Source organism: Bidens hawaiensis, unplaced genomic scaffold, assembly GCF_021521415.1.
Source record: "Bidens hawaiensis isolate Kalapana, Puna unplaced genomic scaffold, B.hawaiensis_p1.1 tig00004242_1, whole genome shotgun sequence".
Lineage (NCBI taxonomy): Eukaryota > Viridiplantae > Streptophyta > Magnoliopsida > Asterales > Asteraceae > Bidens > Bidens hawaiensis.
This window is the reverse complement of record NW_027491253.1, coordinates 420,206-481,153: the sequence shown is the minus strand read 5'-3', so window position 1 is coordinate 481,153 and position 60,948 is coordinate 420,206. Positions and strand designations below refer to the sequence as shown.

The following is a 60,948-nucleotide window of genomic DNA, read 5'->3' as shown; positions in this document are numbered from 1 at the left end:
AAATTACTTTATATACATGTACTTACATTCTTACAAGTCAGGCATAAATTTACCATATTTAGTTTTTTTTATTAATTTACCGTTCTTCTTATTTAGAAAATACCATATATAATTTATAATGTGTAATGTGTTGTAGTAATTAACAGAATTTCATAGATACTGCCATTGAATATCCTTGAACTTGATGATTTTTTCCGTGAAATATAATAATAATAATAATATATTTTGAACTTGATGATTTTTTCCGTGAAATATAATAATAATAATATATTTTTTCCGTGAAACAAACCGCGTGTGGTATTCTACTTGTTGTCTTTATCATTATAAAAAATACAAGTCCAAGAACAATATTTCCAAGAATCTCTGTGTGGGTTTCAGCTAGTGTTTGCTGATCGGAGAATTCTGGTAAACCCTAAGCTTCTACTATTCTGATCGATTTTCTCGATCTACTTATATATTAATTAATTAATCAATCTGTATACTGTGTATAATTATATAGTTGTAGTAAATGATGCAAGAAGTTCATGATCCTATGGACCTGGAGATGCAGCTGCTGTCAACACCTGCACATGAGGGCAATCATGGTGCAACACAAATATTACATACCGCAATACTAGTTGTTCAGTCTGTACAAATGTTTCTTGAAGGAATTAGTACTCACGGATCTCCATCACTTTCCAGGGTTTGTTCATCCAAAAGCATTGATCAGCAAGATGAAACTAAGGTAAACGCATGATCAATATAATATATATGATACACAAACCCTACTATACCTGCATATATATTGGATCAATGAATCATGATATGTATATGTGCCCTAAACAAGATCAAAAGGTAAAAGCATCAAATCAGCATCCACACGTATGCCCATAGGTGTGTGTGTCATCACCACACTATATATATTATATATATATATATATATATATATATCACATCTAGCTAGGTACAAATACATATATCACAAGAATTTAAAAGTTGTAGTCTTTGGATCTTTTATTTCAGGTGATAATTCAAAGAAGTTGAATTCATAGAGTCATATATATATGTGGGAGTTGAAGTTACGTACATATATCATGTAATTTTCATTATTAATTTGTTGGTTGCTACTTTATTTGATCTATGTAATTCGGAAGAATAGCCCTGCTTGCGGTGCGCACATATATGATGTATATATGTGTGAACCCTCGGGTGGGCAAAAGTGAAATTGCACTAATTTTGACGTTATTTTACTAATCTCGTGAAAATAACGTTAAAAGTGACGGACGGTTAATCAGGCATCATGTAGTGGCGTTGATAGCTGAAAGATAAGGGTACATGCACCGATCAGCCGGTGTCCCGATGATTGAGTGCTATGTGCCTTATGTCCAAGGCTTGATGCAAAACTACTATCGAGCCGGGGGTCTCACCGGAAGCAGCCTCTCTATCCCTATGGGGTAGAGGTAAGGCTGCCTACATCTTACCCTCCTCAGACCCTACCATAGCTTTGCTATTGGTGGGATATACTGAGTACGATGATGATGATGATGATGATGATGATGATGTAATTCGGAAGAATTTTATTAGGGATTTTTACAACACTGTATATCTTTAGAAATACATTTTTTTAATCATGTAGGTGATTTGATTTGAATTTTGAATCCTGTTTATATAATTATATAATGATGGTTTTAAATGATTTCACACAATTTAATCCAAATCGAAAGTGTACAAAATTTTGAAGTGAACAAATGTAACTTAATTAGATCAAAATCGAACAAGAATAATTAGATCAAAACTGGATGCACGCATATCAAAATTGTAATGCCACAACAAATCATAGAAGAATAAAGTGTAGGAAAATAGCTAACCGCGGAACAATACGTTAAAAAAGAATACTCTACTATCCATGTCGTTAAAGATGAATACTCCAAAGCTCTCATAATCTATAGGTAATGCTATAGTGTATTAACTAGCATGAATACACTAAAGTAAGGATATAAAAGTAGTATATACATTATGTTTCTGTTTGGTATGGGTAATAGACGGAGAGGAAATGGAGAATAAACAAAAGAATGAATAGATCCTTATCATTCATTTGTCTTGTTGATTAACCTATGAAAATGAAATGTATCCTTACGTTATGTTGTTTCGTATACACAAAAAGATGCAAGAATGAAATATAAATGACATAAAACTCCTACTTCAAAATGTTGGACGTAATTTCCAACTTAATAAGCCCGTCACGTGTAGGTGACAAAGTTGGACCTATTAGGCCCATGGGATTTGTTAATGATGTAATGGGTTTTAATATTTGGTAATGTCTTGTCTAATAAGTTAGGGTTAGTCTATATAAGCCTAGATATGGCTAAGCATTATAGAACGTGTGAGATGCAATTGAGTTAGAGTTCATCTAGAGAGACACACGAGATGTAACAGAGTTAGGGTTCATCTGGATGCAACCAAGTTAGTGTTCATCAAGAGTCAAACCAAGTTAGGGTTTGAGAGTTGTAATCAGTTTTTTGAGTTCGATTTTCTGATTAATATAAACTAAAGTTATTCGTTTAGTTGGTGTTTGATTATCGATCCAGGACTTGAATTGGTATCAGATCGGTTACGCTATTGGTGGTGAATGATAAGGAGGAGACCGAAGACTCAAGATATCGATCAAAGTTGTGATTGACAAGGAGGCTCGGTCGAGTCGTAACTGAAAAGGAGGGTTGGCGATCAAGGCAAGGGTCGGCGACGTGGTGAGATTTGGTGACTGGAAGACAACGACATTGTTCTTTCGTGTATCCGACAGAAACATTAGAAAGAACAGAAGGGTTCCACTAATCAGGTTAGTCGAAATCTTTTTCAAGTTGTGAAAAAGGTGTAATATAAGTCAACGTATTTGTTTTGGATTATTAAGGTTTGAGAAGGTTACAAAGTAAGGAAAAGGAGCAAACACAAAAGTCAAGGTTTGTGGCCAGAGGCTCGCAAAGAAAAAGGCAAGTCCAAGATTTATTTTCTTGGATTAGCAATTAATGGTTCTTTTTGTAAGCAAACTAGTTTGATTCTGAAAAGTAGTTCGGGATTGATTTGTTAACTGATTTGGGTTGAACAAGCGGGTTTAATTCAAAGTGCGTTTTATACTTGTTGAACGAGTTATGTTTTTACCAAGGTTTTGATTTGAATTATGTGTTCGTGTTTTGATCCGGGAACAAAAGAAGATCAAGGAAGATTGTTGTTCGCTCAATTAGAAGACTGGAACTTTTGAATACGACCGAGTGAATGGTCAAGGAACAGGGTCACAAAGGTAGTCGAGTTTGGGAGAGCCGAAAGAACACAATCATGGATCAAGGAGAGTTCCGGGAGATCAAGACCAAAATGGTTGTGAAAGGCGAGGTCAAGATCATAGACAACTTATTTCAAGTCGGAAATTAGGGGGGTGATTGTTGGACGTAATTTCCAACTTAATAGGCCAGTCACGTGTAGGTGACATGGTTGGACCTATTAGGCCCATGGGATTTGTTAATGATGTAATGGGTTTTAATATGTGGTAATGTCTTGGCTAACAAGTTAGGGTTAGTCTATATAAATCTAGATATGGCTAGACATTATAGAACATGTGAGATGCAATCGAGTTAGGGTTAATCTAGAGAGACACACGAGATGGAACCAAGTTAGGGTTCATCTGGATGCAACCAAGTTAGGATTTATCAAAAGTCAAACCGAGAGCTTTTAAAGCTTTCGTTTAGCAGTAGTATATTTAGTATGTGCGTTTGTTTATGCTCATCTTTGACCATGGCTTGAGAAATAGTAAGGAGCAACCAGAGAGCTTTTAAAGCTTTTGTTTATATATATATTTAAGATAAGATTAAGATTTAAGATATATAAGCATAAATAAACGCAAAACCCCAATGCACGCATAGTGAATATATTAGACATGGGGAAAATTCCCAAAATAGACTTATTTTGGAAATAGATTCCTAAAATAGCCTTATTTTGTAAATAGATTCCAGTTTTGTCCTTCAAACTTAAGAATTCCAAAAATGACCCTCTCTAACTCATCTTTGACCATGTGTTAGGAAATCTAACACGTCTTTGACGACATGTTAGCATAACACGTCATCAAAGACGCGTTAGATTTCCTAACACATGGTTAAAGACGCTAACATGTCGTCAAAGACGCGTTAGATTTCCTAACACATGGTTAAAGATGAGTTGTGCCTCCAAACACATAGTCAAAGATATGTTAGCATCAAACATATAGTCAAAGATGCGTTAATCTTTTGTTTTTTTTAATATTATATTTTTATAACTAGTTTTACTTATATTTGTTTTTTCATAACTTTTATTATATAAAAGTTTTATATTATTTCGAATATACCGACGAGACATGCTTACTTTTACCTACTGATTGACATAAACCTACTCAAACTCGAGCCGTGCTAAATCCATATCGAAATGTTCAATAAAATTTGACCCCGCTCAGTTTTAAATAAAATTTATGTTGGTACGTAGATAAAAGCAAACATTTCTTGTCGGTATATTCGAAATAATATAAAACTTTTATATATTAAAAGTTATAAAAGAAAAAACAAATATAAGTAAAACTAGTTATAAAAATATAATATTAAAAAAACAAACAAAAAGCTAACGTATCTTTTACTATGTGTTTGATGTTAACATATCTTTGACTACGTATTTGGAGGCCTAACTCATCTTTAACAATGTGCTAGGAAATCTAACATGTCTTTGACGACATGTTAACGTCTATAACCATTTGTTAGGAAATCTAACGCGTCTTTGACGACGTGTTATGCTAACATGTCGTCAAAGACGCGTTAAATTTCCTAACACATGGTCAAAGATGTGTTAGGGAGGGCCATTTTTGGAATTCTTAAGCTTGGGGGATAAAACTGGAATCTATTTCCAAAATAAGGCTATTTTGGGAATTTTCCCCATGTCTAATATATTCACTATGAGCGCATTGGGGTTTTGCGTTTGCTTATGCTATATATCTTAAATCTTAATCTTATCTTAAATATATATAAACGAAAGCTTTAAAAGCTCTCTGGTTGCTCTTTACTATTTCTCAAGCCACCAAATTGTTGTATTTGTAAATTAAGGTTTCTCATGCTTTTGACCCGAATTTGCAGGTATAGGTCTCACCAAACCCAGATAGCCCTCAAACGGGTTATAACATCTTATTAAATTAAAAATTAACCTCACCAAATATTTGATGTGGAAATCTGATAAAATAGGAATATACTAAAAATTAATATCTGATTTAAAAAAATGGATATTATTTATAATTAAGAAACAATTTTATAGTAAAAAAAGCTTAGCATGTCATGGATCTCACCAAACCTAGATAGATTTTAAACGAGATATAGCATCTCATTTATTTGTGACACATTTTTATTATCAAACCTTAAGTATATTATTTACTTCCTTACAATAAATAAACTTAAAATTCAAAAATTTATATAAACCTTAGAAACAAAAAAATGTAAAATAACACCCCCCCCCCCTGCGGGTAATACAGGGGATAAAAGCTATTGAGTGCATATATATACACTTAAAAAACTAGACGTGTGTGGTAAACTCTCATTCAAAGCAAATACTATATCATGAGATATACAGGCTGGTCCCACTACTAAAAAAACCTTTCTATATGCATCTTACTATACTATTAAAGTAACATATCTTTTTCACATGTCATTTAACTAGGTTATCCACATAGGATGTTAAGTATACAATTTCTATAAATAAATTATCCACCTAATAGACAATTTAATTTTAAACATTACTCATAAGTTGGAGAATCTTTCAAAATCTATGGTTATAATCACCATTTATTGAGTAACAAAGGCAATTAATTGTCTTCATTGTTATTTTCTAAAATTTTGAGACTTTGTTATTTACTTTTGAACGTTTGGACCAGATGTATAGATGCTTCGATTGAAATGGTCGTTTAAGTCACAAAGTTTGGATTTTATTGTTGCTTTATTAAATGGTTTATTCAAAATTATAATTGTTATATCTCATTGTTATATTCATATTTGTAGCTTATGTTGTGTATTTATATGTTTTATAATTTCAATAAAAATAGTTTTTATAGCACAGCTTATGTTACATCTACATCTTATCTTACTATACTATTAAAGAAACATATCTTTTCCACATGTTATTTAACCATGCTATCCACATAGGATTCAAAGTATACAATTTTTTTAAATAAATTATCCACCGAATAAACAATTTAATTTTAAACATTACTCATAAGTTGGAGAATGTTTCAAAATCTATGCTTATAATCACCATTTATTGAGTAACAAAGACAATTAATTGTCTTCATTGTAATTTTCTAAAATTTTGAGACTTTGTTATTTTATTTTTTTTGGATTTTCGGAAATTATTTATGAACGTTTGGACCGGATGTATGAATGTTTCGATTGAAATGGTGGTTTAAGTCACGAAGTTTGGATTTTTTTGTTGCTTTATTAAATGGTTTAATCAAAATTATAATTGTTATATCTCATTGTTATATTCATATTTGTAGCATTATTTATATTGTGCACTTATATGTTTTATAATTTCAATAAAAATAATTTTTATAGCACACAACTTATGTTACAGCATCTACATGTTTATGATTTATAGCTTACAACATATGATTTCAGTTAATGATGAAGTTTTAATTAATATGTCTTTTTTTATTTCATGGTATAAATTAGAAATATGTTTTAAATTGTTATTTATCTCTGTTTTTCTTTGTATGTTGGATTTGTTTAACTAAAACAACAATATGATACCTTATATTAATAATGTTATATTATCTGCCGTTTACAATTCATTAAAATATATAACACATACATATATATATATATGTGTGTGTGTGTGTGTATATATATGAAGTTTTATATATTTTCACCTGTGTGTAACACGGGATCTAACCTAGTAGTATAATATAGCATAGTAAACCGTATAACATATATGCTATTAAGGGAATCAAAACAACAAGACCAAAAGGAAAAAATTCTTAAAATAGTCTATTTTGACCAAGTTTTTTCAGAAATAGCTTAAGTTTTCAAAAAAATTCCAATATAGTCTATTTTTTCTGTCGGATTCGACAGAAACAAGAACTGACTCGACAGATTAGTATAGCCTATCAGATGTTGACACGTATTCAAAATTTTCAGCATATTTGACGTTTTTTAAGCTATCCAATGAATTCGTGTTCTAGGCGACGTAATAATTAACAGTCAGATTTGACGGTTCAGTTCATGCTTCCGTCGGATTCGCCTGTTTAATTTGTCCGTCGAACACTGGATTTTCAATTAGGGTGTTTTTTATTTTGAGTTATAAAGTGAAATTGAACACTATGGTCGTGTTCTCTTTGAAAAACTAAGTGATTTGACTATTGATTTGCTTGATTTTGTGAAGAAATAAGATACATGGAGATGGATGTTGGTTATGGAGGTTTAGGGGTTAAGAGGTAGAAGATGATGAATTCTGTCGTATCCAACGGTTCTTTAATGAATTTCGTCGGATCCATTAATACGTTGACACGTGGTGCGATTTTTAAGGTCCACAAATTTCGTCGAATAGTGTTGAAATTCCGTCTGATCCAACAGAAAAAATAGGCTATTTTGGGGTTTTTTTAAACCTAGGCTATTTTTGAAAAAAATTTGGTTAAACTAGGCTATTTTGAAGATTTTCCCAACCAAAAATAGTAGTAACTAGTATTTATACCTCCGTGTTGCGGCGGAGGTGTGAAACTGTGTATTTACATATCCACTCCACTTGAAAGCATGAAGTTACCACCATCACCGCTTTTATTCACCATCCCCTCTCCTGCAGCTAGTAACTAACATTAACCATTAAGAAAACTGAACAAAAAGTAGACGTAAAAACGTTGAACCACAAGCTCATTGCATTGTAACCCACACAAATTAGACCGAAACATAAAATATAGAAAAAAATAACTAAATTAACTTAACATCTACGCGTTGCGATTGGCTGTTAAACGGGAAAATGGACATAAAAACGTTCAACCACACACATGCGTTGCAGCGCGTTAACTCGTTAAATTCAAGCGTAAACGTTAAACAAAAATATTGTAAAAGATGAAAAGTATAGAGCATCAAAGTTGAAAGTGGAAAAATACTTACGACTAAAACTAAAATATATTTTGTGGCATATTTGTAAACTATGAAAAAGTTTAGGAACAAAAGCAAAAAATGAAAGTTATATAAAGAATATTACATGGTACAAACTTGGATGCACAATGTACAAAAGAATAATACAAAGTTCTCCCACTTTTGTTATTATATAAATGTATATTAAACTAATGCTAACATAAAGTGTTAAATAAACTATGGTGTAGATAATAGAGCAAAGAGACCATCACCTTAATTCAAAGAGATGAATAAAAGTTTATGATGAATAAAAGTTTAGGTAATGCTAGGCCCCACATATCCAAGACAAATCTATACACAACCCTAAAAGTCCAGCACCTTAATTCGACATCTCCGACAACTCTTATCATGTCCTTATATATGCGTAACTATAACAAGATCATGTCAAATCCGCTAATCACATGTCAGTTTTGGTGTACCTTTACTCCTCCCCACCATCGTGAGAGTTTCCATAGTTCCTATGTCGAAACTCTCTCAATCTTTTTTCCCTTAGCTTATTCGCAATGCCTAATTTCTCCTAAAAAAACTTCATTACGTTTTAACCACTAAGTGGCACGATCTTTCATTAAGCATTATATTGTTCTAACTAAACTTCGTGATGTTCCCCAACTATAAAACGAAAGATCATCATCATCATCATCGTACTCAGTATATCCCACCAATAGCAAAGCTATGGTAGGGTCTGAGGAGGGTAAGATGTAGACAGCCTTACCTCTACCCCGTAGGAATAGAGAGGCTACTTCCGGTGAGACCCCCGGCTCGATAGTAGTTTTGCATCAAGCCTTGAACTAAGGCACATAACACTCAACCATCGGGACACCGGCCGATTGGTGCATGTACCCTTGTCTTTCGACTATCAACGCCACCACATGATGCCTGATTAACCTTCCGCCACTTTTAACGTTATTTTCACGAGATTAGTAAAATAACGTCAAAATTGGTGCAATTTCCCTTTTGCCCATCCGAGGGTTCACACATATATACCTTATAAAACGAAAGATCTTTGGTCTAATTTTGGTACAGTTTTACACAATACATGCACCCTTGTTTATGGATTATTTTTGGATGATCTAATGATCATGATTCAGAAAGTACTATTGAAATACTTTAATTTGTAAGTGATTGTACACAACTAAGACATGTCAAGTGCCTTTCCAAACAATAAAACCTGCACATGGCATAGGCACTGGAACAATATATACAGGTTTAATTTGGACACTCAGACATGAGGGGGTTTAAGCAAGGATTCTAACTATGAAATAAAAAAGAATGTAATATCGGATGATGTTAATTTCCAAATAGATTGCAAGGCCATATAATTAGAGCAGCAGCATATACATGACCTCGAAATCAACAAAATGGGGGAAAAGAGATCTTGATGAGAAAGAGAAATTAGAATAGGGACCAGGGAGAAATCCAGAAAGAGTTTCGCTTCCAGTGGCGTTCACCGACCAATGGTTTCTGTTTTGGGCTGATGAGATGTATCTAGAGCCATGAACTCTAATTAAAATAGTTTATCTTGTATATAACGAGTATATAAGAAAGATAACCTTAGCACACGAATAAATCCTATATACATCGTAATGAAACATTTTGATATATCACCTAGCTAAGCTAAGAGTTCAAAACTTATAAGGTCCTTCATAAGGTGCAAAGATGCATAATATCTAATGAGTGATATTTGTTCAATCCATTTATAAATATTAGTGTGTGTTTGTGTGACTGCATTTTAACATACACATTAATTTCATTATTTACAGGCTAGTTGCAATAACATGGAAGAGATAGCCTTTGAATTTGTGGATGGAGATCAAGCTGCCCCATTGCTTATGACAGAAGATAGAACTTTGCATTTAGGGAAAAATATAAGAACCGCTACTAATGTCCTGCGTTCTATCATAGCCTTCAAAGCGCATGCAGCATCAGTAGCTGGTGCTCATGTTCATCATGGCAACTCTGGTGCAGCTGAAAGAGTAAGCTCATGTTCCGTCATAGTAATATATATATATATATAGGCTTAGTATAACTTCTTAATTAATCTAATAGTATTGTATCATTTTTAAACGCTGAGCAGAAGCCAGAAGTTGCAGAAACAAGTGATAGTTTGGCTGCTTCACCTGAGCACCACATAACTATTGGCCAACCAGAAAAGTTTATCCAAATCAAAAGCATCTCAAAGATTGTGCTGCAGAAGAATTTCCAGACCCTACAAGTGTTCGGAGGTTTAACCGGTGTTCAAGATGCACTTGGTACAGATTTGGAGAAAGGGATATCTCACGAAGAAGCTCTTCACCGACAGCAGGAGCTCTCCCTAAATCGAGCTTCTACGCGCACATTCCTTCATTTGGTATGGGAAGAAGTCAAGAAGAAAACTGTTCTCCTTCTTTTCTTGGCTGTAGCCCTATCAATCGTATTTGAGATTGATGAAGAAGGTCTACAATATGGTTGGATTGATGGGGCAGTTGTACTCGTAGCCATCGTTCTTCAAGTCCTCTTTCTTTCTATCCATAAGTACCGGAAAGAACAAAGGGCACAAAAGAAGTTACAAAAACAACAATTGGAAGAAGGGAGTGTGAGGGAAGTCCATGTTATAAGGGGAGGTGACACTAAAGATATTAGCGAGTCAGAGCTCGTGTATGGTGATATTCTGTTATTGAAAAAGGACTGTCAAGTCCCGGCTGATGGTTTGTTTGTAGATGGTGAAGATCTAGAACTCGGGTACGGATCTGAATCTTATCTAACTAATAAACAGAAGCCATTTTTGTCATATGGTGAAAGAGTGATAAATGGGAATGCCCGGATGGTTGTTACATCAACGCATATGATGAGGAGAAATGGTACATATGATCCAAATACAAGGTTCAAACTAGAAAGGCAGCTCGACAAGTTGAATGTTTACATGAACTATATTCGGATCGTTATCAGTATTCTAATCATTCTCGTGTTATTTTTACGCTATGCCATTGGAAAAATGGACGATGATAATGCTTACAGACCAGAGTCGATGGCTGAACCAACTGGGATTAGAAGCTTTTCAAATACCTTCGAAAATATTATAAAAGAATCGAAGTACACAACCAAAGCTCTAACAAAGCTACTATGCGTGTCGCTGGTTGGGTTAATAGATGGTGTACCTTTTGTTGTTTCATTAGCAATTGTGTACTGGAATGAGAAGGCGCTGTCTAGTAAAGCCATTGAACAAGATTCACATGGTATTTTAAAGATGGCATCAGTTACAAAAATCTGCACAGACGCTTTCAGTGAATTCACTGAGGACGATACCGAAGTTCAAAAGCTCTTTATTGGAGGAGAATTTAGTGAGGGTAGAACACTACCCCCCAATGTTGTTGAAGCACTATGTGATGGGAATGGCGCATCAAAGGATAATGCATATCCACATGGTGCCAATAGTAAATTGGGGTTAAACAGGGAAAGAATGAAACAAATACAGCAAACTGAAGAAAATGATAAGATGATCTTGCATTTGAATGAACCAGTGAATGAAATTATGATTAAGTGCACACATTACTATAATATTCAAGGGGAGAAAGTTTCCATGAATGACAAAGTAAGAAGAGACTTTGGTCAAGCTAATGATAAGATGGAATGTGTAGATAAACTGACCACAACAGCAGTAGCTTGCAAGCATACAGATAACCAAGCACATGATGCTGAAGACTGGGTCCTAGTAGCTTTACTAGGCCTGAAACACACGGACATGAAAGCCAAAGAAGCAGAGGTGAAGGCACTCAAAGAATGTGGAATAGAAATTATAATAGTCTCCGACAAAAAGTTACCAGTCCTGAAAGATCTTGCCCTCCAATATGGACTTATAACCAGCAGTGATCCACAAAATTCAGTGTTTGCTGCAAAAGATTTCAGGGATTGTTCAGATAAGGAGAGACTTGAGATCGTCAACAACATTCGAGTTCTAGGCGAGGCCTTCTCATCTGATAAGTTACTCCTTGTAGAGACGTTGAGGCAGAAAGGTGAAGTGGTGGTGTTTCTTGGACAAAAAACAGATGAAGTCCCTGCATTAATGGGAGCTGACATAGGTATAACTATGGGAAGACGGAGCTCCGAGAAGGCAAGAAAAAGTAGTGATATAATCATGTGGGATTGGAGCTTTTCCGAGATAAGCACCATGGTTAATTCTGGAAAATGCATCTCTAACAATATTCAAAGCTTTCTCCAGCCTGTTCTAATCACCACCATTAGCAGCACTCTGATAAGCTTAATTCAGACTACAGCTTGGGGTGATGCTTCCTTAACAACAATTCAAGCTGTATATGTAAATTTAGCCGTGCTTTTTCTTGGTGGTTTTGCGTTGCTAACAAACGCATCAGCAGATAAACCAGTGAGCTTGGATCCGGTTAGTTGTGGAAGATCACTTATAACTGCACACATGACCAGAAACATACTCGTGCAGGTTTCGTATCAGCTTACATGCTTAGTGATCATTCAAACCAAAGGACCCCGAATCGTGGGTTCAAGTCAGAACATGAATACCGTGCTTTCTAATATCTTTATTATATGTCAGTTCTTTAATTTATTCATTGCAAGGGAGATACAAAAGATGAACTTTTTCAGATGTATTCATCAGCATAGAAAGTTTTGGGCTGTTATAACCGTTTTTATGGTTTTGCATGCCATTTATGTGGCGGTACAAGATATTCTTGGTTATGGCCCAACATTGAATTGGAAGTTGTGGACTGGTTGTGTTCTAGTTGGTGTGATGTCATGGCTTGTTGATTGGATTGCAAAATGCATCTCATGGTTCATCAAGGAGTTTGTCAATAGATTTTGTAAGACATTATATTAGTTGTTATTGTGCATCTTTGTACCATATGTATAATTATGAACTTGTTATTTCTCTTGAAAAGCTCTGTAGTTTGTTCCTCCCTCTTTAGATGTGGAGTTTATTATTATTTTTTTCTTCAAAATATCCCCTGCCACACTAAAGTTAAGAATTATGATTTCTCTTGAAACACTCATATGCTTTATACATATTGATTTCCTCTCCTTAGACATAAAGATTCAAATGGTAACATATTTTTTCTCATAAAAGTATTGTGATCTATGGTCTAGTCAGTATTCTTAACACAAGATTGTATATGGACATATGGTATATGTGTGTGCTTAGAGAAAATAAAGAGCAAGAGAGGAGAGATACTTACAAATGTGTGCGTGTGCTTTCCTATGTCGTATTTCCTTTTAAGTGTTCATCTCATGTATTAGTACGTCATATCTTCGTATGTGCATATTGGTCTAGATGTGTGATTGTGTGGTATTCAATGAAGTCAAGTCAGGTTTAGATGCCATAAAGTACACGCCACGATAACATTAATTCAACCACTCATACCAACTAATATCGTCCATTTTGCACACTACGGCCTACGGGTACTTCACTGCTTTGTTTTAAACTACCAGGTTGGAGACTTTACAAAGATCACCCATTCTTCAATTACCCCACCCAAACGTACACACATAACTTTGAAGTTCCCAATTCATCCACAATCAATGTGTCAAAATCGATTTTGTAATATCTGAAATCCTTATGAGACCGACCACGCTATTCTAATCAAGAAGTGTCCCCAAACACCATCAGGGACTCACTGTATTTGATGATGTTTGCCTCATCATCCTAAACAACGAGTGACTGGCCAGCTAACATTGGTCCACCCTACAAACCAATATAGTTTCTTTTGCCAACCAGGAGCCGATTAATGACCTTTTTTATGGTTACTTGGGTGGCAGGGTGAAGTCCCATTCTTGGATTACCCATCCAAGCACGATTAACTATAACTTTTTCTCTCATCCACGGCCAATGGTTTGAAAACTTGTTGGTAGTATTGAGGCGTGCATGCAGACCAACATCTCCCATTTCCATGTGGGATTCACCGAGATTGTTACACTAGCGTCTATGAAAATCTTGCATTTCCTTAAACCAGTATTATGATAAATCGATATATCTGATTTATTATTATCCAAGTTACATGACAAGAACTCAAGTTGCACCTTGATGTACTATTGAATGCTTTTGATTTAAGACTATAGTTTTTCAATAAATACACCTAGTACGTTACTTCAAATCAGATGCTAGAGGATCAAAAACCATGTATTTTCTATTCAAATTATTATAATTTCTTTTGGGATATATGGGTCACTTTAATTTCATAATTCCATCCTGTCTACCCTGCAAGGATCTCATGCTGAACACCCCAAAATCATAAAAGTGGAAAATAGAAACTAATAATGCATGATTCAAGCTTAGGAAATATAACACTTCAACATTAATATGAACACATAAAAATACAAAACATTATTCAAGAAAGAAAGAGAATTTGGAAGTGCGTACCTTGGAAAAGATTTCAACCAGGTCATAATTTATAAGCATAATTTTAAGGGGTGACATGAAGCTTCCCATCGAAATAATGGATTTGAACAAGTCTTTATTGATGTTATGACCTGTCAAAAAGTCATTCTGCCATAATATAAAATGACTCATTAAAGGGTTCAAGGTTCAGGAATCTTAGTATGTTACAATTAGACCTACATATAATACAAACTTCAAAAGCGAGCAGGTACAATGAAAGTAACTGGTAATTAAGTATTAGGATGTGGGGACCTCCACGAAAAGAGACGGATGCTTAATTCAATTGTCTTTACAAAAACGTTCATGTCGGCTTGTGCCCACCAAGGCCCAGGCCATAATTTAGATAAATTAGCTGGCACGTTGCGACTTTAAAGGACTTGCAAGAAAGATGCATGCCGCTGGCCTTCTCGTCTAATTGCATAGGGTGATGGTTAAGGCTTAAGATCTTATAGTCACATGTTTGAAACTTGATTCAATGGAGTTCTCACATTGGTATTGTTAGGGCTGTCAAATCCGGACACGACCCGAAACCCGACACGAAAAAATATAGGTTTTGGGTCGGCTGACATGACCCGTTTTCTTAAATAGGTCAACCCGAACCCAACCCATCTAAAAAATGGGTCAACCCGAACCTGACCCGTCAAAAAATGGGTTGACCTGTTAACCCGTTTAAAAATTTTATAAAAGTTAATATTTTGATTTTAGAGATGAGAAGTGTTAAATTTTAAAGTTAAATACTTTGATTTATAATTTTTCATATATCTATTAATTTTTATAAATTAAATTAATTATTTTTTAAATATTTTTGTCCACTCTTCACTTCCATTATTTATATTTTATTAGTCTTAACCATCTATTCTCTTATTATCTCCACTCGTTTATTCTTATCTTAAGTAAAACATGTGAACCTAAGTTTGTTAATTGAAAATGAGAGATAAATTGACAAAAACAATTAGATCTATCACAAAATTGTTAAAATGTTTTATATGAATAAGAGTAATTGATTGTTTAGGTTAATATTAAGCCACTAGATATTAATCATATTTGTAAATGAACGTAAAATGGGTTGACCCGAAACACAACCCGAACACGACACGAATTTAAATGGGTCGACACGACCCGACACGAATAAATATATGGGTTGGGTTAGGGTTGAAGAATCTCGACACGCCAACCCACCAACCCGAAACCTATTAACCCAATAACCCGCCAATCCGACACGATTGACACCCCCAGGTATTGTGTTCTTATGTGAATCAGTCCTGGAACGTCAAAAATCAGTATGAATTGTTGACATCCTGTTTCAGGAAAGCTCACTCAGATATTATAGGTGGTTTAAACGCCGTTAAGAAAAAATGAAAGAGGATGCATGCCAACGTCATTGGATTTAACACATGATAGTTGTAAGACCCACAGTTGAATTTTCCCCGAAGACAATGAGAATCCTTCAAATAAAAACTAAATTGAAATTGGGGTGCAAGATCATCACCAACCACAACATTTTTCAAAGAAATTGGTACAAAGTTCTTTTCTTACTAATTTTCCTAACTCCCGTGGTTGCTTTAAATGCACCCCTTTTTAATGGTTATAAAACGTAAATAAAATACTAATAGAACATACCGAACGTCCAAATGAAACTTTAAAATTCATTCGCGACAATCCCACTAGCTATAAAACAAACTCGCAGACGATTATGTAGGAAATTCAAAGTTGAAAGTGGTTACCGGCGATATTATGTGGGATATAGTCGGTCAAAATATATAGGCCTAGGTAAATTAATGCCCGCCGGTAATATTTTCGACCAAAGTTAACAAATTATACATACATACATACATATATATATTTATTTAATTTGTGGGTTCCGTCCAAGGTGATTATTTTTTGTTTAGCAGTGATCTACGCCTGGACGATGGATCGATCTATCAAACTTTTGACTTGTGCTTGAGATGTCCGTAAATATCTCCACCTTTAATCTTTTGAATGTACTTTAGATTGGAGACATGTATAATTAAGGAAATGAGAGTGTAATCGTGTAGTCAAAAAAAGGTTATAGAGCATGTTTGGAATTGAGTTTGAAAAATGCTTATTGGCTTATTGGCATTTTCAAAAGGCCAATAAATTAAAATATGTTTGGCAATCACTAAAATCTTTCTTAATATCTTTTTGTAAGGGTTAAAAAGCAGTTTTTCAAATCCACAAATCCTGGCTTTTTGAAAAAACCAATAAACCAATAAGCATTTTTCCAACGCAATCCCAAACATGCTCCTAATATGCCAAAACAGGTATTGAAATGTGTGTTCAGCACTAGGGTTTTGTTTTGAGGTAAGGTTTGAATTAGGGGTGACCAAACCTTAACTGTTAACCTAACCGCTACCGAACCAAATTGAACAATAACCGAGATTAACCGACGGTTATGGTTAATATGCATCAGGATCAAATACAAATACTTTTTAACATGAAAACAGTGAGAACCAATTTGCTGTTATTATTAGGTTTGTTTATATAAGTGTTTGCTGCTATATTTTGTTCGTATTTGCCGGTTTTCGATTATGGGACGTTATAAGTTATTTATTGATTTATATTTTGTTGTTATTGTTAGGTTTTTTCTTTTGTTGTTATAAGTATTTGGTGTTATTATTTTGTTGCTGATTCCGATTATTTTGTTATTATAAAACACTGCTTATATAGATTGGTATTGCGGTTGTTATTGTTTCTATGTTTTTATTTTTGCTAGATTGGTATTGTTTCCTACTTCTCATATTAAGATTATTTTGTACATAAACCCTCCCCTGGTTAAGATTATTTGATTAACAAATTAATTGGTTATGATTATGATTAAGGGTATCCCATAACCTAACATTAACCAACCCAAACTGAAAGGACTTGATGTTTATGTCAAGTCGAATATATGTGAATATGTGTGGGTATACATGTCGACATTGTCATGAAAAACCATTAGAATATGTATATGTTAAAATTCATTTTATTCTTGTTTGATGTCAGGGATTCTTTTTATATGTTCACTAGTTTAAATTTTAGTTCAAACTTGACTTGTTAAATTTTAACAAATCGTATATTCATCAAATAGTCCCACAAGGCATCAAGAAGGCTGGGAAGGTAGACCAATGACTCCACAAGAAGCTTTCAACCGAATAGCAGACGTTATACAAGAAGCAATTAAAAAGATGAAAATGGTGGAAGAGGAGACAATAAACATCACAAAAAACGCACTTTTAGCTCTCGAGGCGTGTGATCAAGAACTCAAAGACAAATTCCGGGAATTAGCAGCACTTGAAATGGAGAGACAGAAGAATAAACAGCAAGCCAATGGGCTTGAAAGCATTGTGAGGCTTAAACAGGCTGAAGCCGAGATGCTTGACTTCAAGGCCCTTGAGGCTAGACGTGAAGCCGAAAGATTAAAGATAATTGGCTGCTAGTGGCACGCGCTCACTTGATTCAGTTTAAGTTATCATATAAAGACGAAAAGGTTAGCTACTTTATGCATCTTATGTTTTAACTTTTAACAGAAGCGAAGATTATTGAAACTGCAAGTGCTATTTGGGAAATCAAGAAATCCCATTTTAGTGCTAGAATAGTCATTATATGTTTGTATGTGTGTTTATTTATCTGATTTAATACTAAGGGATGGTTTTTGGTCTAATGATGTGAAACCAGGAGATAAGAAATAAGTTTCAAAGACAACTTTCAACCCAAAATTATCAAAATTTGTTTCATGGAAAATGAACATTTCAGGAAAATAGGGACTAAGCTCCTTTACATTTGTATTTATCAAGCGCCTCTTAGAAAATAAGAATTTCCATTACCAAACAGGCTGGACTCTGTAACGAGCTTGCTTAAATATGGGGAAACACATGGAGCCACAATGAATCATAGGAAGGTGATTGAGGTGGTATTTAAGACGACACTTTGGAGACTATAGTTGGCACATAATGAGGAGGTCTTCAATGGTAGGAAGATGCCAAGCTATAGAAACATGAACGAAATAAAGGAGTCGTTTATTTGGGTGAAGAATACGTCCAATTTAGTTTCTTTTGATTGGGGGCTCATTGGTGTAATTTTAATTTTTGTTGATGCTTATGTAAATTATGTTAAATCTGTTATTTTGCCTTGCCTTAGCTACTCGCTTCGGCTGGGTTGTTTATAAAATGTCGCCGTTTAAAAAAAAGAAAGAAAGAATTCCCCTAATATGGAGATGTGATTTGAAAGGTATTCTCTAGACAAAACTAAATAAAAGCTGGAACAAGAAGATAGACTTTCTAGTATAAGAATTTTTGCCAATGATAAAAGAAAGAAATCTTATCACGGGATCACTTTCAATGGCAATCCTGGAAAGTTATGATTTATGCCCCTTGCTTTCCACTTCTAGTAGTGGCAAAATGAAATTTATAAAACTTGGTGTAATACTAACTTGAAGGATCCAAATGGTCAATACGAAAAAATAAGGGTGGTACGGAAGATCTCAAGGGGCGGTTTGGTGGAGATCAAAAGTTCATGGACCAAGTTGAATAACTTGGTGTCATAGTTATCTTTTATTTATTATTAAGACAAAATGGCAAAAGACGTCATTTACGTTTGACCCGATTTTCATTATACGTCATTTAATGAAAGAAATAGCAAAAGGCATACATCATGTTTCAAATTCCTTTCACGTTACGTCCTTTGGCACTAACCCAGTTAATTTTTTTCGTTAAATATAGTCATGTGCAAGGCACACGAGGGTAAATTGTCTTTCTACCCATTAAGGGACTGTTTGTGTGGATTCCATAAAGTTTGAGCTATGATGAAAATACTTTAAAAAAATAAAGATAAATAAATATTTAATATATATATACACACACACACACACATATCTCTCCTCCCTCCCTCTCACACTCTCTCCTCCCTAACGCCGGCGGCCATATTTCTGCAAAAGAGGATCAGCTGTTGTTCCGTTGTTCGGGTCGATATAAGACCCGGATCCGAGAAGTGGGTTGGGTGTCTCTTTGTCTACCAAAATCAACTTGGTTTCTGTCTCCGACTAGGGTCAATGGCTCCATCTTCATCTTCTCCATAACTAGCCATCATCTTCAAATCATTCGAGTTCTAGATTGATTGGAGCAGAGAAAAAGGAAGATGAGAGATAGGAACCTCAAACCCCCGATAAATTAGTCCAAATCTAAGATTTTGGGTTCTCTTCAGAGAGAGAAATACCTGCAATTTGGGGGGTTTTTAGAGTGAGAGGGAGAGAAGCATCTGTGATTTGTGGTGGTGGTTGCCGCTGGAGGGAGGGGTGGGGATATACTGGAACAATGGTGGTGTCAGTGAATACGAAAACGATGGCGCCGGCAGTACAGTTTCAAAATGGGGTGTAGGCGATGGTTACGGTGATGTTTCTTTGCTGGAGGTAAGGTATGAAGGGTTTTGATGGATCCGAGATGTGAAGGTGTTAAGGATATGGATCAGAGATGGAGAATTTTAGAGATAGAAGGAGAGAGAGTAGAAAGGGATAGAGATAGAAAGGGATGAAGGTGAAGGACGGTGGTGGCGATGGAGGTGGAGGAGCGTGACGGTGATGGAAGTGAAGGACGGTGGCGGTGATGGAGGTGAAGGACGGTGGCAGCGATGGAGGTGGAGGACCATGGCGGTGATGGAGGTGAAGGACGGCCGGCCGGTTGTTGGGGTGTGAGAGAGAGAGAGTATATATATATATATTAAATATTTTTATTTTTATTTTTATTTTTATTTTTTTTGGCTCAAACTTTATGGAATCCACACTAACAGTCCCTTAAAGGGTAGAAAGACAAATTTACCCTCGTGTGCCTTGTATATGACTATATTTAACGAAAAAATTAACTGGGTTAGTGCCAAAGGACGTAACGTGAAAGGAATTTGAAACATGATGTATGCCTTTTGCTATTTCTTTCGTTAAAGGACGTATAATGGAAATCGGGTCAAACGTAAAGGACGTCTTTTGTCATTTTGTCTATTATTAAATAAAGTAGAAGTCTAGTATGATTATTGTTTTCTAGTTTGAGTATGATTATAATTGTGGGTGTTATATAAATCCATCAAAAGGTTTATTTTTAATGTGGTACAAAGTATTTTGTTCTTGTTCTTATTAATGAAAAGAGTCGCATAAACGTTTCACGCAATATCATCTTTGGTGTTCTTGATTCACTTGTCTAAGGTTTAACAAGTGGTATCAGAGCCTAACGATCCAGGCTCGTGTTTCCGATCGGTGGCAAGTCTTTATTGTAGTAATAGTTCCAATCAAAGACATAAGAGGCCAAGAAACCGATCGCATGCAAGATACGGTTCAAGATCGCTACGAAGAGAAAACGGGAGGCTATAATTGAGGTTCATACACAGTACGTATTCGATCGAGCAGAGGTGGTGTTAAAAAAAATCTTGTGTGCCGTCAGAAGAATATTCTACTGCAATTATCAAGTTAAGTTTGCAATTCTAAATTTACGTCACCCATTTTCTAGGGATTTGTGGTAAAAAGAAAGTCAAATTCCAAAAGTGACTTTTGTGGTATTTATCTCTGTGCTACCATAAAATTATTAGATGTTGAAGTTATGGATTATTTTCATTTGTAATTGTGTGATTATTTTGTGAGATTAAAAGCTACAGCCGTCATCTTGCAACTGGAATTGGTTGCTCATAAATAGAAGTCAGAAAGTCAGGTGTAACAAAAAGCTTTTTATATTTGTTGATGAATCAAAGAAACCAGAATGATGGCAGAATTTCAAGTCAAACCAAAGCAACTACAAACAATGGTCGACATGCATCAAATCGTATCTTCAAGGTCAGGATTTTTGGCAGGTAACGAACGGTACCGTGACGAGACAACCCGCGAACAACATTAACGGTAGTGTCGGGAAGTGGCAGGTGAAAGCGGGTCGGGCGATGTTTATCATCAAGACACGGTTGATGATGATGTTCTTGATCACATGCAAGATCTCGAATACCCAAAGCAAGCGTGGGATACGCTGGAGACCTTATTCACCGAAGAAAAACGATGCTCGATTGCAACTAGTCGAAGGTGAGTTGATGACGATTTCCCAAGTTGATCTTCCGATCGCACAATATTTTCGCAAAGTTAAAAACTTTTGTCGCGAGATTGGAAAAGTAGATCCATAGTCTCGGGTTAGCGATGCTAGTATGAAGCGGATACTCATCCACGGTTTAAGGCCGGAGTATCATAGCTTTATTACCGCTATCCAAGGGTGGGCGACCCAACCAAGTATAACCGAGTTCGAGAATATTCTTGCTGGACAAGAAGCCTTGGCAAAACAGTTAACCGGTGTGTCAGTTAAAACCGAGAGCGAAGCCTTGTATGTCGGAAGGAAGGAGAAGCATCGGTTCAACAAAAATAAGAACCGGTATGGCGAGAAAGGCAAGAGTAAGTACTGGGAGAACGAGAAACTTGAACGACCGACAAAGAAAGAATGGAACAGAAAGAGTCGGGTTGACAATTCTGAAGAAGATTTATCGGATGAAGAGAACTGAGACAAGGAATCAAGGTATCAACCAAAGCAGTTTCCTTTTAGGTGCCATAACTGTGGACAAAAAGGGCATATGGCAAAATATTGTTGAGAACCTAAGGAGGAAGGTAATGCAGATGTTGTTAGACAAGAAGAACCGTGGGAAGTTGATGCTAATATGGCCGAGGTTCAAGAAAAATACGCAGTTGACACTGAATTCAAGCCGAACTTGGTAGATGAATGGTTCGAAGTAGGCTCCTGTTGGTGGACATATTAGGAAGTAGTGTCAAAGTCGAATCAGTTGAAGGCAACCTTGGAATCATCTATTGTTATTTTGAGTCTAAATGATGAGGAAATTGTGGTTGAAGAAGATGGTACGGTTGATCAAAACGTAACTGTGACAATAACGAACAAAAGATGAGAAAGAAACCGTGTTGGATGAAGTGCACGAGGAGGTAGTTCCGTCTCATGTTACGTGTTGTGATGATGGAATAGAAAACGTTGAAGATCAACAAACCAACAAAGTTGACGTTGGAGTTTGCATGAGGTTCATGCATAGTTCGGGCGATCCGATGAACAATCAAATGAAGGAGTTAAGTTCGAGAGGGAGCATGCATTAAGTGAAGATGGAAGAATTGCTTTGAGTACCATGATAGTTGGTCATGAAGTTGAGAAAGCAAAAGTTGTTTCCTATCTGAAACCGGGTGATGTAGTTCTAAACAGTGGTAAGCTCGAAACTAGCTCAGTTGTCAACAGAAAAAAGAACCCTGATGGTAGAGTAAAAAAGTCGAATCCAAAAATCAAGCTCAAAGAGGTGCGAGCGTTACAAGGTGTGAAGGATCTTGGAGGAACAATGGTAGTTGGTATTGAGAGGGAGTGTAAAACTTAGTGCAGTACCAACTTGAAGGACCCAAATGGTTAATACGAAAAGTATAAGGATGGTACGGAAGATCTCAAGGGCGGTTTGGTGGAGATCAAAAGTTCATGGACCAAGTTGAATAACTTGGTGTCATAGTTATATTTTATTTATTATTAAATAAAGTAGAAGTCTAATATGATTGTTGTTTTCTAGTTTAAGTATGATTATAATTATATGTGTTATATAAACCCATCAAAAGGTTTATTTTTAGTGTGGTAGAAAGTATTTTGTTCTTGTTCTTATTAATGAAAAGAGTAGCATAAACGTTTTATGCAATATCGTTTTTGGTGTTCTTGATTCACTTGTCTAAGGTTTAACAAAATTTGCCGTCTTTTGGCTCCAAACCATGCAAGTAATTTCCAAAATGTTTAATTTAATACACATATGCGAATTTATGTAACAATCTTATTGAAAGTATATATGGATGGACTATTGGGTCTAATTTGTTTCTTTACTGCAAGTATATAAAGATGAATCTATATTTTAAAAGTTGTTTTCCATCGATATTGGTTTGATTTTGTTGAGTGTTGGTGATCAATTCATTTTGGTAATATGTGACCAATCAAGCAAGAACCGAAGGAAAAGAACATCTATCTCGTGATGAATATAGGTGTAAAATTAATAATAGATTTAGAGGGTGTATGACTTAGACGTTCATAATAAAATGGGTTTGACAAAAGTCATCAAACGAACAACATATATGGTAATTAGGTTAATTGGTTGTGTCGTTTCAACATAAGGTCGTGATGGTTCGCAAACTATAAAATGCAAACTTTGGCATACTTGGTACAATTTTGATAATATAAATATACATTGTAGCATGATTTTTCTGAATATTCCGATTGAGATTTGAGTGACCGGTCGAAATACTTAAATATAAAAGTTATAATACAATTCATAAAGATCCTGAGGCAATTATATACACTATAGCCTACAATCATTGCATTGGCTTGTTCATGTAACTTCTTAAGTCTCTCTAGCATTGGTTTTAGCTTGAATGCTTGTCTTACTTTCAATTGAAAGTGCGATCATATTGAGATCAACTAAGAGTATGGTACCTATTCCAGGTTTTATAAACAAGTGTATCCTCTTTCCTCTACAATTACATGTACATAAGTTTGGAGAGGTGTCAATCATACGTGTTCATCCCACATTTGTCGAATGCGCAACGCGTGCTTAACGGCAATAGGATGAGACTTAGGCCTAGGCACGTGAAGTAATTTTTAGGTGATGCACATAGTATAAAACTATCATTTTCAGCGGGTTTAGACATACTTTAGACTTAATTAGAGCTAGTATAGGATGATTTAGGTCGCTTTTAGACTTGTTTAGGGCCATATGGAGTGTATACAACACAGCAGGTAACTAGTTTTAAGATCAATAAAAAAGTTTAGTAATGCCTTTGTTTACAAAACTTAGAGCATCCACAATAAGAAGTTTTTAGGGATTCTTTTTAAATATTTTTATATGTCATCAGTTTTTATTTATCGTGGACATCATTCTTATGACCTATTTTAGAAGAAGTTTTTGGGTAAAACTAGAAAAAAATGTACAATGTGGTGATGATGTACGTGACAATGTTTTTGGATGTTTTTAAAATTTCTTATTGAGTAGGTTGAGTGTTTTTTAAAGAATGATATTTTTATGATGTGACAGCTAAGTAAACATGTTTTTTTTATGTTTCTATGTCTTTTTATTATGAATGCTCTTACTTAATTTGTGGCATCATCTACGTAAATAAATGTAGGGTATTTATTTGATACTTGGTCACTTGCATCGAAACTGACACTGAAAGAAGGAAAGAAATAAGAATCTAATCTAACTTCTAACTTTACTAATAAAAAGAAAATAATGAGGATGATGTGACAATCTTAAATTCATTCTTAGTCTAATGTCTCTACTCATTCATTCTACCTATCCATGGGCTACGGGTAAAACCATTTTGTTAAAGGAAAATTAGAAATAAATAATCCCAACTTTTTTGTATTGGCCGATAATAATCCTAACTTTAAAAATCACTACCAACGGTCCCAACTTTCAACTATTTTTGTCTCAATGGTCCTCCGTTAAAAAACACTTAACGCCGTTACGTTTTTTCCCGAGTTTCAAAATGATGTTTTAGGGCTTTTGATCGAAAGAACGATACGAGTCGACCGATGTAAAATGTATCTCGAAACGGTGATCCAGACGACGAAACAATATCTCAATTCGGGTGTTTCAATTTCTAAATTCTAATTAACAAAAATCAAGTCATTTGAATCATCGTTTCGAGATAAGTTTTACATTAGTCGAATCGTTTTGTTATTCCGATCAAAAGCCCTAAAACATCGTTTGAAACTCAGGAAAAAACGTGACAGCGTTAAGTGTTTTTTAACGGATGACCATTGAGACAAAAATAGTTGAAAGTTGGGACCGCTGGTAATGATTTTTAAAGTTGGGATTATTATCGGCAAATATACAAAAGTTGGGATTATATATTTCCGATTTGCCTTTGTTAAATGGATTATAATTTCCTTTCTAATATTTCACCTCATTCATATCTATTCATGGGTCATGGGTAAAAATAATTTTGACAAAAGGGTTATAATTTTCTAATTCCATGGGTCATGGTTCAAAACAATTTTGACAAATAGGTTATAATTTCCTTTCTAATTTTATAATCTCTCATCTCATTTATTATAGTTATCTATGGGTGATGAGTCAAAACAATTTTAACAAATGTTGTATATTGTTGTAAACTTATAATGGTTCATCTCATTCTAATTTTTAAATTTGATATTATAGACTTCTCACTATTTGTAATATATATTTTATTTTTTTCTTACCTTTAATTTTGTTTATTTCTTTCAAAAAATTACCTTATTTATTTTTATTATTTAACAAATCCCGTGTAATACACGTGTTTAAAAGCTAGTATCTATAATATATATAAAAGAAAACCCAAAAATCCTATGTGTTGCGATGTGGTCGCTCCCCCTTTTTATGGAAGCCACCAAATTGCTTGATTTTTAAATGGAGGCCTCTCATTGATGTAACCCAAATTCATGGGTATGGGTCTTACCAAAACCAGATAACTCTTAAACGGGTTATATGTAACACCCCGACCAAAGGCGGATTATACATCGGTGCGCCACATATTGTTTCATTACTCGTGACACTATTGGGTGTCAATATTTAATAAATATATTCATTCACGCATGCGCAACGTATACACAAGATATAAATAAACCAACATAAATCAATATATTATAAATCAAAATATTCGAACAGCAATAACTTGTCTTGATACATTTTAATCTAGGTCCAAAATAAAGAACTTCCTACGTGTCCTCGAACTCCAAAACAGCTACTGCAAACCTGAACATGTGTTAAAATAAACGTCAAACACTTGCGTGTTGGTGAGAAATCAAGTTTAATAGTTAATACATAGATTAAGCTGCGCGCAGCATGTGTATGTCTGGTTTTCAACAAGGGTGTAATCCGATCGGGACCAACTCTAAGATTCATAGACTGCCAGTGCTCACAATTGAGCTCACAAACAAGACAAACTGTGCATGTGTAAACAAAAGAGAAAATCATAAACGATAGTTCTCCCGTGTTCATCTAATGGTACCATGAGAACTGCGGAATAGACCGACAAGACGGTTAATGATCCACACACAAATAAACAGCCAAGTCTACGTCCTCAACACATGGGATACTGCGCGACTAAAGTTCATAAACAGTTTAAGACTCTAAGTTTGTATGAACACATGAACATCCCAAAACATTAAAAGCAAAAAGGGATTAGGTACGAGATTACTCACTTGATAAACGATGCGGTGTAAGATAAAGCAAGAACCAACTTTAAACAAGCACAAGTTAACCTATAAATAAGATTATTGTTTTAATGATTTGTTTTAAGTCTTGATTATAAGTTAGCATAATTAGTACGCAAATTATTATATATACTATATATTACCGGAAAAGCAGGGCAGAACAGGGAGGAAGACGGAGGCAGAGAGGAAGACGGCAGAGGAAGAACAACGGCAAGGAGCAAGAGAGAACAGGAGAGTTTAAATTAAGTGTTAGTGTGTGATGTGTTAGGAAAAATAATATTATTATTTATAGAGAAACCCTAGGGAACAAAATCCCTAGAAAAGGGGAAAAGATCTCCAAAAGGTAAAAGATTCCAAAAGCAAAAGATATCAAAAGATATGGCAGCTGCAGGGGACAAAGGAAAAGCTGACAGGAACAGTAAAAGGGCATGGGCGGTTCAGATAAAGGTACTGGTCAAAGCATGGAAAAGCAGATCTCCAAAGATATTGTCAGTCACTTTTTCTGTCAACCAATGGGGTTGGTACGCATGCTGCGCCGAAAGTAACTTTTCAGACATAAAGCAGATTAGGTCAACAGCACAGAAGATAAGACAACACAAAAGCTAACGGCTAGATTAAACAGGAGACTCAAGGGTTAAGCGCGAGAAGGCTTCGAGCGCGAAGGCAAAAGTGCGCGAGCGCGAAGGCAGACAGAACCAACCTTAACACGTCGCGGGAAGAATTACATTTCTACGCGCGCTGCGGGAAGAACTTTAATTCTAGGCGCGTCGCGAGAACTATATTCCTTAGCGCGTCGCGGGAAGAACGGTATCCATAGCGCGCCGCGGGAAGAACTAAAATCCTTAGCGCGCTGCGGGGACTGTTCGTCTCGCATATCGCAGTAACAGGTGGTCTTCACGCAGGCTTCCTTGTAAGGAGTCTGGCGCGTGGAGCTGCGCAGACAACCTTAGGCGGGAAGGAACAAAGGACAAAAAGAGGGTTCAAGGCTTAAGGGCGGGACGGCGACAAGAGGGAAAAGGAGGCGGAAAGAGAGAAGAGGGACAGGACGGCGGGAAGGAAAAGAGAGAGAAAGAGGCGGGAAGGAAAACATATTATTATTATTATTAAAAGTAAAATATAAGTATAGATAAATATTAAATCATAAAAGAAAGAGATCGGATAAGAGAAACGGGTACCTGGGTCGGGTCGGATCGGGTCAGATGTCACATTATAACATCTCATTAAATTAAAAATTAATCTTACCAGTTATTTGATATGAAAATCCTATAAAATAGGGATATACTAAAGTTTAATATCCAATTTAAAAAGAAAAGGATATTATTTATAATTAATAAACAATTTTGTAGTAAAAAACATATGCGGGTCATGGGTCACCAAATCCAGATAGCTTTTAAACGGGTTATAACATAATATTTATTTACGAAACCCTTTCATCATCAAACCTTAAGTATATTATTAACTTTTTTACAATAAAAAAAATTAAAATCCAAAAAATAAATATTAAAAAACAAAAAATGTAAAACAACCATTCTCTCAAGCCATCGGATTGCTTTATTTGTAAATGAAGGCTTCTTACGCATTTGACCCGAATTCACAGGTAAATGTCTCACCAAACCCAGATAGCTCTTAAACGGGTTATAACATCTCATTATATTAAAAATTAATCTCATCAAATATTTGATATGAAAATCCTATAAAATAGGGATATACTAAAAATTAATATCCCATTTTATTTAAAAAATGATATTATTTATAATTAAAAAACAAGTTTATAATAAAGAAAATAAACGGGTAATGGGCATCAACAAACCCATATAGCTTTTAAACCGTATTATAACATATCATGTACCGCGTATTTGTGAAACCTTTTTATCATCAAACCTCAAGTATATTAATTATTAACTTTCTTACAATAAATAAAATTCAAATATATATATATATATTAAAAACGAATAAAGTAAAACAACCCCCGTAATACGGGCGCGATGTGGTCGCTCCCCCTTTTATGGAAGCCACCAAGTTTCTTGATTTTTAAATGGAGGCCTCTCATTGATGTAACCCAAATTCATGGGTATGGGTCTTACCAAAACCAGATAACTCTTAAACGGGTTATAACATCTCATTAAATTAAAAATTAATCTTACCAGTTATTTGATATGAAAATCCTATAAAATAGGGATATACTAAAGTTTAATATCCAATTTAAAAAGAAAAGGATATTATTTATAATTAATAAACAATTTTGTAGTAAAAAACATATGCGGGTCATGGGTCACCAAATCCAGATAGCTTTTAAACGGGTTATAACATAATATTTATTTATGAAACCCTTTCATCATCAAACCTTAAGTATATTATTAACTTTTTTACAATAAAAAAAATTAAAATCCAAAAAATAAATATTAAAAAACAAAAAATGTAAAACAACCATTCTGTCAAGCCATCGGATTGCTTTATTTGTAAATGAAGGCTTCTTACGCATTTGACCCGAATTCAAGGGTAAATGTCTCACCAAACCCAGATAGCTCTTAAACGTGTTATAACATCTCATTATATTAAAAATTAATCTCATCAAATATTTGATATGAAAATCCTATAAAATAGGGTTATACTAAAAATTAATATCCCATTTTATTTAAAAATGATATTATTTATAATTAAAAAACAATTTTATAATAAAGAAAATAAACGGGTAATGGGCATCAACAAACCCATATAGCTTTTAAACCGTATTATAACATATCATGTACCGCGTATTTGTGAAACCTTTTTATCATCAAACCTCAAGTATATTAATTATTAACTTTCTTACAATAAATAAAATTCAAATATATATATATATATATATATATATATATATATATTAAAAACGAATAAAGTAAAACAACCCCCGTAATACGGGCGTGATGTGGTCGCTCCCCCTTTTATGGAAGCCACCAAATTTCTTGATTTTTAAATGGAGGCCTCTCATTGATGTAACCCAAATTCATGTGTATGGGTCTTACCAAAACCAGATAACACTTAAACGGGTTATAACATCTCATTAAATTAAAAATTAATCTTACCAGTTATTTGATATGAAAATCCTATAAAATAGGGATATACTAAAGTTTAATATCCAATTTAAAAAGAAAAGGATATTATTTATAATTAATAAACAATTTTTTAGTAAAAAACATATGCGGGTCATGGGTCACCAAATCCAGATAGCTTTTAAACGGGTTATAACATAATATTTATTTATGAAACACTTTTGTAACATCCCGAAATTTCAAGATAATATTAATTATATTACTTAATAATAGAGGGAAAGTTTACTCGGGTTATCAGGAAATAAATAAAAGAATTGGAGTTGGTATGGGTCGGGCTAGTGTCGGGTAATAGACGTTGGTTATGGATTTGGATTAATTGAGATGGGTTAAATGAGAATGGGATTTCAGGGATATAAATACCCCCAAAATCCCAAAATATCTTCATTTTCACCAAACTCCCTAACACACACACACCACACACATACCGCCGCCGGACCGAAGGCAGATCCGGGCAGATCCGGCAGACCCGAGTGAGAGAGAGAGCGATTAGTGGTGATAAGCAAGTAAACGAGATCCAAACAAGCCCAAAAAGGTATGATTCTTGATCTTTGAAGTTTAAAGATCCAAGCTTTTTAGTGTATAAACGACCAAAAATGGTCGGGTAGCGTAGTGGGTGATATTGAACCATAGCAAGGGTGTTAAAATCGCTCGAAATGCCGATCAGAAACTAAAACAGCGGCTGTCTGGGCAACTTCGCCTTCATCTGGGCAACTTCGCATTCAAAGCGACGAACTTCTCCTGCAAGCGAAGTTCACCTGATGAACTTCGCCTGCAAGCCAAGTTCGCCTGATGAACTTCGCCTGCAAGCCAAGTTCGCCTGATGAACTTCGCCTGCAAGCCAAGTTCGCCTGATGACAACTTCGCCTGAAGCCAAGTTCGCCTGATGATAACTTCGCCTGAGGCCAAGTTCGCCTGATGACAACTTCGCCTGAGGCCAAGTTCGCCTGATGACAACTTCGCCTGAGGCCAAGTTCGCCTGATGACAACTTCGCCTGAGGCCAAGTTCGCCTGATGACAACTTCTCCTGAGGCCAAGTTCGCCTGATGACAACTTCGCCTGAAGCCAAGTTCGCCTAATGGCAACTTCGCTGTAAAGCTAAGTTCGCCTAGCTGGTAACTTCGCCTAAAGCTAAGTTCGCCTAAGGTTAACTTCGCCTAAAGTCAAGTTCGATTAGAAAATAAATTAAAAATCTAATGAAAAATGTGTTAAGACGGTTAATGGAAATAAAATTTTTCCAAGCTGACCTGGCAGCTCGACCCCAGCCAGGGGCTCTGCCCCTTGGACCATGCTAGGGGCTGCCGCCCCTAGACCCCGCTGCCAGGGGCGCTGCCCCCGGACCCCCGTTCGTGGTGGGTAGTAATTAAGATTAGAAAGATGTTATAAGTAGTGATAGTTAAATTGATACGTGTAACTTGTACAGTCAGCCGAGCTCAGATAGAGAAGGGATTTACAGCTATCAGAAAAAGAAGCAGAATTCAGGTGAGTTCTAGCCCCATTTATGTGTTACGTTTTCGGGGCTGTGTGCATACTCAATATGTTTGTTATTACACTTATCCTAAGAGATAAGTGTATGCCTTATATGGATAATGTGAAATATATGAATGATTGCTTGATGGTACGTGAACGATCTTCGGATATTGCACGTACCGTCAGGTTGCAGCGCTAAGAATAAGGTAAGTATGTTATGTATGTTTATGTGTATGAACATGATAGAGATAATAGAAGAAAGAAATGATAACGTATAGTTGTATGGTTACGAAGAGGGTTCCGAGCCCTAGTAATACTCGAGGAATGTAGGGCGTAATGCTCTTTATAACGTAAGATATGAAAGTAAGATAATACAAAAGAAAGTAAGAAAGTATGAACGAAATGATATAATTTTATGTGTATGCCGTGTATGGTATATGTGATCGATACGATTGATTGCTTGACGGTACGTGAACGATCTTCGGATATTGCACGTATCGTCAAGGGAAGTGACTAGCTCCTTACATGGATATTAAATAGTAAAGTATAGTGTTCCTTTTATGGAATGTATAGTGTTCCTTTTATGGAAGGTATAGTGTTCCTTTTATGGAAGGTATAGTGTTCCTTTTATGGATAGTAAAGTGTTCCTTCTATGGATAGTATAGTGTTCCTCCTATGGAAATTATATAGGGTAGGGTAATGGTAATGGTTCTCTTTATAGATATTACGTGCCGATCCTCCTATGGATATTTATACAAGGTTAAGGTAGTAATATGTGTCTTCGGATACGGGAAGTAATATATGGGAATAGATTGTATGTTGCCTGATTAACTAGAACTCACTCAGCGTTGCTGACTTTTAGTATGCACGCAGGTGAGCCGATTATAGAGCTAGCAAGAGGATGACGCATGGCATGGATTGAACGGCTGGCATCTGAAGAAAGAAGTAAAGATGTTTTAAATATAAAGTTTTGTGTTATGGTATCAAAGAAAAGATTTAATGTTTTGTAACAAATGATTGATGTTTTATATTCCGCGAAAAGTTTTAATAAACTCTGATTTGAAGGACTGTGTTTATGAGTAAATCCGATGCTAAAGTAGGGCTACCGGGTTCGGGGCCTTACACCTTTCATCATCAAACCCTAAGTATATTATTAACCTTTTTACAATAAAAAAAATTAAAATCCAAAAAATAAATATTAAAAAACGAAAAATGTAAAACAACCATTCTCTCAAGCCATCGGATTGCTTTATTTGTAAATGAAGGCTTCTTACGCATTTGACCCGAATTCACGGGTAAATGTCTCACCAAACCCAGATAGCTCTTAAACGGGTTATAACATCTCATTATATTAAAAATTAATCTCATCAAATATTTGATATGAAAATCCTATAAAATAGGGATATACTAAAATTTAATATCCCATTTTATTTAAAAAATGATATTATTTATAATTAAAAAACAATTTTATAATAAAGAAAATAAACGTGTAATGGGCATCAACAAACCCATATAGCTTTTAAACCGTATTATAACATATCATGTACCGCGTATTTGTGAAACCTTTTTATCATCAAACCTCAAGTATATTAATTATTAACTTTCTTACAATAAATAAAATTCAAATATATATATATATATATTAAAAACGAATAAAGTAAAACAACCCCCGTAATACGGGCGCGATGTGGTCGCTCCCCCTTTTTTGGAAGCCACCAAATTTCTTGATTTTTAAATGGAGGCCTCTCATTGATGTAACCCAAATTCATGGGTATGGGTCTTACCAAAACCAGATAACTCTTAAACGGGTTATAACATCTCATTAAATTAAAAATTAATCTTACCAGTTATTTGATATGAAAATCCTATAAAATAGGGATATACTAAAGTTTAATATCCAATTTAAAAAGAAAAGGATATTATTTATAATTAATAAACAATTTTGCAGTAAAAAACATATGCGGGTCATGGGTCACCAAATCCAGATAGCTTTTAAACGGGTTATAACATAATATTTATTTATGAAACCCTTTCATCATCAAACCCTAAGTATATTATTAACTTTTTTACAATAAAAAAAATTAAAATCCAAAAAATAAATATTAAAAAACGAAAAATGTAAAACAACCATTCTCTCAAGCCATCGGATTGCTTTATTTGTAAATGAAGGCTTCTTACGCATTTGACCCGAATTCACGGGTAAATGTCTCACCAAACCCAGATAGCTCTTGAACGGGTTATAACATCTCATTATATTAAAAATTAATCTCATCAAATATTTGATATGAAAATCCTATAAAATAGGAATATACTAAAAATTAATATCCTGTTTTATTTTAAAAAAAGATATTATTTATAATTAAGAACCAATTTTATAATAAAGAAAATTAACGGGAAACCCAGATAGCTTTTAAACCGGATTATAACATATCATTATTTGTGAAACTATTTTATCATCAAACCTCAAGTATATTAATTATTGACTTTCTTACAATAAATAAAATTAAAATACAAATATACATATATAAATATTAAAAACGAATAATGTAAAACAACCTTCGTAATATAGAGGATAACATCTAATATAGTATATATATGTATCTTCATATTATCGTTCAAAGCACAATAAAAGTCCAATTAGGTAACTACCGAAACCGTGACGTGGCCATCGGGACAGAGACCATTTCTTACAATTTTTTTTCTAAACAAATATATATTTTAATTACCAGGGATGGTTATTTATTCTTTAAAACGCTATATATTGTTGGGGTTTAGGATTTTTAAAATTAAAAACGAATCACAAGCAATCAAGCAACATATTAAATTCCCCATGTGCAAGAAACAACTTTGAAACCAATTAACCAAAAGTACAAGCACATAGTCTTTTGTGAAGTTGGTTAATGTCTCGTGGGTAAATTAAATGAGGTAATGACTTTAGGCTTTTATTTTTACAAGACCTCCATTTTAAATAGAAGTTATGTATTATAAGATTTTGAAAGTAAAACTCTTTTAGAATTAGTAATTTGTTGATGAGCCACAAGCAAGAAGGATTGCTTCATATTCATTATCGCTGCATATCATCTGTATTCTATAATTTTTGTATACTCTCTAGCGCTATACGCATAAAGAAAATAAAAGAAAAAGGCCTCAACATTTTAGTTAGTTTTAGGCCTTCGAAGACGTTGAGCCGGCCCTGGTTACAAGGAAACGGATCACATCGATGATCAACGAACAAGAATATACATGAACATGAAATTTTAATTTGAAAGTAAGTCACACGATTTAGAAAGCCAGTACGTCGTGACGTTTGGCTGGTACGAACCATTGTTATCTTCGGCCCCATTTGTAGTCCCCCATTAATGCATGGGCGTAATATGCTTTTTTTTAATGCTAGGGATGAGCAAATTTGGTACTGTTGGTATCAAAATTTTGAGTTTCAGGATCGGTACGGTACCGGTACTGTACGGTACTGTATGCTACCGGTATTTCCTGAATTTTTACCTTCAATACCGATACCGTATCGATACCGGTACCGTACCGGCATCGAACCGAATATTTCGGTACCGGTACTAATATCAAGATTTTGTGATTCTCGGGATCGGTATTTTCGGTATCGGTATGGTACCTAGCTCATCCCTATTTAACAAAAACTTAGCCGGCGATATTGACAATTATCTTGAGATGCAACAATAGCTTCAGCCTGATTCGCAGTAGGTATTGATAAGTGTTCCCTTGTTTGTTGTTATTATTATTATTATTATTATTATTATTATATAACAACCTTTTAAATAAGTTTGATTATCAAACTTTACATGTACGTAAGTATTATATAAACACCCAATTATTGAAAGAAAGTTAATATCAAATATTTTCAACACAACAGAAACATGTTTGATCAAGGGTCTCTCCTTATTCTTCTGTTACTAGTTTTCATCATCTTATTCCTCGTACAAAAACGACGTCAACGAAACCTCGTACTCCCTCCTGGTCCTCCAAAGCTCCCTTTGATCGGTAACATGAACCGTCTTATTCATCCAGCCCCGCACCGAGCCCTCAACGACTTAGCCGCGGAGTACGGTCCAATCATGCACCTCAAACTCGGCTTCATATCCACCATTGTCATCTCATCGGCTGAAGCAGCCAGACAGATCATGAAGACTCATGATAATATCTTCTCAAACCGCCCGAAGCTCGTCGCTCCAAAGATCTTGGGCTACAACTATAGTGACATAGCCTTTGCTCCGTACGGGGCCTATTGGAGACAAGTTAAGAAAATATGCGTTCTCGAACTCTCGACCAAGAAAAGCATGGATTCGACTCGGTTTATACGTGAAGAAGAGGTGAAACTGCTTGTTGAATCGATTAGTAAAAGTTCTAAACCTATAAACTTGGTTGAAAGGTTGTTTGCTTTGAATCACAATATTATCACTAGGATAACTTTTGGTGATAAGTTTGACGAAGAATTGAGGTTTAGGGCCGCAATCCGGGAAGGGACAACGCTGGCGGCCGGGTTTCAGATAGGGGATTTCTTTCCTTCGCTTGGGTTCGTTGCGAAACTCACGGGAATGAATAAGAGGTTGGAAGAGTGTCTTGTGGAGCTTAGTAGCATCATGGACAACAAAATACAAAACCACATTGACCAACGTAAACTAGAGAAGCCACAACGCGAATGTCTTGTCGACGTTCTCCTTCGGCTTCAAGAAGCCGAAGACTTTGACCGCCCGTTGACTACCGACAATATCAAGTCTATCCTCCTAGTAAGTATATTATTTTCCATTAGCGTACTCCTGGTTTTCGGTCTTTAACCAATCATATTTATAGGACGTGTTCACGGGTGCAAGTGAGAATTCGTCAAACATAGTCGAGTGGGCGATGGCTGAGATGTTAAGAAACCCTAGCATGATGAAAAAGGCACAAACCGAGGTAAGACGGGTAATCAATGAAAAAGTCAACCGTGTTATAGAAGAGACCGATCTTCCAAAACTAAATTATATGAAAATGGTAGTCAAGGAGACTCTAAGGTTTCACCCTCCGGTTCCCCTTTTGCTCCCACGCGAGTCCATGGAAAAATGCACGATCAGTGGGTATGAAATCCCTTCACAAACCCGAGTTCTTATCAACTACTGGGCCATAGCTCGGGATCCTTCTAGCTGGAAGGATCCAAATGTGTTTAATCCTGAGAGATTTCAGGATGAAACCAAAGACTATAGAGGTCATGACTTTGAGTACATTCCTTTTGGTGCTGGTCGTCGAGTTTGTCCAGGGATTTCGTTAGGAATGGCGAATACCGAGCTTTCTCTAGCTTCTTTGCTTTACCATTTTGATTGGGAGCTAGCTAATGGAGAGAAGCCACAAGATTTAGACATGAGCGAGACGTTTGGAATGACATGTTACAAGACTAATAGTTTACGGCTCGTTCCTACTCTTCGCTTTCCTATATCGACTTAAAGGTTTCAATTATCTTTTTTATTGATGCTTTTGTTTAATTATTTGGTGATCATATATTGGTCAGTGTAAAAAGATAAGGCGTATTGAACATCAAACTTTTGAATAATAGAATAATACAATAAACTATGGGTTCAAACTTTTGTACATGTTACTTGTAATTTACAATTTGTATCTTGTTGAATTGAATGACCATTTCAAGAATGTTGCTTAAAGTTCAAAGCTATCTGAATATTATATAATATAACAACTGTATTTTAGACGTGTTAAGTTGGGTCATTCTATTTTAATAATAGAACTAGAATCGCTTCACGAATATTTGGCGAAACTAATCAAAATTTATTTTTATATATGTCTACAATAAAATAAAGGAAATACTTCTTTATCTTTAGCTGGACCCGGTCAATTAAGCACACCTGATTCAGTGGTCAACGTTCCACTCTCACGAACCAATTCTAAACAACTTTCAAATTGTCAATTCAACCATCCGGTATCTTTTTTAACAATTCAAGCATGGGCGTCTATGAGAATTTAAACACCTCGGTTTAGTCGAAATAAAAAAGTCCGTAAACTCTAATGAATAACAAAATATACAAGCTAAATTTCTTTAAACGACAATTAACGTTATTTCTTTTAGCTTTTCAATTTAGTTTGGGCCTAATAATTTAAACGGAATAAGAATTAAAAAAAAGTTTTGGGCCTAATATTTAAGAAGATTAAGATCCATACGTATTTTATAAAAAAAACGTTAAAAATATATTAAAAAAAAGTAATACATATAAAAAAATTTTGGCCCCAAAAATTACGTGCCTCGGCCGAATGCCCGGCTCGGCCTACCCAAGGGACGGTCTTGATTTATAGATTAGTTATTAGATTATTTATTAGTGTATTAAATCACTTAAGTTATTAGATGATTCTTTGAATGTTACAATATGTATTAGCAACAAAATAGAAACGTCTTGATAGATTAGTTATTAAATTACTGAATCTTGTTTGTTATTTTATAATCTGACTCAAACTGGGTCGGGACTTTTTTATTATATAATGATGAGCAATAGCTTTTAAAATTTTTCGCTCTATAGAAAGAATTTGTTTAGTCCGAAGTGATTGAGAATTATCCGCCCTTAAATATCTAGTTCAAATACTTAAGTTTTTAAACACTTATGGCTCACCAACAATTCATTTCTTTATACATCACCTATTCTTTAATACACGCCACCGTGATATGGTAATAAACTAATGTTGTGAACGTTAATCAAAACAATGTATCAAGTTAAGTATTAGCCAGTGTTATAACTGAACTCAAGAACACACTTAGTTTAGTCTTTTTTGCAATAGATCGCTGGAACACAAAATAAATAAGTATCCGTGACGATCTAATTTGTCGAAAATCCATTGATGAAGGGGATTCCCAAAGGAAATTAATCCATTAAAAAGTCTTTTAAAATGGAATCCCAATAGTGTTTATCTTAATAAACTGATTTTATATTAGCGTTACAAGTCTTTAAAACGCAATTGCAGATTTGAATATTATGTGTTATTAACTTATTTACATATGAATTTAAATGGTGAAGATTGAAGGTTAGTCGAACCTATGTATGAACCTATTTATCAACATAGAAATGATTTTAATTGATTTTAAGGTTTTTAATCAAAAGAACTTTGATTGGCATCATTTTAGTTAAATGAGCCGAATATTCATTTCCCTGATATAATATCATTGTTTAGTTAGGTGTAATTTCCACATGATTTTGTTTTATTAGAAGACCAGTTGGACGTTTTTTTAAGGAGACTTGTCTAGTATTATTGATGGTTCACGTGAAGGTAACTTTTATTTATTTATTTATTTAACGACAAATATTATATGCTTACTCCTAAATCACGCTTTGGTTAGGATTGAACTCAAGACATCCATCTAAGGGCGTGCATCAGTACCATGTAAGCTAGTACTATAATGACATGTGATTCATATTTGTAAAGGGAAAACCACTCAGATATGTCATACTTCATAGTTGGGCCAGGTGGGAGTATGAAAAATTAGTGGGAAGAAATTGAACTCAAGACCTTTAAGACAAAAAAAAAAATCTAGCTACTATAACAATACTTTGTGACAATTTGGTAACTTTAAATATTCTATATCCTTGCATTCAACAGCTAACATAAAACACTTCACTTTTTTTAAAAAAATATCACAAAATTTATTACCAAGTCTCATAATATATATAATAAAAAAATTTGTCCTATTTCCTAGTACAGTTCGACTAATCAGAACAATAAACTAATAACAATGCCGTTTTGACCGCCCGGTTATGAAAACATTGATAAATAAAAGTTACATTCGTTTCATAAACTAACGAATAGTCTAGAAGCACTAAGAAAAACTAGTTTTAGGTTGTTAGTTATTACTTGTAAAGTTATTTGATGTTGCTTGATTATGTATTAATTAATTTAGTTTAACTAACAAAAGTAACAGTCATATGGTGAGTGGCATACATGTGTATGTCAGTGGGTGCAAAGGTCCCCCCCACTCACGAAGCTCACTAACACTAATAAAATTTAAAAAATAAAATAATAACAATAATCTTTTTAACAAATTATATCCTGGAATGTTTTTTATCACGCCCATGAATGTTAGAAGTGAAGCCCACTAGTCATAGTGGGACTGGACCAGACTTGTGTAGTCGCTATGGACGGACGAAAAGATGAAATTGTGCAGTTGTCAAATCCTTAATTGACAGTTATATAAACAGGTCAAATTGGAAAATCCTCCAACCCTAAGTGGCATAAATTGCATCTTCGCAACGAGATAGGATATCACTAGTACTTGGATCCTCAGTAGTCGATAGTTCTAGGTGTAACTCGTGACGCGACTAGGCAAGCACAATAGTGGAAAACCATAAAAGTTCATTCAAGATACAAGAAAGTATTTTTTGTGGTTTGGAATTTGATTTTGATTTACAAGTTTTTCTGTATTTGTGAATGAATTGGTGTGGATGAGTTACGATCGTGTATATTAGATATTGTATTCAGCTGATAATTTGTTACGGTATTCGTTTTAAGCGACGATACAGGGAGGCCCTGAGGGTGGGCAATGTGGGCGTCCGGCCTGGACACATGTTTTCTGGGGCACGGAAATTTTAAAAAATTTCCGATATTATGTATATTTATAATACCCGAACTTTTATAAGCCCACTATTTTGCTAATTGTTATGTTTATTGTCATAACTTAATCGTCATTTTAAAAAAATTAATTTACATCATTTATTCCGTTAAGGCTGAAGGGGCATATTTTTTCCGGCTCGGCCGGGGTACATGAATTATTAGGGCCGGCCCTGCGACGATATTAGCACAAAATTCGTGTAAGTGAAAGTATTATCATCTTGTTTAAGTTTCTAACCTATCTCAATAAAAACTTTTATAGAATAGTCATGTTTTTTTTTTTAAAGAAAGAAAGAAAATCTTGTTAGAACTATTGTAGGTATCCCCTTGGCCCACTCACATAAACTTTAAGCCCGTCACTGATGATCACCAGGCATCTAGAGTTGTTTACTATTAAAAATGCTTATTTGTGGATTATGTTAAACGAATGGAATTTAAGAATATTTTTATTAATGGAAATGGGGTGGATGGATGGATGGATGTAAACAACAACTTTTAATGTATACCCCTTAAATCCATTTTCATATATGATCAGATCAGGTGTTCACATGACGTGGGGTGTCATCACACATGGCAAAAGTATAACGACAAATCTATCAAAAAGCTTCAATGGAATGAATGGTTCACTTTATTTTAGTTTCCATTTTCTTTTGAATTGCGAGTTTCTCTCATCAGGAGACTTAAATAGTTGAACTCAGAACCTTCGAATTAATTGATATTTAAACGTTTTGTTTTTGTTGATGGACCATTAATCTCATTGGTATTTCAGGTTCCATTTGATAAAATAGAGAATGTTTAGATCATGTTAAAACTAAACAGGTTAATAAAAACAAAATTAAAAATTACTACGAGTCATGTTTAGATCGCAAATAAATGTGTCTAAATTAGGGTTGATATTTTTTATAAGTACAAATATACATGTTAGCATGTTGATCTTGACTAGGCATGTCTAATTCAACACGAATGTCACCCATAAAAATACATTTCAATGTGACGATCAAAACCATGATGTTTTTAAAACAAGAACATAAATTACGAAACTTTTAAATTTTTTTTTGCTTTTAAAAAAATATTAACTAAAAGAATATCTTTTTAGAACGGCAAAATTTCATTAAAAGAAAACACAAGGTATTAGCGAAAAGCTATCCCAACTAAAAACCTACCTTTATTGTATTTTAGTTTTGTCTCAAAAATTCTCTTTGAGAATAATTTTATCATGTTTTATATTCTACACTACACAGTACACCCTTTAGCAAAACTGATTATAATTTCCATAGACTATGTGTTAAAAGAACGCATAGTTAAAGAAGTTAACAATGAAAGATCCTATATGTTAAAAAGTTCAAGGTGCAAATATGCCTGGTTGAAGAACAAATAATCTACATGAAGGACATATATGAAAGACTATACTTAATGAACTAGAAGCTGCAAATATGAAAAAGTATATATTCAAAGTTGACTAGTTGAAACTCTAGGCCTAAGTTTATTTACTAATTTTGTCCAATAAATGAGTTACGTTCTTCTTTTTTTTTTCTCTTTTGTTTCTTTTTCTATATTTGGGTAAAAGTTGTCAGTTTAGTTCAGTTCAAAAGTTATTTTTGTATAAGATACCTTGTGGTTTGTATTTTTCTTTTTTTTTTTGTCGTTTTAGTTTAGATAGACTAAGGGGCTGTTTGGGATTCCTTTTTCATCTCCTTATAATCTATAAGAAGAAGTCATAAGTTACAAATGTGTACCTTATCAACATTTCCTCTTACATAGTAAGAAAACCCAAAAACTTTTTTTTAACTTATCATAAGTCATAAGTTATAAGGAGGTAAAAATAAGAAATCTCAAACACCCCATAAATTCGTTCGGTATTCCTGTTAACTCAAAGGGCATTTTATACTTGTTAGATTATGCACAAGAAACTAGCATGGAATGTACATTAGTTCAATCTTTTGATTATTTTTTCTTTATGGACCTCCGTTAAAAACACTTAATGGGTCGTTAATTTTTTTTCCGAAATTCAAACCGATGTTTTAGGGCTTTAGATCGGAAAAAGGATACGAGTCAAATAATGTAAATTTCTCTCAAAACAGTTATTCAAATGGCATGATTTTTATTAGTTGGAAATTCAAACACTTGAATTGAAACATTATTTCGTCGTTTGGATCACCGTTTCGAGATAAGTTTTACATCAGTCGACTCGTATCCTTCTTCCGATCAAAAGCCCTAAAACATCGGTTTGAAATTCGGAAAAAAAAATTTAACGACGTTAAGTGTTTTTTAGCAGATGTCCACTGAGAGGAAATAGTCGAAAGCTTGGACCGTTAGAAAGAATTTTTAAAAGTAAAATTACCGTTAGCAAGGATTTTTAAAAGTAAATTATTATAAGCCAATAAACAAAATGTGAGATTATTTATTTCCAATTTGTCTAAAACAAATATGAGTTTTTTTACGCATCCTCGTCGATCTCATCTTAGCCACCTACACACGCTCATCAATTTCATCTTGCTTGAGTTGATTTATTATTTACTTTTTTTTCTCAGACAGATTTATATTAAAACCAACTCAAGCAAGAAGCACAATTACAAAAGAAAATTCATGAAAATACACCATCTCTGAACGAAACGTTTGCTCATTTTTTCACCTAGAAAAGGAGCTCGTCTTTATGTCCCCCCAACAGTCTTGCAATCCAGGGGCGGTCCTTTATTTGGGCCAAACCGGGCCATGGCCCCACCATCTTTTTCATTTTGTAGTGTATTTTTACTGAAAAAATCTCAAAAAAAAATATATTTGTTAAGTCCGGCCCAACCATGTTATTTGAGTCCGGCCCAACCATGTTATTTGAGTCTGGTTCATCCATATTATTTAAGTCCGGGCCAACCACGAAAGGTTAAAAAATAAAGCCCGGTTACAAAAAATAAAGCCTAGATATGAATGCTCCATATACTTCTACTCGGTATCGGCCTCCTAAAAAGGATAAAGAAGTTACTTTTGAATATTACTACCAAGTAGATCTTTTTAAAGCCACGGTGGACAAACAATTACCTGAGTTGAATGTTAGATTCAATGATAAAATGATGGAATTGTTAAATCTTAGTTCTACTTTAGTTTCTAAAAAAGACCCAAAAATGATTGATGTTGATCAAATTTGTCTTCTTGTTGAGAAGTACTATCCCGAAGATTTCACGGAGCAAGAAATAATTCAACTATGAGTTCAATTGAATTCTTTTAATTTTCATGTGCCAAATAATCCCAAGCTAAGTGGTGCATCATCTATTGTTGATCTATGCAAAAGTCTTACAAAAACTCAATTACGTGACAAATATTATTTGCTTGATAGAGTGGTTCGGCTAATTTTGACACTTTCGGTTTCTACTGGAACAACAGAGGGGATTTTCAGGACTGAAAATATTCAAGAATCGTCTTCGCAATAAAATGTCCGATGATTATATCACGAATAACTTGGTGATTTACATTGAAAAAAAACTTGCTAAATGTTTTGATTCAACATCCGTAGTTGATGAGTTCAAAGAGCTTAAAGGTCGTCGGGCTGAGTTGTGATTCTTTTTCAGGTACTCATCCTTCTCCTTGCATTTTGTTTTTGTTTGTTTAAAATATTGATTTCTTTTGTATAAGAACAGTAAGTTGAATGACTGAATTTAAATTTAAATATTATTGAATTGGTATTTGAGTTAAATAATTGAATATAGTTTTTATTGTTTGACCCGACCCGAACCGGATTGCCGACCCAAAACGTAGGAGTGGGGGAAAAAAAAATTTTGGCTCTCGTGAATTTCGGCCTGCCCATACTAGAGGTTCAAGATCCGTCACTGTTGGAATCCATATACTATTGTTGAAAATCAAGTGATTCCTCTAAAATTTTGGATTACTCTCTCTAAAACCTGTTTGATAACATATCCAATTTTCAATTTTCAAAGCATCGTGTGCATTTTACACTAAATCATTGGCTCACGGCCGTACCACTATAAGAAACCAGATATAGCTATAACCTTATTTTCTATTTTTGGCCGTTGATGAGTGGGTATAGACTTACAGTAGATGAAGAGTTAAATCAGCTTTAATAATTTACATAGGCCAAAAGCAAGTTGTCCAAACACTCAACAAGTCGTACCAACTATTTGACTATGACACCCAACTTATCCTTTGATTGATATTCTTTTCTATATAAGATTGAACCTATGACTAGACATAATGAAAGAAAGATCAAGCGGCCAGGACAGGATAGGTTTGAACTGAGGTGGCAAGGCACGAACACCACCCATATTTTTAGGTACCACAATTGTCACACCCCGACAATGACGGAAACGTCGGGGCGCAACCGATTGTTCATCGCACATGACACCATTAAGTGACAATATTTAATCAACTCATTTAAATTCATAAAAACACAAATAGTCACATAACTTGTTCATACAATAACTGAATTCAATTCATAGTAAATAATATATTGTTCGTTTTACTAATATCCTAATAGTCTCGATAACGTTTTTTCTTCAAGCCCTCGAGTCAACCTAAAGTCAAACCTATAACATTGCATAAATAGATTTTGTCAACACAAAGGTTGGTGAGCAATTTCATAGTTTTTGAACAATAGATATATAATATGAAATTCCACAACTTGTATACAAAACAATAAATAATAGCAACAATTTAGATAAATGAAAATCGTTAATAAGAATACATTAACGACACTTTTCTATAAGGGGATGCCAAATATACTCGGATTTTGTATGAAATCGTTAATAAGAATACATTAACGACACCTTTTTATAAGGGGATGCCAGATATACTCGGATTTATGAATCAACCATCTAAAAGCGGTAAACACATTAGCACTTAAGCATATAAGCATATAATACCAAATCGAGCATTTATTTAAGTAAAGTATACAATAAAGTTTGTGGTTTAAGGCTCAAGTATAAATCATTTGAATAAGTTTGCAATGTCACCCTCAAAATATAAAAGAGTGAAAACGGGGGATGAAAGTACTCACGTTCAAGTAATAAACTTGAAAGATTTGATGATTTGGAGATTAACCGGAACGATGAGTTTAACGAACGAAGCCTAAAGGAGAAGAAGTCTTGTATTAGAAAAGTTGTCTTGGAAGTCTTTAAACGAAAATAAATGATAAGAAATGTAAACAATTTAAAGTTTAAGGTTTAAAATGTAAATATTTAAGAAATTATAATAATAGTCCTTTAAAAATGTAAGTTTGCTCGAAACCGGGTTAAAGTATCTAGCCCTTAATTTTACTCAACCTATGTTAAGTAATAAGGTGGGTAAAAATGCAAGAAAGCAAGTCCCTTAATAATATAGATACTAAAACGAGTTTTAACGAGTGTTCGGGTAGTCGGTTCGGGTCTTGGTGACTTGACCAAACCCAAAGTCAACTTTCCCAAAATAATAAATGTATGAGATAACTCAATAAATCTTAAAGAGACTTAACCAAGTATGTAGTTCTTATTGTTTTAGAACTAACAACGTCCGTTAAGCGAGTGTTCGGTTTAGTCGGTCCAAACTTTGTTATAGGATCAAGTTGGATTCAACATTCCTAGTACTTTGTGAAAATAATTAAAATCAGTTTATAAAGTATTTTTAAAGAAGTATATAAGCTTTAATGGTTAAAAACACGCTTGTGTGTCTTAAGCGAGTAAACTTGGTTTAGTTCGGTTTGGTTCGGTTTTTATCTTGGAATAAGACCAAGAATGGTTACCACATGTCCAAACATCATAGAACTTGTAAAATAATTTATAAATAATAATACCAAAGTCTAACATACAAAAAGTCAACAACAAAGTCTTTAAACGAAAGTTCGGTTTCCGGTTCGGATCTTGTTTCGGGATAAGACCGAGGTTAGATTTTACAAACCCATAACCATGGAACTAATTAAAATGGTTTTTAGAAACTCAAATCTTACATAAAACATGTTTATACAACTATTTAAATAAACTAGTAAACAAGAGTTCGCCTTCCGGTTTGGAGCTATTTACGGAATAACCGAGGCTAGTCTCTACAAACCCATAACCATGGAACTCAAAATGTAAAATAGAACTAAGATAAGTAGAAGTTAAACAAGTATAACAAGTTTGATGGTTAGATGCGGAAAATATATATAATCAAGGACTACTACGAGTCCTCCATGTAGCTTTGTCTTATGGGCCAGACACTTAAGCGACTGAGATCGGAGAAATGCCCACCGAAGGTACAAAGGGTGCTATTATATATATGTTGTATAACAATCTTCAAGTATAAATAAGTGTCAATAAGTTGATTATAATGTAAGACTATGGTCAGTTTTACTTTGGAAAGTCAAACTGCCAAAAAATATGAAGAACACCTTTGAATGCTTGAGAATTGGAAGAGAAAGAGGTGAATGAGCAAGGATTAATGAAGGGGATAGAGGTGTATATATAGGGTGGGTTGAAAGGGTCAAGCATGGGGTGTGATATCAAGGTTTGCATGCAAGAGGGGTCAAGACAAATCACAAAACAATAAAAAAAAAACAGAAAGATGGGGCTGGTCTGCTGCTGGTCAGCAAGTCGGTTCGCATCCGGAAGTTCGTTTTTGATGTATCTTGAGCGTTTTAAGTCCGTTTTCGAATCCGTAAAAGGGGTTTTTCAAATTAGACAAGCGGGAATGTTTTAGTAACATAAAATCCAATATTTTATATATTTGAAATGTTCGGGATATAAATCGGGTTGATTTACAACATAAAAACAAATACAAAATAAATACAATTTGACCCGAAATCGAGGGATGTCACAACAATTTCAACACCAAAGTGGGATGATGAATATCTCGAGAGGAGTCTTCGGTGGCTTTAGGGCGTGGGAGTGAAACAACTCAACAAGATGGTGAAAGAAGAGTTCCATCTAGCCTAACCATGTATTATATTTTTATATTTTCGCAATTAATCGGTTTCAGTTATAAGTTGTTCATTTGTTTATTGATAAATCAGTTTACTAGTTCATTGCCGACTTTTAAAGCGAATGGATTCAACTAGTAAAAAATCTCATCGTTGGTTGCTGACAGATTAATGTCGGATTACCAATAGATACCGGGTGTGAGTATATGAGTGTTACCACAACCTAGAAAAAAAAGCGACTATCTTCCACGTATTAATTACCAATAGACACAGGTTGAGGGTGGTATAAGTCTAGATCTGTTTGTTTTTTTTCTTTTTGGAAACTCTTTGATGACGGATGTGTAACACCCCGACCAAAGGCGGATTATACATCGGGGCGCCACATATTGTTTCATTACTCGTGACACTATTGGGTGCCAATATTTAATAAATACATTCATTCGCGCACGCGCAGGGTAAACACAAGATAACATAAAACATCATAAATCAATATATTATAAATTATAATATTCTGACAGCAAAAACTTGTCTTGATACATTTTAATCTAGGTCCAAAATAAAGAAACTTCCTATGTGTCCATAAGCTCCAAAACAGCTACTGCAAACCTGAACATGTGTTAAAATAAACGTCAAACACTTGCGTGTTGGTGAGAAATCAAGTTTAATACAATACATAGATAACAATAAAATCTGCGCGCAACATGTGTATGTCTGGTTTTCAACAAGGGTGTAATCTGATCGGGACCAACTCTAAGATTCATAAGACTGCCAGTGCTCACAATTGAGCTCACAAACAAGACTAACTGTGCATGTGTAAACAAAAGAGAAAATCATAAACGATAGTTCTCCCGTGTTCATCTAATGGTACCATGAAAACTGCGGAATAGACCGTCCATACGGTTAATGATCCACACATACAAATAAACAGCCAAGTCTACGTCCTCAACACATGGGATACTGCGCGACTAAAGTTCATAAACAGTTTAAGACTCAAGTTTTGTATGAACACATGAACATCCCAAAGCATTTAAAATAAAAAGGGATTAGATACGAGATAACTCACTTGATAAACGATGCGGTGTAAGATAAAGCAAGAACCAACTTTAAACAAGCACAAGTTAACCTATAATTAAAGATTATTGTTTTAACGATCTGTTTTAAGTCTTGATTATAAGTTAGCATAATTAATAAGTAAATTATTATATATAATATATATATTACCGGAAAACAGGGCAGAACAGGGAGGAAGACGGAGGCAGAGAGGGAGGCGGCAGAGAGAGCAAGGGGCAAGAGAACAGGAGAGATTAAGTGTTTGTGTGTGATGTGTTATGAAAATATTATTATTATTTATAGAAAAACCCTAGGAGACATAATCCCTAGAAAAGGGGAAAAAGATCTCAAAAAGCAAAAGATTCCAAAAGCAAAAGATATGGAAAGATATGGCAGCTGTAGAGGCAAGATAAAGCTGACAGGGAACAGTAAAAAGCATGGGCGGGTCAGATAAAGGTACTGGTCAAGCATGGCAAAAGCAGATCTCAAAAGATTATGCCAGTCACTTTATCTGTCAACCAATGGGGTTGGTGCGCATGCTGCGCCGAAAGTAACTTTTCAGACATAAAGCAGATTAGGTCAACAGCTCAAAAGATAAGACAACTCAAAAGCAACGGCTAGCTTAAACAGAAGAAAACTCAAAGGGTTTAACGCGAGAAGGCTGACACAGAAGGTCAAGAGAGCGCGAGCGCGAAGGCAGACAGAACTAACCTTAACGCGTCGCGGAAAGAACTACCATTTCTAAGCGCGCCGCGGGAAGAGTCACATTTCTTAGCGCGCCGCGGGAGGAACTAAAATTCCTAGCGCGCCGCGGGAAGAACTATAATTCTTCGCGCGTCGAGGGATGAACTACGATTCTTAGCGCGCTGCGAGAAGAACTACAAATCCTTAGCGCGTCGCGGGAAGAACTCCCGTCCTTCGCGCACTGCGAGAAGAATTACAATTCTTAACGCGCTGCGAGAAGAGTTCGTCTCGCGTATCGCTGAAACAGGTGGTCTTCACGCAGGATTCCTTGTAAGGGGTCTGGCGCGTGGAGCTGCGCAGACAACCTTAGGCGGGAAGAACCAAAGGACAAGCAAAGAGTTAGAAGAAAAAGAGGGAAACAAGGCGTAAGGGCGGGACGGCGACAAGAGGGAAAAGAAGGCGGAAAGAGAGAAGGAGAGGGACGGGACGGCGGAAAGAAAGAGAGAGAAAGAGGCGGGAAGGAAAAGTATATTATTATTTATAAGTAAAGTATAAGTATAAATATATATTAAATCATAAAAGAAAGAGATCGGGTAAGGGAAACGGGTACCTGGGTCGGGTCGGATCGGGTCAGATGTCACAGTCTCCCCTACTTTAAGAAATTTCGTCCCGAAATTTATCTCGAAGTAGGCTGCGCAGAGAACAGGTGCGGGTACTTGATCTTCATTTGATCTTCCCTTTCCCATGTAAACTCGGCTCCGCGCTTGGACTCCCAACGAACTTTCACGATAGGGATACGACTGCGCTTGGTTTGCTTTACCTCGCGATCCATAATCTCAACAGGCTTCTCAACGAAATGCATAGTTTCATCAACTTGAACTTCATCAAGTGGAACGTGAAGGTTCTCGTCGGCTAAACACTTCTTGAGATTGGATACATGGAACGTTGGATGCACATTACTGAGCGCGGGCGGCAGGTCAAGTCTGTAGGCAACTTTTCCCACACGCGCGAGAATCTTGAATGGACCAACATAACGAGGAGCAAGCTTACCCTTCTTCCCAAAGCGGACAACACCTTTCCAAGGCGACACTTTGAGGAGAACAAGATCACTAACTTGAAATTCGAGAGGCTTTCGCCTACGATCTGCGTAACTCTTCTGTCGGCTTCTGGCAGTCAGCAGATGATCACGGATCTTGGCGACTTTATCGGTTGTCTCTTGAACAAGTTCGGGTCCTGTGATTTGAGTTTCACCCACTTCGCTCCAACAGATCGGGGAGCGGCACTTACGACCGTAAAGTGCTTCAAATGGGGCCATACCAATACTGGAATGATAGCTGTTATTATAAGAGAACTCGATCAAAGGCAGGTGCGAATCCCAATTACCTCCAAAATCAAGAACACAAGATCGGAGCATATCCTCAAGAGTTTGAATAGTTCGCTCAGACTGACCGTCAGTCTGAGGATGATATGCCGTACTCATGTCCAAGCGAGTTCCTAGCGCAGATTGGAGAGATTTCCAAAAGCGAGATATAAAACGGCCATCGCGATCGGATATGATGCTCAAAGGAGTACCATGGCGGCAGACAATTTCCTTGACATAAAGCTGCGCGAGTTGCTCAACACGGTAGTTTTCACGAATGGGCAGGAAGTGAGCAGACTTAGTCAATCGATCCACTATTACCCAAATGCTATCATGTTTGCTTGCTGTCAAAGGTAACTTGGTAATAAAGTCCATCGCTACACATTCCCATTTCCACGTAGGAATTTCTGGTTGTTCGAGCAAACCAGATGGGCGTTGGTGTTCAGCTTTTACTTTAGAACAAGTCAGACATTTAGCTACGAACACAGCAATATCCTTTTTCATACCGGGCCACCAATAAGTAATGCGCAAATCCTTGTACATCTTATCGGTGCCAGGATGAATAGAATACCGAGATTTGTGCGCTTCACTCAGGATATCAGCGCGAAGGTTCTCATCAAAGGGAATCCAGATGCGATTAAGATAGCAGAGAATTCCACTCAGATTAGGGACAAAGAGTGCTTCCGCGCCACACGCTAACTCGGCGCGAAGATTACCATTACTGATGGATGCGCGCTGCGCGTCACGAATACGCGATTCAAGGTTGCTTTGAATCGGCGCGAAGTGAAGCTGGGTGCGCGGCAAGATACAGTTAAGCTGGCAGGGTTTTCGGCTGAGCGCATCGGCTACCACATTAGCCTTACCAGGATGATACCGGATCTCACAATCGTAATCGCTGATGAGTTCGTTCCATCGGCGTTGTCTCATGTTAAGTTCCTTTTGATCAAAGATATGCTGAAGGCTTTTATGGTCAGTGTAGAGGGTACACTTAGTACCATAAAGGTAGTGTCTCCAGATCTTCAAGGCAAAAACAACTGCACCTAGTTCGAGGTCGTGAGTTGTATAATTCTTTTCATGAACCTTAAGTTGCCTTGATGCGTAAGCGATAACCTTGCCTCGTTGCATAAGAACACAACCGAGACCTTGGTTGGAGGCATCGCAGTACACGACAAAATCTTCATTACCCTCAGGTAACGCAAGAACAGGAGCTTCACACAACAAACGCTTGAGCGTTAGAAAGGCTTCTTCTTGCTTCGAGCCCCAAATATACGGTTTACCTTTGTGCGTTAGAGCTGTTAAAGGCAAAGCGATCTTCGAGAAGTTCGAAATGAATCGCCGGTAGTAACCAGCTAAGCCCAGAAAGGAACGGATCTCAGAAGGAGAGGATGGCGTAATCCAGTTCTTGATTGCTTCAATCTTGGATGGGTCGACATGAATACCCATCTTGTTTACAACATGACCAAGAAACTGTACTTCATCAGACCAGAATTCACACTTGGAAAGCTTAGCATAGAGTTGCTCGGTTCGAAGCTTTTGCAACACCAATCGGAGATGTTGCTCATGCTCGGCCTTGGTCTTAGAATACACCAGAACATCATCGATAAACACAATCACGAATTTATCCAGGAAAGGCCTACACACCCGATTGATTAGATCCATGAAAACGGCGGGTGCGTTGGTTAGACCGAAGGACATGACCAAGAATTCAAAATGGCCATAACGAGTTCGAAAAGCAGTCTTCGGAACATCTTCATCGCGGATGCGCAACTGGTGATAGCCAGAGCGGAGATCAATCTTCGAGAAACAGGAGGCACCTTGGAGTTGATCAAAGAGGTCGTCAATACGTGGTAAGGGATACCGGTTTTTAATGGTGAGTTTGTTCAACTCGCGGTAATCAATACACATGCGAAACGATCCATCTTTCTTTTTAACGAACAACACCGGAGCACCCCAGGGCGAAGAGCTAGGGCGGATGAATCCTTTAGCAGTCAACTCTTGAAGTTGGCTGGCCAATTCTTGCATCTCAGCGGGTGCAAGACGGTAAGGAGATTTAGCTACGGGGGAAGCACCAGGGACAAGATCAATACGGAACTCGACTTCACGAGCGGGAGGGATACCAGGAAGATCATCAGGAAAAACTTCAGGGAAATCACGCACAACAGGGATATCGCGAAGCTTCTCTTCTTCAGCAGGTTTAACCACATGAGCTAAGAATGCAATACACCTTTTCCGCATGAGCCTTCGGGCTTCGGCGCAAGACATAAGTTTAAGACCACTGGAGGGTTTTTCGCCGTAGATATGAAGATCACCATTTTCTCGAGGAATGCGAATCAACTTCTTGGCGCAAATAACTTCGGCGCGATTCTTCGAGAGCCAGTCCATACCAATGATAACATCAAAGCTTCCAAGAGGCATAGGGATGAGGTCGATTAGAAAATCGTTTTCGTTAAGATTAAGCGTGCAATCTTTAATCACTGAGTTTATTAAAACAGTTTCACCATTAGCCAATTCAACTGAAAAATCTTCTTTTAAATCGTTGCGCGGTCGCGCAAGCTTCTGCTCGAAGGCGCGAGAAATAAAACTTCGATCGGCGCCAGTATCAAAAAGTACAGAAGCATAAAATCCGTTAAGCAAAAATGTACCATTAACTACGTCATTAATCGCTTGCGCTTGGTGCGCGGTTATGTTAAAAGCTCGTCCACGCGTCACTTGGTTTGAAATCTGGTTCACCGGATTCGCTTGTGTGATTTGCACTTGTAGTCTCGGGCACGCGTTCCGGAAATGACTGGGATCACCGCAGTTAAAGCACGATCTGGGTCGTGGGTTTTGGTAGATTGATTGTGGGTTCTGCGGGTAGACTGGTGGTGTTGGCGCAATTGGATTGGCGGGAAGGACTCTACAGTTCTCAGTAGTGTGACCAGTACGGCCACATCGGTTACAAAGTCGACACGGGGTTTGGGTTGGGTGGTGAAATCTACAGGTTGGGCAAAAGGGATGGTTCCCTGTGTAAGGTTTCTTAGGAGGCGGGGCAGGGAGTGCTGGATTGGTTAGGGCATAGTTGTGAACTACAGGGGGAGTTGGGTAGGCTGACAGAGGGTTAGGCGCGTAAACTGGGGGTTGGTATGCGGGTTGCTGGACAATGGGCGGGTTGGTAAGCGCATAGGCCTTGCGCCTGCGCTTGAGGTTGTTACGGTTTGAGGGTTCTGGTTTGGTTTCTGCGGGTTCAGGGGCAGTTTTGGTGGGTTTGGTCTTCTCAGATCCCCGCAGGAACAGGGTTCCTGCTCTGACATGGTTGTCGCTGAGCACAGCGGCCAACTCAATGGCGTCAGAGAGGGTAACTGGGTTTCTGGCCCATACAGAATCTTGAATTTCCATGGGGAGACCCCCAAGGAATTTCTCGATTGCTCGGCGTGAAGGGGTAACAAGGTGAGGGACCAGTAAGCTTAGCTCGTGGAAGCGCGTCGCGTACTCGCGCGCTTCACCGCTGTATTGCTTCAAGTTCCAGAATTCTTCCTCCAGGCGCTTAATTTCGTTGGGAGGGCAGAATTCTCGCGTAAGAATTTCCTTGAATTCCTCCCATGTCATGCTAGAAGCAGCTTCTGCGCCACGCGCATGGGCTACTCCATTCCACCATGTAAGCGCTCTGGATTCCAGGACACTGGAAGCATATAGGGTTCGTCTTTCTGAGGGGCATTGGGTGTGAAGGAAAGTGTTTTCTATCTTCTCGAGCCACTGGAGCATCACGGTGGCTCCTTCGAGACCTGTGAACTTTGGAGGGTTACCCGCGTTGAAGGATTTAATGTTATAACTGGTGGTGTTGGTATTGTTTTGGCTCAAAGCTTGGGCTATTGCGGCGGCCATTTCCTGGGAACGTTGCTGTCTACGCATGCGCGAGGCTTCTCTTCTCTGAAATCGGCGAGATAGCGGAGGCATTCTATAAAAGTTTTTAATTTTAGTTAATATCTTGGTTTTTATCGCAAAGTTTTAATCTTATAAAGCTTGGTTTCACGGAGTTAGATGCTATCAAAAGTTAAAGTAAAATAAATGACCCTAATTGCAGACTTAATAAAGGTAACAAATTCGAATCAGAAATCGACAATTCATGTATCACCATGACTTTCCGAATTCTCAATTTAAAATATACGAGTAAACGAGTATTGGAGATTGACGATTCATGTATCACCATGACTTTCCAATCTTCAATATAAAATATACAAGAAAATGAGTATTGGAGGTTGACAATTCATGTATCACCATGACTTTTCAAGTCTCCAACCTCAGAACATAATCGTAAATGGAAATTGAAAATCAACTATTCATGTATCACCATGACTTTTCGGATTTTCAAATCCCACAAACGAATATGTAAGTAAAATCAATAAAAATCGAAATTCAACAAAAATCGAAATATCGCGAAATAAAACATAAAATCATATACTGCGCAAGCGCGAGCATATTCACAAATAACGAGTAATTAACAATAAGCGCGCAAACATGAGATTTCTCTCATGCGCGAGAAGGGACTCTTAGGTATTCTAGGCCGTTACGTCTAACCACCTATCCTAAAGTCAACGAGCTCTGATACCAATCTGTAACACCCCGACCAAAGGCGGATTATACATCGGGGCGCCACATATTGTTTCATTACTCGTGACACTATTGGGTGCCAATATTTAATAAATACATTCATTCGCGCACGCGCAGGGTAAACACAAGATAACATAAAACATCATAAATCAATATATTATAAATTATAATATTCTGACAGCAAAAACTTGTCTTGATACATTTTAATCTAGGTCCAAAATAAAGAAACTTCCTATGTGTCCACAAGCTCCAAAACAGCTACTGCAAACCTGAACATGTGTTAAAATAAACGTCAAACACTTGCGTGTTGGTGAGAAATCAAGTTTAATACAATACATAGATAACAATAAAATCTGCGCGCAACATGTGTATGTCTGGTTTTCAACAAGGGTGTAATCTGATCGGGACCAACTCTAAGATTCATAAGACTGCCAGTGCTCACAATTGAGCTCACAAACAAGACTAACTGTGCATGTGTAAACAAAAGAGAAAATCATAAACGATAGTTCTCCCGTGTTCATCTAATGGTACCATGAAAACTGCGGAATAGACCGTCCATACGGTTAATGATCCACACATACAAATAAACAGCCAAGTCTACGTCCTCAACACATGGGATACTGCGCGACTAAAGTTCATAAACAGTTTAAGACTCAAGTTTTGTATGAACACATGAACATCCCAAAGCATTTAAAATAAAAAGGGATTAGATACGAGATAACTCACTTGATAAACGATGCGGTGTAAGATAAAGCAAGAACCAACTTTAAACAAGCACAAGTTAACCTATAATTAAAGATTATTGTTTTAACGATCTGTTTTAAGTCTTGATTATAAGTTAGCATAATTAATAAGTAAATTATTATATATAATATATATATTACCGGAAAACAGGGCAGAACAGGGAGGAAGACGGAGGCAGAGAGGGAGGCGGCAGAGAGAGCAAGGGGCAAGAGAACAGGAGAGATTAAGTGTTTGTGTGTGATGTGTTATGAAAATATTATTATTATTTATAGAAAAACCCTAGGAGACATAATCCCTAGAAAAGGGGAAAAAGATCTCAAAAAGCAAAAGATTCCAAAAGCAAAAGATATGGAAAGATATGGCAGCTGTAGAGGCAAGATAAAGCTGACAGGGAACAGTAAAAAGCATGGGCGGGTCAGATAAAGGTACTGGTCAAGCATGGCAAAAGCAGATCTCAAAAGATTATGCCAGTCACTTTATCTGTCAACCAATGGGGTTGGTGCGCATGCTGCGCCGAAAGTAACTTTTCAGACATAAAGCAGATTAGGTCAACAGCTCAAAAGATAAGACAACTCAAAAGCAACGGCTAGCTTAAACAGAAGAAAACTCAAAGGGTTTAACGCGAGAAGGCTGACACAGAAGGTCAAGAGAGCGCGAGCGCGAAGGCAGACAGAACTAACCTTAACGCGTCGCGGAAAGAACTACCATTTCTAAGCGCGCCGCGGGAAGAGTCACATTTCTTAGCGCACCGCGGGAGGAACTAAAATTCCTAGCGCGCCGCGGGAAGAACTATAATTCTTCGCGCGTCGAGGGATGAACTACGATTCTTAGCGCGCTGCGAGAAGAACTACAAATCCTTAGCGCGTCGCGGGAAGAACTCCCGTCCTTCGCGCACTGCGAGAAGAATTACAATTCTTAACGCGCTGCGAGAAGAGTTCGTCTCGCGTATCGCTGAAACAGGTGGTCTTCACGCAGGATTCCTTGTAAGGGGTCTGGCGCGTGGAGCTGCGCAGACAACCTTAGGCGGGAAGAACCAAAGGACAAGCAAAGAGTTAGAAGAAAAAGAGGGAAACAAGGCGTAAGGGCGGGACGGCGACAAGAGGGAAAAGAAGGCGGAAAGAGAGAAGGAGAGGGACGGGACGGCGGAAAGAAAGAGAGAGAAAGAGGCGGGAAGGAAAAGTATATTATTATTTATAAGTAAAGTATAAGTATAAATATATATTAAATCATAAAAGAAAGAGATCGGGTAAGGGAAACGGGTACCTGGGTCGGGTCGGATCGGGTCAGATGTCACAGGATGTCACACCCCAACCTAAGGCGGAAATGCCGGGGCGTGATCCGATTGCTCACAGCTCGAAGATACTATCATAAGTATAAATGACAATATCTAATTAATTATTTTATTTCAATTATACACAGACAATATCCAAATACAACAAACCAATTCAAATAAACAAATATAACATGTTAAATTCATGTATGTCTTCATTATAACCCTAAAGTCTTTCTAAGTGTCCATACTTCAACTTCAAGCAACCTGCATATGCGTGGAAAACAGAGTTTGTCAACAACACATATTGAGTGAGATGATCACCAATTTTGAAACATTAAATAATAGCATATATATATATAGTTGATAAATGAAAAATGATAAATGCGCAAACCAACCACGTGATAATAATCAATCAAATCCTTAACAAACCAAAACCAAGTTGTACTCGTGTGCCAATGAATCGTTGCCAAGCGAATCGGGCATTGACTACAATGACTAAATTGTCGGTTTACCTTCGCCAAGCAAATCGGGCTCCGGTTACTAAGATGGTCGTATGATCATACTAATGAGAACCATATACAAGAGGATATGCTGGACCTCTCCGAAACGTTATCAAGTAAACAATTAAACATGTAGCAATTAGCAAATAGCATTCAACTAATATTCACACAATAATTATGTTTGTGATTTTGAGTGTATATATATAGCATAGAAAATATGAGTAAGTATGCATATGTCCCCAAAACATTTGAAAACGGTGTATAAAAAGGGGAATGATCAAACTCACCTTAGATGGAAGGCAAGTGATTAATAAATTCAACAAACGAACTAATGATTTAAGCGAGTCGTCCAATACGCGTCCAACGAGATTAATGATCAGAATCTGAAACTTTGTGACATGAAACTATAAATAAAAACGAACTTAATGCTGCTGGAATCAATCCAAACGGATGAGTAGAACTCTAGTTATGTTGAATTAAACGTTTAAGCGAGTCGAGTTTGACCAGAATCCAAACTTTGAGTCGGGAGTCGGGTTTTGGTCAGAACGCTTAAAATTTAATTACGAGAATAAAAGTCTTCTGGACCGAACGTTGAATCCGAACGACAAATCAAGAAGTCAAAGTTGTTGACTGTTTTACCCTTCATCGGGTTTTAAAGCAATTGACCAGTCAAGACCCTTCAATCTCAGAAATTTATTGAAGTTTATTGACTAGGGAATATGTATGAACGATTTTACAGTTTACAACTTACCCGGAAAGTGAAAGAATTGATGAGAAACGGAAGTCAAAGGTCCTTGAGTTTGCAAAGTCAAGGAACAAGTCTTGAATCTTTAACGAATATGCAAAAACCGAAGGGTTGGAGGATGAACAGAGGTAGATGACGGCTGAAGGAGATGTATTATGGTTGGATTAAGGTTTACAGTAGATTGTTATGACTTGTTTATATAGGAATAGCTAAATCGAACTAATTATAGGCTTTTTGGCCCGTTTAAGCAAGTATATGCGTTTTAAGGAAAGAATCACGATTTATACATAAAGATCTGATCTTGGATAAGGGAAAACGAATTAAGAGTTGTATTTTAGTTATATGATGTTTACTTGGACCTTAATTCACTCAAACATGCCTAAAATAAACGATTTTATACCTTAAACGAGTTAGGAGACGAACTAAGGCTTAAACGACTGACCAGTTGTGCCATAGCGCCACGCGGCGGCCACCACCCATGGTGGTCGCACAGCGCCCCGGCCCTCTATGGGTGTATGTTTCAATTTTACATATTTAGTCCCTATACTTTGTTAAATGAGCATTACTTAAACTAGTTTTGGTATAATCTGGTCTTGAACCTTGATTGAAGTACAAGGGCCTAAAGTGAACATTAGGAAACTTATTTACTTATAAATATTTGATTTTGATTAATGTTAAAGATCTAAAAATGTTTCGTTCGTAAATGAATACGGGTTTGAAAAATCCGAAATGTTACACCGGAAGACTGCTAGTATCTCGTCGCTAATTTGCTTAGGGTCTTCAATAATTTGTTGGTGATGGCCCATTTACAACAGGCACTTTATCAGTAATCCGTCACTATAAGTAAACATTTTAAGTCACAAACAAAGATTATTCTGTATGAAATTACAATCAACCTTTAAAAAAATACTCTTCTTAACATGAAACAATCTCTTTGGACAAATAAAAATCAAGAACATACATAAAAAACACTAGGTTATCTAAATAAAAATATGGGACTAAAATGAATATGTTGTAAAAAATTATGACTAACAATTTAATCTTTAGAATTGGCATATTAGCATGTCGAATTTTCTTAAAAGCGTTCTACATAAAGTCTTTTATTTTCTCTCTTGTTTAAATATTTGCATCATGTATCAAAACCTAATATACAAGTATACAATTGTACAAGGGTATTTAAACTAGCTTGTATCTGGGCTTACCGCTTTCTCTGTCACAACATGGGTCAATGATGTTCGGGTATTTTGTATATATATTAGTGTGTTATTTATGCAGTTTTATTGAGTATATTGCTAGAACTTTGGTACTTCATACGTGCTTTTGTATTTCAAGTCATTGATCGTTAAAGATACTATTTGGAGGCATTTACGAGCATGACTTGAAGTCTCGGGAAGATCGGAGCCGTTACACAAGTGTTGGAAACAAAGAGAAACAAATTGGTTGAAATTCAGCTCCCAGAGTAAGCTACTCTGGGATCAGAGTAGCCTACCCCGATGCCAAATTAGGTTAAAGTAAGGCAGTTAGATTTCAGAGTAAGATAGTCAGATTTCAGAGTAAGGGATTTTCACCCAGAGTAAGCTACGCCAGGGTTCAGAGTGGCTTACGCTGGGTCGTGAAATTCAGTTTTAAAGCATGGGCCCAGCTGCTATATAAGCCATAAAACCCTAGATCGTAAAAGAGAGGATTCCAACCGTTTTGGGGACGAACTTTAGCCATTTTCAGAGCTCCATAACACCTCCAATCACTACAAAATCTATGTTTCATCATCCGAATCAAGAATTGAAGATCATATGATGACCATGAGCGGCTATCTCCTTCCAGTCATACCCGGATGTAAAGTATTGTATTTAACATTTTTTCTCATGTATTAAGAACGAATGATTTGTAACCATCTTTGATTAATCTATAAGTATTGATGTCTGGTATTATTGTGCACTCAGTCGGTTTAGGTTTATTTCGATCAGAACGATTAGTTTGCCAGTTGCTATGATAATTGCTTATAGGATTGTTTTGGCTAGTTTGAATATGATGAAGCACACGTTTGCCCTTAGTTGAGTCACACTGGCAGAGACCGTTTGATAACTAGTGCCGTGTGTTAGCGAACGCGGATGCCTAAGGTTTATCTAGTTAGTCAATCTGAGTTGATCATTGATAGTTAATATGTTAAGTTGCATGAGATTGTTGTTAGTTTACTTGCTTGAATTCCCGGGTGTGATTTGCTTTGTTTGATTGATTGAATACTTGATTAAATTGTTCGTTTCTTATAAAACCAAATCGTTTACTAGTGTGATCAGCACTTTGATATAGTTCACTTCATAATGTTAGGAATCGATTTCCCTCACTGACCACACACTCCTCGTGGTTCGACACCCTAGTTACCCTGACTTGCTTAAGGTGATTAAAACACTAATTTAATTGTTTTTTACTAGTCAGCGATAGTCTAGCATCAGTCAACGTCATGGTTTCTAAACGAATTTGGTAAACATTCTACATCAACATCATTGGAATTTGGCAATTTTTTATCATATTCTACACCAACACGTGTCTATTAATAGTTCTTTTTAGAAACAAAATTGTTAGTGGAGGAGGTGCTTCTAGTGCGTTACCTTTCTCAATTGAACAAGTTACAAAATTAATGAACACGACCTATGTGTGCCTAGAAATATGCATATGCCAATATGGTATGTAATTCCAAGTTTTACAATTGACGTTTTAAGATTATAGTCAATCTTAATACAGATATTTACAAGTCTGTTGTGATTAATGATGATCACAAATTCGAAAGCAAGTAATTACATGACAATTTTGATAACCTAATGAAAGATGTTTTTAACGATTGTGATTTGAGTATGGTTCATCCAAATTATTTTAGAAAACTGAATATATTGGATTAGCAAATTATTTTTTTTTCATGCTTTGGCGATTCCCGGTTAGTATGTTAGTTTGTTATATATTTATACTAGCTTGAGACTCATGTACTATACACCTAATTAATACAATAATAATATTTAAAATATTAAGCAAAATAAAAAAAAAACAGTACCTTATCATATGTTGTTAAGAGACAACTATTGTATAATGGCATATATAACAATTTAAGTTTTTAGTTGTTTATTATAGTCATTCAAATTCCTATTTAATAGTTATCAATTAATAAAAGGTTGTTAATGAATGATTTTAGAGATTTACTTAGTTTTTAATTT

At 36.0% G+C, this 60,948-nt stretch overlaps 2 protein-coding genes across 2 annotated transcripts; both read left to right on the top strand.

Moving 5' to 3' along the window:
• The first annotated feature begins 508 nt into the window (after positions 1-508).
• Positions 509-12,997, top strand: LOC143625842 (calcium-transporting ATPase 12, plasma membrane-type-like). The gene is made up of 3 exons (XM_077096077.1): positions 509-724; positions 9,926-10,138; positions 10,240-12,997. The coding sequence occupies exons 1-3, from the start codon at positions 509-511 to the stop codon at positions 12,985-12,987; spliced, it is 3,177 nt and encodes a 1,058-aa protein (XP_076952192.1). The 3' UTR covers positions 12,988-12,997.
• A 22,188-nt stretch (positions 12,998-35,185) lies between these two features.
• On the top strand, positions 35,186-36,889 carry LOC143625782 (desmethyl-deoxy-podophyllotoxin synthase-like). The gene is made up of 2 exons (XM_077096028.1): positions 35,186-36,081; positions 36,146-36,889. The coding sequence occupies exons 1-2, from the start codon at positions 35,212-35,214 to the stop codon at positions 36,770-36,772; spliced, it is 1,497 nt and encodes a 498-aa protein (XP_076952143.1). The 5' UTR covers positions 35,186-35,211; the 3' UTR covers positions 36,773-36,889.
• The last annotated feature ends 24,059 nt before the right edge of the window (positions 36,890-60,948 follow it).

What these genes read in the sequence shown, in the direction of transcription:
- LOC143625842 (XM_077096077.1), top strand. Translation starts at nt 509, where the DNA reads ATGATGCAAGAAGTTCATGATCCTATGGACCTGGAGATGCAGCTGCTG. An exon ending in ATCAGCAAGATGAAACTAAG is followed by an intron (nt 725 to 9,925) that starts GTAAACGCATGA and finishes CATTATTTACAG; the next exon opens with GCTAGTTGCAATAACATGGA. An exon ending in ACTCTGGTGCAGCTGAAAGA is followed by an intron (nt 10,139 to 10,239) that starts GTAAGCTCATGT and finishes AACGCTGAGCAG; the next exon opens with AAGCCAGAAGTTGCAGAAAC.
- LOC143625782 (XM_077096028.1), top strand. Translation starts at nt 35,212, where the DNA reads ATGTTTGATCAAGGGTCTCTCCTTATTCTTCTGTTACTAGTTTTCATC. An exon ending in ATATCAAGTCTATCCTCCTA is followed by an intron (nt 36,082 to 36,145) that starts GTAAGTATATTA and finishes TCATATTTATAG; the next exon opens with GACGTGTTCACGGGTGCAAG.